Raw genomic sequence first — 67,557 nt, 5'->3', positions numbered from 1 at the left:
TCGCCATCAGATCCCTTCTCACTCCAGACAACTTTGCCCGGGGGGAGGTCGCGGCCCTCTGGACGCCACATTTTCTGTGTTGGTGTCGTAATAATTCGACCCTGGAGTACATCCCCGCATCCCAATAACCCTGAGCCCCAGAGCCCCAGCTGAGGTAGAGCAATCCGGCTCCAGTGGAATCCGCGGGGCCAGATCTCCAGCTAGTGCAAAGGAGTGTCACTCCGTTGCAGTCAACGAGCTGGATCATCTGCAATCCCTTGAAGAGATTAACACCTCTTTACACCAGCTGAGGATTTGGCTCAGGACCCCCTTCTGCGCTCGTGTCCTGCCAATATTCCAGAGCCTGTTTTTTATCAGCAGATTCCATGGAAGCATCAAATGCTCCAGATCCAATTCTCCACCCTTCCCCCACAACCAACAGAGCCAGACAGTTCTCTCTCCCGCACTCCCTGCAGCCCTCATCCAACCACCGAGGGGCTGGATCAGAGCCAGCACCCTCTTAGAGGGCCCATTTCCCAGATCCCGACCATGGCATCTTTCCATCATGCCCTAAGAAGTCACAGAGCAGGCTCCCAGCACCCTGATCTTTGATGGGGGTGGGGGTGGGGGGGTGGAAGGTGCCTGGGAATCCAGACCAAGCACGCTTTGTGCCAGGCTCAACTGTGCCTAATCATGGGGGGGTGGGGGGTTCTTTGGGACCCAGGTATCCAGAGAGCATAAACCCACTCAGCCATGGGAGAAGAGGGTGAGCCAGCAAATACCTGCCCTGATCTGGAGACCGATTCCCAGCCTCAGCATCAGCAGCCATGGTGTGGTGCTTCCATGCGCTCTGGACATTTTTTATAGTCAGATTTAATGGATTCATTGGGCCGTCTGACATATACGACAAAATAGAGAGATCCAGAGATATGAGTCTTATTTATTAAGTGGATTACGGTAACACCGAAAGTCCCCAGCTGAGATCAGGGCCCCATCCTGGTGGGTCCTGCCCAGACACACAGTGACCAAGATCAGGGACCTGTTGTGCCGGGCGCTGCATATGCGGGTGCGTACAGATCTCGGGCCCCATTGCTCTGGGTGCTGCACACACACAGACAGCTCCAAAGATCTCACAGTCAACATCGACAAAGGGTGGGAGTGGAAACAGGCCCAGGGTTAGGGGAGACCTGCCATGGTCAGTGTCAGAGCTGACCAACTGGGAAAACCGAGGCACCAACTTTGGTTGGACGAATGAAAACTTTCAAAAAAAACATTAATGAGTTTCCCCTTAGTAAACTAGAGTCAAAGGGAAAATAGTTAGATGCAGCCTGCTGTGTGGGAGGGGACATCCCCCAGGAGCCCTGGCCCAGAAAAAACCCCAGTGGGGAGAGTGGGCGGCTGCTTGGATGTGATCCAGTGACAGAAAATGTTGACGCCATTTGGGGGCCGCCTAGAGTCCCCCCATGGCAGAGCAGAGAGCAGCATCCCTCCTGCCCCGTCTGGCTTTGAGCAGATGCTCCCACTGGGGTCCAGTGCCAGCTCTGAGCCCTTTCGATGCCAGAGTCCCTCACACTGCAGCGCTGACGGCTGTCACGTCTGGGACATTTTGTGACCAGGAAGGAGCGAACAGATAGGCAGCTCCGAGAGCTGGATTGATTGATGGGGAGACATGAAAAGAATTTGGAGCCTGATTCTCATTCAGGCTCAGGCCTCCTGGGCTGCACGAAGAGACCTTAAATTGAGCATAATTTACAACCCCTTTACAGGGCCAGAGCCTGCTCGACACATGGCTTTTGTCCTGGTGCAGAGCCGTCGGGCGTGATCAGGTCCTGGATCCATCCCTTGGCCATCCAGGCTGCGCCCACACCTGGAATACTGCGCTCCTTTCTGGTCACCCCCCTGTCAGCAAAGATAGATTAGAACTGGGAAAAGAACAGAGACAGGGAACAAAAATGATTAAATGATCCATGTGAGGAGAGATTAAAAAAAAACTAGGACTGTTTAGCTTGGAAAAGAGACAATTGAGGGGGCATATGAGTGAAGTCTATATAACTATGACTGGTGTGGAGAGAATGAAGTGGGAAGAGTTATTTACCTCTTCACATTACACACAAACGAGGGGTCACCCCCAAAAATAACAGGCAGCAAGTTTAAAACAAACAAAAGGAAGTGCTTCTTCATCCACTGCGCTGTCAACCTGTGGAACTCCTTGCCAGGGGATGTTGTGAAGGAAGTATAACTGGGCTCAAAACGAGAATGAGCTAGGCTCCTGGAGGATGGGTCCATCAGTGGCTATTAGTCAAGCTGGTCAGGGACGCAACCCCGTGCTCTGGGTGTCCCTAAACCTCTGACTGCCGGAAGTTGGGACTGGACAACAGGGGATGGATCACTCCATAATTGCCCTGTTCTGGTCATTCCTCTGAAGCACCCGGCACCAGCCACTGCCAGAGACCGGCTACTGGGATAGACAGACCCTTGGTCTGACCCATTCTTGTCCCACAGCTCCACACCCCAGCCAAGGAAGCCCAAGACAGTTCTGGCTGAGTAGCATTAAAAACATCCTGATGGCGAGATGGGGACTCAGGGTGGAAACTCCCGGCTCAGCAGAGCCAACCGTAAGAACGCAGCAGAACCGTGGGCTGACCCAGCTCAGCAAAAAGGAAGCCTCACGTACGTGTTGTCCGGGTGATTTATGTGTCCAGCGTGGGCCCGCTCGCAGCGCTGGAACAGAACACCCCGGAAGCCAGCACTGATGGGCCAGACCCTCAGCCAGTGTGAACCCTCCGCCAGCTGAAGATCATTCATACACCTGGGGAGACTGGGGCCCAAAGGGGGTGGAGTGACACTCAACAGTGTCAGCGGCAGAGTCAGGAAAAGAACCCAGGAGTCCTGACTCCCAGTCAGTGTGTTCTAACCACTGCACCCCACTCTCCTCCCATGGCTGGAGATAGATCCCAGGGGTCCTGACTCCCAGTCCGCCCACCCCTTTGAACCACTAGACCCCACACCCCTCCCAGAGGTGGGGATAGGTCCAACAAGTCCTGCCTCCCAGCCCCTCCCTAACCTGACGAGGGACAAGCTGAGGTGCAGACGGTAAGCCCTGGAGCCGGCAGACCCAGGTGGAGCTGTATTGTGTCAGGGGAGCAGAAACTCCCTCTGCCCGTAGCTGGTGGGGGCCATTACTCTTCCCCTCCTCCCCCCCCAAAAGCCTGGATAAAAGCCGCAGCCTCCTTGTGCCCATGGCGTAGGTGGCTGAGCCTGGCACACTCACTCCCAGGCCTATCTCCCGGAGCCAGCCACTGCCAGTGGAACCGCCGAGCTGGCTTGCAGCCACCCAGCTGCTCTCCCCTCCAGCGATGGGGCCAAATCCCCCCTTGGCGTAAACCCACCCAGCTCTGCAGGGCAGCACGATTGACACCAGCTGGGGTTGGGTGTATGGAGGGGGGGAATCTGGCCTCATGTTATGTGGCTTGAAGCTGGATGTTTATGGGCACTAAATAAATAAGTAGCAAGTTCCTTCCCACTCCCCGCAGGAGATATAACAATAGTTTCATTTACAGTACTGGAAATTGACCTGCCCATGATCGAGCTGAGATTAGAACCTGGGAGTCCTGGTGCACAGCCCCTCTGCTCCAAACACTAGACTCCACTCCCCTCCCAGAGCAGAGGAGAGAACCCAGGCTCCCAGCCCCCTGCTCTAACCACTAGACCTGACCCCACCCCACCCCCTGAGCAAGGGATAGAACCCAGGAATCTTGGCTTCCAGCCCCCTGCTCTAACCACTAGACCTGACCCCACCCCACCCCCTGAGCAAGGGATAGAACCCAGGAATCTTGGCTCCCAGCCCCCTGCTCTAACCACTAGACCTGATCCAACCCCACCCCACCCCCTGAGCAAGGGATAGAACCCAGGAATCTTGGCTCCCAGCCCCCTGCTCTAACCACTAGACCTGATCCAACCCCACCCCACTCCCTGAGCAGGAGAGAGAACCCAGGAATCCTGGCTCCCAGCCACCCCACTCTCATCACTAGACCCCACTTCCCTCCCCTCTCTAAGTGGGGGAAAGAGCCCAGGCTCCCAGCCCCCCCGCACTCTAACCACTAGACCACACTCCCTTCCCAGAACTAGGGATAGAACCCAGGTGTCCTGGCTCCCAGCCACCCCACTCTCATCTCTAGGTCCAACATCCCTCCCAGAGCAGGGAGCACAACTTGGGAGTCCTGGAGCTCAGTCTCCTGCTCATATGGTTCAGACTCCAGCGCCCTTTCCAGGCAGGGACGGAACCCAGAAGTCCTGGCCAGTTCTCTGCCTCTCACGCAACCAGAGGGCTTGGGGCCCCAGAGTGTGTTGAATTGCTCCTGGCAATATCATTTATTTATTCAGATTTATAACAGTGCCATCTCATATGCCTGCAGCACAGCCCCAGCGGAAGAAATCCCCCAGCTGGGGGAGGCTAGCCCAGGGTGTCCAACAGAAAGACGCCCATTCACACCAGCTGGGGATCCAATCCCTTTGGCCTCAATGGAGCAATGACTGATTTAATCCAGCTGGAGATCTGGCCCAATACATCCTCACAGAGCTTCACTCACTACAGAGCTACAAATCCTTTGGGGGTGGAGCCCAGCAGCTGTTTAACAGCGATAGCTGGGGGCATGGGGCGGAGGGAGATGGAAATATGATGCATCCTGTTTGCCACATGTAACTACACACACCATAGACACCTAGGTGGGGAGGAGGGACAGTGCTCTGTGACCCAGAGAGACATTCTCCTCTCACGCTGGAGTAAATCAGCAATAACTCACTGGAAACTCACCCCAGAGTAAACCAGGAGTAGCATCATGGAAACTCAAACCCAGTGTCAACTAGGAGTCACTTCATGGAAACTCAAACCCAGTGTAAACCTGGCATGACTTCATGGCAACTCCACCTGTCTTTAACAATGAGAGCTTTTCTCCCAATGGCTCTTTGAGCATCCGAGTGAAATCAGCATTAAGAAAAATGAAGCGATTTGAACAGTGGGGAGGAAAATCCCCTGCTGCTCTGATTACACTTATCTGGTATTTCCTACCTGGTTGTTATCTGCCCGTAGTAACAGCCGAGGCCTGAATCAGTAATGTTTAAAAAAAAACGAAAACAGCAAAAAAATCCCCTTTCTTTTCCCCTCCCGGTTTCCCCCAGGCAACACCCTGGAGCCATCACAGCAGCTGACGATCCCCCAGGGTGCAGGGCTGCACCCTCCATGCCCCCCACCCCAGTAGCCGACGAGCACAGGATCCTTCTAGTGGTTGAATCTGCTTGTTGCAGGCTGGCACAAATGTACCAGAACAAAGGTGTTCAGGGCCATGTAAACAGCCTCCTTATCTCTCCTGACTTCTTTCCCACCGCACCCTCCCAGCAGTGAGATTCCGACACTTCCCACTTCCGCCCCCCCATCTCCTGCCCTCCCCCATGCTTTAACTTCTTTTTATTTGCCTAAAAATTATCACCTCCATCGCATTGGTACAACAGTAACCTCGGCCAGGAGCCCAACCCCGTGACAGTGCTCCTTTTGGGCTCCAGCCCGGGGCGAGCCAGCCTTCAGCCAACACGCACGGCCCCAGCACATCACAGCCCTCTACCACCTGGGATCAGATACACTTATCCATGGGTCAGAGACCCTATACTGCCAGCAGCTAATGGGGAGTCTTCTCAAGCTCCAGGGGCCAGGCCTTTGGATTGGGAGCCAGGAGGGTCTAGCTTAGCTTCTGTGTGCCTGTGGCAAAGCAGCACCGCATGAAGCCCTAGGTCCCTGTGGATCGCTTAGGGTATGTCTACACTACAGGATAAATTCGAATTAGCTTAAACCGATTTTATAAAACAGATATTATAAAGTCGATTGTGCACGTCCACACTAGGCACATTAATTCGGTGGTGTGCGTCCATGGTCCGAGGCTAGCGTCGATTTCTGGAGCGGTGCACTGTGGGTAGCTACTGTAAAAGAATCAGGCAGTAACGTCGATTTGCGTCCACACTAACCCTAAATCGATATAGTAATATTGATTTTAGCATTACTCCTCTCGTTTTGTAGGAGTACAGAAATCGATTTAAAGAGCCCTTTAAATCGATATAAAGAGCAGTGTAGTGTGGACGGGTGCAGCGTTAAATCGATTTAACACTGTTAAAATCGGTTTAACAGCGTAGTGTGGACCAGGCCTTTGAAATGCTGAATTGAACAGACGACGAGTTGCCAGGAGGACAGGGGAGGGCGCTGCCCAGTTTAGAGCCACCAGAGCATGAGGGGCAGAGCTGGGATACTGTGGGGAGGGCTCTCAATAGTGGGGTGGGAGGTGTGGGCAGAGAGCCAATGGTGATTAGCGATAACGAGCGGGAATCTAGGGGAGGCGGGAGAAATGAGGGGGTCTGGAGCAGAGAAAGGGGCCTGGGAAGTCTCGGGGTTGGGGTAAGATCCGGAGCAGAGAGGCCCAAGGCCTGGAGAATGAAGGGGGTCTAGGATCAGAGGCATTTGGGAGGGTGGGCACCCCGTTTCCAGTTGCTGGTGACCCAGGCTGGCTCCTGGCTGCAAGCTGCTGACCCCACAGAGCAATTAGCATCTCCAGAGCAGTAGCCAGGGCTCTGACCCAGGGCGCTGGGGCTGGGTGAGTCCACATGGAATAAGAAGGCAAATAGGCCTGAGACAGGTAGGGAATAAACCCGGAGCTGCCCTGCCCCGGTTAACGGAGGGGCTGGATTCCACCTGCTCCAGAGTTCTGCGGACCTACCCAGCTCTGCTCCGGGTCCCCACCATCAGACGCATGCCCTAGTGGGGCTGGGTTCTCCCCCCACATTCTGGACACCTCAGCCATAGGATGCCAGTGCTGGGCTCTAGATCTGAGCCCCCAGGCTCTGCCACCATGGCTAGATGTCTCTACCACGCTGCCGCCCACCCCTCCTGCTCTGAGCCCCCCTACTCCCTCTCCACGGTCAATAGAGAGCCTGTCCCTTTTAATTCTTAGCTAGTGACTGTCACCACTTCCCTGAAGGACCAGTCATGTTCAGCCCTCCGCACACACACAGAGATGTGCACTCACACTTACAGAAACACGCAGACACACACGCACACACTTACAGATACATGCACACACACAGACACATGCACCGAAACACATGAACATACTTACAGATGCACACACACACACCACTTAGGCCATGTCTACATCTAAAATTTTGCAGCGCTGGTTGTTACAGCTGTATTAGTACAGCTGTATAGGGCCAAGCGCTGCAGAGTGGCCACACTTACAGCAACCAGCGCTGCAAGTGGTGTTAGATGTGGCCACACTGCAGCGCTGTTGGGCGGCTTCAAGGGGGGGGTTCGGGGAACGTGAGAGCAAACCGGGAAAGGAGACCAGCTTCGCCGCGGTTTGCTCTCGCGTTCCCCGAACCCCTCTGCAAACCGCAGGGAAGGAGACCTGCTTGCTCGGGGTTCGGGGAACGCGAGAGCAAACCGGGGAAGGAGACCAGCTTCGCCGCGGTTTGCTCTCGCGTTCCCGAACCCCTCTGCAAACCGCAGGGAAGGAGACCTGCTTGCTCGGTGTTCGGGGAACGCGAGAGCAAACCGGGGAAGGAGACCAGCTTCGCCGCGGTTTGCTCTCGCGTTCCCGAACCCCCCTGCAAACCGCAGGGAAGGAGACCTGCTTGCTCGGGGAACGCGAGAGCAAACCGCGGCGAAGCTGGTCTCCTTTCCCGGTTTGCTCTCGCGTTCCCGAACCCCCCTGGAAACCGCAGGGAAGGAGACCTGCTTGCTCGGGGTTCCGGGAACGCGAGAGCAAGCTGGGGAAGGAGACCAGCTTGATTACCAGAGGCTTCCTCCTTCCACGGAGGTCAAGAAAAGCGCTGGTAAGTGTTTACATTGGATTACCAGCGCTGGATCACCAGCGCTGGATCCTCTACACCCGAGACAAAACGGGAGTACGGCCAGCGCTGCAAACAGACACACCCATATGTGCACACACATAGACACACACAGGCACACATACACATGCTGACATGCACATGCAGAGGACACAGCCCAATGCACGTACACACGCACCCCCTCCACACACCATCTTACTTTTGCTCCCAGCTCCACCACATCACCATCCTGCCCTGCCCTGCAGGGAGCCTCCCCCTCACCCCAGCCAGCAGCAGAGTCATTTCCGAGGCCTCAGGACGTGAGCTAAACAGCAGTGTACTTGGCACCACTTGCCCTTTAAAGGTATAAGCTCCCGCCACCCACAGGAGCAGCTCAGCACAGCTGGGAAGTGGGCACATGTTATTAACTAGCTGCCCTGGCTCAATTCGGGGGCCCTTCCTGGAGAGCAGGGCTGGGCTGAGCATCCGGATGCTAGCCCTGTGTCATCTGCCCTTCAGTGGGACGAAACACAGGGCTAGTGGGATCTATCTATCTCTGTACACCTCCTCTATCTATCTACCTATCTACCCCCATACACCCCCCTCCCTGCTCTCTATCTAGCCCCATACACCCCGCTGCTCTCTATCTATCCCCATACCCCCATCTATCTATCTATCTATCTCCATACACTCCTCCATCTATCTGTCTATATGGCTCTACCAAATTCATGGCCATGAAAACTGTATCATGGGCCATGAAATCTGGTCTTCCCCCATGAAATCTGTTTTTTGGGTCTGTGTGTGTTTTTACCCTATACTATACAGATGTCACAGGGAAGACCAGCGATTCTCAAACTGGGGATTCTGACCCAAAAGGGAGTTGCAGGGGGTCACAAGATTCTTTATGGGGGGGTTGTGGTATTGCCACGCTGCCTTCAGAGCGGAGTGTCCAGAGAGCAGTGGTTGTTGGCCAGGTGCCCAGCTCTGAAAGCAGAGCCGCCAGCAGCAGCAGCCCAGAAGTAAGGGTAGCAATACTGCAACCCTCCAACAACTCCTTTGCGGGTCAGGATCTCTACAATTACAGCACCCTGAAATTTCAGATTGAAATAGCTGAAATCATGAAATTTACAATTTTAAAAATCCTATGACCCTGAAATTGACCAAAATGGACGTGAATTTGATAGGGCCCTACCTATTAGGAAATGGTAGCCCGGGGCAGCTGACAGGCATCTCGCTCCCTGCTCTGGAGGTGACAGCTGGGCCCCTGCACTTCCTCCAGGTTACAATGCTCAGACAGGTGTCCATGGAGCCCACTCCAAACACACATGGCCTGGCATTCTGATGGCAAGGTCTGAGGAAGGCAGGCACCTGGACAGTGACAGGTGGCTTCAGGCTATGGGGGGTGGGAGGCGAGACTGTCCTTCGCTAGCCCTTGTGCTGGGCCACCATTGTCCCTGCTCCGCTGGTGCCGGTGAGCAGCCTGGCTGCCCTCCCAAGAGGCTGGCAGGGTCCCACCGGCACCATTGCCTGCAATGAGAAAGCTGGGGGGGGGGGGTGCTCACTGGAGCTGGAAGACAAAATATGCAAAACTGGCATGTGAATAATCTGTGGAACTCCCTGCTGCAGGATGGCTGGAGATTCAAATACTGCATTGTATTGAGGCAGCAGGTATTGGCTTAGCTGAATGGGTGGCTGCTCCAGTTCAAGGCACTGCATGCTAATTGCTTATATTAGTGCACATACATGTGTTTACATGCACATACATGTGTCACCGGCTCTGTGGAGGCAGCCAGCTTTGGGTTACCTCTGGGAGTGTTCAGCAAGAGGGACTGGTTTTGGGGAGACCAGGAGGGTTATTGGGGTCACCAGCATGAAGTCACTGATCTGGTGGAAGGCCGGGTATGATCCTTATGCCATGAGCAGGCTGCTGATATCCAGGCTCTGAGCCCAAGCTCCCCAGCACAGAAGCAGCCGAGGTTACAGGGCCCGGGGAGACAGAGCACCTCACGGGTCTGGGTGACCCCCCCCCTCAAAGCGTCCCAGTGGGGTTAGACAGGGTCCCAGCACTGGCGGCTCGGCTGCCTTCTTCTCTGCATGCTAAGCAGAGGCAGATGCTGCCAGTTCAAAGCCCCCCTCCCCTACACCCTCGCCAGCTCCAGCCTTGGCATTATCCCAGCCCCTGGCTGGATCCAACAATGTTGCCTAGAGCAATGCCCCCCATCCATCCTGGCTGCAGCAGCCGGGGGGGGCATGGAAACAAAGCTTTGCCCCTCGCAACTCTGGCCTCACATTCCCACCCCCCAGGGGGCAGCAACCCCTTCTGGCCAAAGGGAGGATTGCACCCCTCCTCACCTGGCCCAGCCCAGCAGTGAGGGTGTGGGTTGTCCCCTACAGGTCACCTGTCTCGGCGTTGCCCCTGGGGCAGACAGTTCAGCACTCTCCCCACCCCCCCACCTGCAAGTTGCCAGGAGAGTTGTGGGACGTAAAGGGAGTGGAGTTGAATATGCAGGATCCCCCTGACCCTGGTGAGCTGCCTCCATGCCGGGCACTGGAGGGGACCCAGGTAAAGGGGTTAATTGGATTTTGGGTGCAGAAGGGCCCCATGGGCTGATCAAGACTGGCTTTAGATGGGACCTTTGGCAGCTGTCATCCCAAGCCTGGGTGGGTCCTCCCTTCAAGTGCCTCACCACCACCTGGTGATGGAGAGCCCCCAAAGATACCCCAGGAGGCTGGACCAGAACTACAGGGGGCTGGAGTCAGCCATGCAGTCTCACTGCAAGGCCCATAGGTGTTCCCTGTATGCTCCTCCTCATCTGCCTCTGCATATCCCCCATCTGACCCCCGCTTCCATCTGCCCCTTGCCCCCAGCCCAGCCAAGTGGGTCTAGACCAGAGGATGCTTTGCTGGTCTCTAGCCCCTTCCATCAACTAACCCTCTCAGCTTTCCTAGGTCACATTCATTATGCCCATTGTACAGCTGGGGAAACTGAGGCACAGGGCTCACACAACAAGTCTTCAGCAGTGCCAAGAGCTAAATCCGGGCATCGTGATTTACACTCCTCCCCCCACCAGGCTGCTTTTCCGGAGCTGGGACTAGAACCCATGAATCATGGCTTCCTCTCCAAACCAGATAACAGAAGGGTCTCCTCTCCAGTCTGCTCCGAGCTCACAAGGCCTTTGCCCTCAGTGCTCATTCATAATCTCTGGAGATCCACCCTATGCCCCCAAGAGGTATCCCAATGGATCCGTCCCTGATCCATCTGCAAGATAACTAGACAGTGCCCAGAACCTAGGCTAAATCAGCTGGCACCCCAGGCCCCTTCTCCAGCTCTTGAGCCCAGCCCCACCCCCTAGCTGAAGGCAAACACACCCAGCTATGGACCACCCTATCCCAGCTGCTAGGCTGGGCAGCTACTTCCCAGACCCAGCCTCTCCATGAGCAGCAGGGAAGGGGTTAACCAGGAGGCCTGCAGTGTGCTCCAAAAGCAGGTTCACTTGCAATTCATTTAGCCAAACTGCTCGATTAATTACGGAGGAAATGAGGGAAGGAACCAGAGCCGGAGGCTGCATGTGGCCAAGGGAGATCGGCGCCAGAGGGGCTGGGGTACTGGCTGGTGCTCAAATGCCCCTGACAGGGACCTGCTGCCCTCAGCCTGGGCAGCCACCCACCCAAATGGCTGCATAATGGATTTGCAGCTTGTGGGAGGTGGGAGAGTCAGTCCTGATAACCTGGCATGGGACAGCAGTGTGGGGGGATTAGCCCTGATAACCTAGCACATGACAGCAGTGTGAGGGGATTAGCCATAATAACCTGGCACAGGATAGCAGTGTGGGGGGATTAGATCTGATAACCTGGCACAGGACAGCAGTGTGGGAGGATTAGCCTTGATAACCTGGCACAGGACAGCAGTGTAAGGGGATTAGCCCTGATAACCTGGCACGGGACAGCAGTGTGAGGGGATTAGCCCTGATAATCTGGCACAGGACAGCAGTGTAAGGGGATTAGCCCTGATAACCTGGCACAGGACAGTAATGTGAGTGGATTAGCCCTAATAACCTGGCACAGGATAGCAGTGTGGGGGGATTAGATCTGATAACCTGGCACAGGACAGCAGTGTTAGGGGATTAGCCCTGATAACCTGGCACAGGACAGCAGTGTGGGGGGTTAGCCCTGATAACCTGGCATGGGACAGCAGTGTGGGGGGTTAGCCCTGATAACCTAGCACATGACAGCAGTGTGAGGGGATTAGCCATAATAACCTGGCACAGGGTAGCAGTGTGGGGAGATTAGATCTGATAACCTGGCACAGGACAGCAGTGTGAAGTGATTAGCCCTGATAACCTGGCACAGGACAGCAGTGTAAGGGGATTAGCCCTGATAACCTGGCACATGACAGCAGTGTGAGGGGATTAGCCCTAATAACCTGGCACGGAACAGCAGTGTGAGGGGATTAGCCCTGATAACCTGGCACAGGACAGTAATGTGAGTGGATTAGCCCTAATAACCTGGCACAGGACAGCAGTGTGAGGGGATTAACCCTGATAATCTGGCACGGGACAGCAGTGTGAGGGGATTAGCCCAGATAACCTGGCACAGGACAACAGTGTAAAGGGATTAGCCCTCATAACCTGGCATGGGACAGCAGTGTAAAGGGATTAGCCCTGATAACCTGGCACAGGACAGCAGTGTGAAGGGATTGTACCCTCAATCTCAGATCATCTGGAGCCAGAACAACATTGTGTGTGGGGGATTAACCCTCTCTCTTGGATAATCTGGCACTTGCCAGCAGTGTGAAGGCGATTAGCCCTCAATCAGCGACAGCGGATTTAGGGAGCGGGAAGGTCTAATCTCAAGGACACAGGACCTCAGACCTACTCGGACTAAGGATGGGGCCTGGGAAGAGTGAACTTCCAATGGCTAACACACACCCCCAGGCATGTCCTGCCCATCCCTGCCTGGTCATGCAGACCCCCTGACCGGCCTTACAGAGAGCCACTCCTGGGGCTGAAATTAACAATGACATAGGCTTCGCATCCAGCTCTGATCACAGCACGGCCATTTTCCTCCCTCCTGAGCCACAGGCCCAGCCGCTTTCAATCACTGATTTTATAACCTGGCCTGACTTGGGGTGGGGTGTAGGGGCCCTTCCTGCCAAACCGCCCATGTAACACGCATGTCAGGGCCACACACAGAGAGTAATAGCTCCCCTGGGAAATGCCTGTGTGGGGAGTTTAGGCTATAGATCCCAGCCCAGAATCACTGGCAGGACCAAGAAGAAATAGATCCAGATCCCAGCCCTGTGGGAAGGAAAGTAGTCAATTTGGGTACAGAGAAGGCAGAGCGCCCCCTCCTGACTCATCCACGCCACTTCCCACCGAGCTAGGGACTTTGTGAGTCTCCCATCCAACTGTGGACTAAGCCTGGCCCTGCTTAGCACAAGATGCCAGTGTGAGCTGGCATGACAGCAGTGTGTCCTAGGCCCTATAGTGCTAAGATCAAATGGAGATTCTCCTTTAGATCAAATGCGGGGAGGTCTAGGCTTCAGAAGCAGGAAGGTCGGAGCTGTATCCTCACCGGGGCTGGGAAGGGCCAAGTGGCCTGTGTGTGTCGCCGGGAACACCCTAACTGGTGTTGGCTTGGTTATAATGTGATACGTTCTACTCCTGAGCTGATAATCGTGGAGAGGGAGAGAGAGAGAGAGAGATGATGGATGGGGTGGGGATAGATAGATGGGGGTGTATAGGGTTGAGTGGATTGATGGGGAAAGGGGTACGCATGAGGGTAGGGAGGTAAAAGGGTCTGTATGTGCCTAGATAGAAAGAGGAGTGTGTATAGGCAGAGGCGTAGATCAATGACAGAGTGTGAATGGGGCTGGAGGGGGGTGGCTATGGGGCTGGCTGGATCAGTAGAGGGGTGTGCCTGGGGACAGAGAGAAGGGGGGAGGGGGGAGTCTGGGACAGGATAAATAAAGGGGGACGGATGGATGGATATATGGATGGATAGAGAGACCCCTCCCAATCAGATGGCTACAAGCTGTGAGCAGCAGTTTGGAAATGGCCATGTGGGTGTGACTGGATTTTCCAAGCTGTCTGTTAGCAAAGCCCTGGGGCATCCCGTTATTGCGGGGGGGGGGTGGTGGTGAAGGAATCCCCCCAGCTGTAAGAGCTTCCATATGTCTCCATGACTCACGCTGCATGTTTCCTTCCACAAGATCTCCCCGGGGCTCACTTATCAGCCTCCACCACATGGAGGGGGTGGGCGCTGTGCTGGACTTGGGGCGAGCGCTCCTTGGAGAGGTTCTGGGCAGCCTTCCAGAGTGACAGAGCTGTGGGGCTGGATTCAGGAAGGGTGACCCACTCGTGACCAGGGGGCTCATCTGTGCTGCTCCCCACACACACTGGGACCTCGTAGCCCTATGGGGATCTTTGAGGAGTGGCGCAGACTTGGATGGTCTCTGCTGGCAGCAACTGCTCAAGCATTGGGGAGCAGGGTGGGCTAGTCAAAGCCAGGGGCCACTAGCCCTAGAAGGGGGCATTGGCTGGTGGTTGGAATCGAGGTGGGTGGGACTGGGGGCTCAGCATTCCTGGGTTGCGTCCTCAGATCTGGATGGGGAGTGGGATCTGGGGCAAAAAGATTGGAAGTCAGGATTCCTGGGTTCTCTTTCTGGCCCTGGGTCGGGGGTGGGGGGCAGGATGATATAGTAATTAGAGCAGGGGATTTAGGAGCGGGCTCTGCCTCTAACTCCCCCAGGACTGCACTGGGGTTATGTCAGGCGTTAGGCATTTCCTGTGAGCGGGAAACGCTATTGCTGGCCGAGGACGGAGCCCCCCAGCTGAGCTCCCCCATCCCCATCTCCCTCCCGCAGCCCAGCCCCGCTGCAGTGCCTTAGCCGTCATTTTTCGTGCAAGCAGGAAGAAGCAAGATTTCAGTTGGTGCCGATTCCTCAGCTGAACGCACTGCAGGTAGGAGGGAGGCCCAGCAAGAGGATCTCGGGGTCCTGGGACACCCCGTTAGCTGGGGCCCCAGCCCCTCCCACGTCATTCCAGTTACAGAGGTTTGGGTGGGGGCCTCCTGAGCTCAGGTACAATTGTCCCCCTTTCCCACCGGCCTCACCAACCCTGCCTGGCCAGGCTGAGGGCCCTGCTGGAGGCAAAGACTGATCTCGGGGCCCAGGCATTGGCCAGGGATCCCAGCAATTTGGGTCAGTTCTCGGCTTTGCTGCAGACTTCATGTGTAATCCCATGGAATAACCACCCTTCTGCTGTCTGTCTTGTCCATGTAGACTGGTAGCTCTTTGCGGGCAGGGACTGTCTCACTCTGTCTGTGCAGCCCCCAGCGCGACGGGGCCCTGATCTCGGTCGCTGTGTGTCTGAGCAACTCCCAACGTGACAGGGCCCCGATCTCAGTCACTGTGTGTCTGGGCAGCGCCCGGCCCAACAGAGCCCTGATCTCAGGTGGGCACTACCATAATGCAAACAAATAATAAGAACTGACTTCTTCATTAGTGGTTTGCCTTGTGCCAAACCAGAAAATCCCAGTGGTTGAACTAGTCTGGTTTCTGGTAGTCAGAACAGGTGGCTCAGATGCTAATAAATCACTCTCCCGTAGCCATTTTCACTGCTAGAGCTACATTTGTATCATCACACCCATTATACAGACAGGAAAAACTGAGGCACAAGGAAATCACTCACTCACTCTCCATCACAAAGCTAGGAATGTGAACCTGGGTATCCTGAGGCTTAGGCAGGTGCTTTAACCACCAGGGTGACCCTCCCCCAACTTTGCAAGCCCCTGTGACTGTTTTTTATAAATGGATTCCAGCTGCACAGGTTCCTGCCTCTCACCTTACCACACACACAAGACATGGATTACCCAGCAAGCCTTGAAAGCCAGGTCCCAGTACTACGTTCCTACTGGTTTGATTGAACCAAGATGACCCTGCTGACTCACCATATCCCATGGGATTTAAATTGGCTTTGAGTAGCCCTGGGAGTTGTTATGAGCATCTATTTACCCACCAGCAGCCCTCAGAACATACAGGGCCTTGGGCACTTCAAAAGCCCAGAGGAAGATTTATGAAGTTTAAGGCCAAGAAGGGACCATTAAGTTACCTGGGCTGATCTCCACAGGCCACAGAACTTCCTCCAGCTCCCCCTGTCCTGAGCCCCGTGACTCGTGTTTGGCTAACACATCTCCAGAAAGGCCGCCCGGCTGCACTCGGAGATGGGGAATCCACCACTTCCCTTGGCAACTGACTCCAGTGCACAGTCACCTTCGCTGTTAAAAATCAGGCCGCAGTTCTCACTTAAATGTGTCTGGCTTTAACCCCCAGCCGCTGGTTCTTGTACTGCACTAAATGAAAGAGCCCTTTAGGGCCCGGGAATTTCTTACACGCTGTAAGCAAGTCACCGCTCAGTCTCCTTATCAACAAACCAGACAGCCTGTGGTCAGTATAAGGCATTGCAGCCAGTCCTCGACTCATTTCCCTGGCTCTTCTCTGCACCCTTGCAGCTCACAAGGAAAGCCTTCCCACCAGACCCGGCACGGAGCTCTCTGCCTGAGTCTGCACAGAGCCTGAAACGACAGCTCGAAGGCAGCCCTCCAATCAGCTCAAGGCAGCGTTGGCTCTGAAACCTACTGACAGTCCATGTCGATGCTGTTAGCATTGGCGGCTGCTTGAGGCACTCCAGGGTTGCAGGAGTGGGGGAGGGAAAAAGGGGCTGTATTGCTTTAACCGCAAGCTGGCGCATCCCAGGCAGAGCAGGAGACATGATGCAAGTTTCAGAGAGGGAGACGGAGGGAAGTCAGATGCAATTATAGCCCTGATGAGCAGGAAGGATTGTAAATCAATAGTGGCTAATAGGGCTGTAAATAATTTAGCATGGCTGAGATTGGAACCTAATCATGGGAGCGGTAAGCAATTTAGCTATCATGTTCCAAACACACAGAGGAGGCGCTGGAAGGCCCTGATTGCTCCAAGCCACATAATGATTCCTGAGGCTTGCAAGCAGAGATGAGTGTTGCAGGCCAGTCTGGGGGTCTGAAATGCGGCTACGTCTGGGGTGGAACAGAGTCCAAAGATTAGCAGTTGGGAGAAAGACAGAAAACCAGTGGCTGGGCGTTCAAGCCAGACAAATTCCGATTAGAAATAATGCACAAATGGCCCAGTGCATTTCCTCAGACCTGGATAGACAACTGGCAATCGCTAGGTGGCTGGCTTCACGTGGGCGGGGCGGAGGGCAGATTGCAGGAGGGGGCACACCCTGGGAAAGGGGGTGCACTGGGGAAGTCAAGGGAGTGCAGTGGGCCACATTATCAGCCCCCGATTCTCTGTATCCTGAGAGGGAAACCTGGACCATCAGCTGCGAGTGTCTCTTGGGCTGTGTCAGAATGGGCCATGCCTTGCTCTGGAGCTGGGGTACGCTGGGCTCAGCTGGGTCCCTCTGGCCGCGTCTCTTTCCATGCCCATGAATGTACATGGCCAGGGCAGCTGGGCTGCGAGGGCGCAGTAGGAAGGGCAGCCACACAGGGACCTGTTTACTCTTCCTCTTAGGGGAAAGGTATTCGCGCCGGGAGGCTGGCTAGTAAAGCAGTCACGGTGCTTTATGGGCTGGCTCCGCACAGGGACTCTGCAAAGAACAAGAAACAGGGATAGGGGAACGGAGCCAGGAACCTTGGGTGGGGGGAGCCTAGTAGGAGTCATGAAGGGAGCTCCGGCACTCGGAGGTGGGGGGGCAGGACAGGAGCAGCCATGGGGAGGAAGCTCAGTTGCCCTGGCCTTTTCCTTTGGAGGGGGAAGCAGGGCTGGTCTCAAAGGGGAGTCAGGGGGCTGGTTGGGGGGGCATTCCCCATGCTTTTAGCGCTGGGGTTTTTCTTGTGCCGTATCTTGCCCAGCAGAGAGAGTGCCCCAATCCGGGTGTCGCAGTGTCCAGTCCCTGCCCCCACCCTGCAAAGGGACACAATAAACCACCAGGCCACAGCTCCTGCCTGCCCTGAGCCACCCCCCCCTTCTGAGCACAGCCCCCAACCCAGGGCAATGGACGCACTATTATGGGCATTCCGATAGCATCTGGAGACCCCTCTGCACCAGGTGCTCACAGGCACAGAGTGAGAGACAGCCCCTGCCAGCATACAACCGAGATATGCAATGGGTGGGAGGGGAAACTGAGGCAAGGAGTGGGCGGTGACTCGCTGGTAGAGACCAGAACCTGGGTCTGCTGAGTCTTAACTGTGGGGTGATGCTTCCCCTCCAGCCGGGGGCGGGGGGGCATTGATTCACTTCCATTCCTGGGGCAGCCCTCGGCTTTCCCTGGGTGGGTTCCAGCCAAGCTCTCACCAGGTCCAACGCGGCTTAGCTGGTGATGACCAGCGGGAGCAGGCAGCAGTGCATTGGGGGCAATGGGTGCTGTCTGGTCCCGCTCCCCCAGCCAGGCAAGCCATCACCCAGCACCCACTGCCAGTTGCACTGAAAAACATTTGCCCAGATGACCACTAGGTGGTGGGCTGGCACCAGGAATCCCAGCAAGGGACTCGCAGCCTCCCTTGGGGAGGAGGGGGGGGGACCACACATGACACTGTCTGGCCACTGTCCCAGACTCACAGGTCGTGCCCAGTCTTGGCCCTGTACAGTCCCTGGGGGGGACCCCCCTTCAGTGCGACAGCCTGTCTCAGGGGTCCACTCTCTCTCGAGGGTTAAGCCCCCCCGCCTCCTGGAACCGCACCTCTCTGAGCCTCAGCACGCCTGTCTCTCGCCATGGGCCCCCTCAGGGAGTCCCCCGCTCTGGAACCCCCCGGGGGCCTCCACTCCCAGAGGGAATAATGCAACCCCGATCTCTAGCCCGGAGCGATTCTCAGCCAGCGTAAAATAGGAGGGTTTATTGAGTGTCTGAATACAGCGCAGGAAACTCTCAGGGCCTCAGGCCTGGCCTCCCTCAGCCCAGCACATCCAGGTGGGCTCTGCCTGCTCTCTCTCTCAAGTCCCGAGCCCCGGTGTCAGGGCTGCCCAGAGGGGGGGCAAGTGGGGCAATTTGCCCCAGGCCCCGGGCCCCGCAGAGGCCCTGCAAGCCCTGGCCCAGCAGCAGTCTGGGTCTTTGGTGGCATTTTGGTGACAGGGGGGCCCTTCAGTGCTGCAGAAGACACAGAGCGACTGAAAGGCCCCCCCCCCCACCAAAATGTCGCTGAAGATCTGGATCGCTGCTGGGTGAGTACAAGCACCGAAGCTCCCCCACTTTGCCCCAGGGCCCCTGAATCCTCTGGGCAGCCCTACCCGATGCTTTCTATCTGGGCATCTGAAATCACCTGCTTCCAAGCCCTGCCTCTGTCCTTTGTCTTCTGTCCAGGTGAACAGGGTCCCCTGAGCCTCCTCTCCTCTTAGCCATCCTCTGTCCCCCTCTGGCTGGAGCTGGATGGTCAGGTCACTGGGGTCCTCTCTCCACAGCCCACTGTCCTCCCACTGGCCAGAACCGGCTGTGGCATCCGAGCTGGGCCGCCCGGTCACCAGTCGCTGGGGTCTCCATTCTCCAGGTCATTGGCTGGGATCCCAAGTTCCCTCTGCGGTCCTCTGTACCAACAAACTTCCTTTCCCCTCACCTCGTTAAACCAGTAACACCTGGGGAACCTGCGTCCCACCTTCCTGCACGCAAATGTTGAAAAAAACAAGAACAAAACAAGAAAATCCCCCCCACTGTCACCTCTCTCCCACCTTCGAGTCTGAACTGAGCGGGGTCACTTGGCCAGTGACCTGGGGAAGTTCAGGGCCTCTGCCCCCAATAAAGCATCGGCTCTAACATTGGCCCTCCCCCTCCCATGGACCACCTCCATGTCATACCCCTGGAGGAGCAGGCTCCATCTCAGCAGCTTGGCACTAGCCCCTTTCATTTGGTGCAACCACGTCAGGGGCGAACAGTCAGTGTACACAGTGACGTGCCGCCCAAATAGATATGGCTGCAGCTTTTTAAGGGCCCACCCCATGGCCAGGCATTCCTTCTCCATGGCCACATAGTGCTGCTCCCGAGGCAGCAGCTTCTTGCTCGGGTCCACAATGGGGTGTCTCTCTCCCTTAGTATCGGTTTGCATCAGCACCGCAGCCAGCCCCGTGTCTGAGGCACCGGTGAACACCAGGGTGGGTTTGCTAAAATCCGGGTTTACCAGCACCAGGCTCTGGATGAGTGCCCCCTTCAGCGCACAGAGAGCCCTCTGGCACTGCTCAGTTCAGACCACCTTGTCCATAAGGGGAGCTGCCAGGGAGCTAAAGTGGGGCACAAACCTCCAGTAGTACCCTGCCATCCCAATGAAAGTCTGGACCTGCTGCTTAGTCTGGGGAGCCAGCCAACCCTGGATTGCCTCCACCTTGGCTGGCTTCAGCGTCAGGTGGCCGCCCCACACCTTGGGGCCCAGGACACCTCTGCCATCCCCACCTTGCACTTTCCAGCTTTTATGGTCAGTCCTGCATCCAGGAGGTGCCCCAGTACCCTCTCCACCCGGGGCACATGTTCCTCCCAGGTCTGGCTAAAGACACAGATATCCTCAATATACGCTAGATGAAAGTCCTGCAACCCCCTCGGTAACTGATCCACCAGGCACTGGAAGGTGGCAGACGCCCCCTTGAGGCCAAAAGGCAGGACCAGGAACTCGAAGAGCCCTATTGGGGAGGGCGAAGGCAGACTGCACCCTGGCCTCCAGGTCCAAAGGCACCTGCCAGTAGCTTTTGGTGAGATCCATGGTAGTGAGATACTGGGCGTCCCCCAACTTATCTAGGATCTCATCGGTTCTAGGCATGGTGTAGGCATCGGACACGGTGATGGCACTGAACTTTCAATAGTCCACACCGAACTGGATCGACCCGTCCTTCTTGGGAACCAGCACCACAGGCAAGGCCCAGGCGCTGGAGGATGGCTGAATCACCCCTAAAGCCAGCATGTCTCTGACCTCTCTCTCCAGGTCCTGGGCTGTTTTCCCAGTGACCCTGAACACCTGATGGGAAGGTTGGCTCCCGTCTCCACCTGGTTAACAGCCAGGTTAGTGAGCCCAGGCCTGTTGGAGAACAGCTGCCGGTATGAATGCAGCACCAATCTGATCTCAGCCTCCCGGACAGGGTTTAGTGGTCTGAGAGGGGAACTGATTCCAGCAAGGGGTCAGCCCCAGCCTCAGGTGGGAGACCCACCACTTCTCCTCCCACTGCCCACACACAGCCAGCACTAATTTCTCCCTGTCCCAGTACGGTTTCATCATGTTGACATGATACACTCGGTGGCTGTGAGCCCGGTAGACAGTTCCACTACATAGTTCATCTCATTTACCTGTCTGATGACTTTGAAGGGGCCATCCCAGGCAGCTCGTTCTTCCTCATGGGGATGAGGAGCATCACCTGGTCCCTGGTAGCATAGGAGCGGGCACATGCTCCGTCTGGAATTCAGCTGCTGGGTTGGAATATACCGGTTGGCAGTGCCTCGGTTTCCCCACCTTGGGACTAAGGCTCCGGCCCAGCCCTGTCAAGCCCTACCTTCGGTGCTTTGGTCCCCCCTTTGGGAGGTCCCATGTCCTTCGCTGGCTCTGGCTCCGGGTAAGGACCAGGGCACTCTGAGTGCCATTCGGCCAGTTCTCCAAGTCATTACCCATTAGCACCTCGGTAGGCAGGTGATCGTGCACCCCTACCTCTTTGGCTCCCCAGCCCATTTCAGATGTATCCTCGCTAGAGGTGGGTGTGGCCCCTGTCCCAGTTCCCCCCCCCCCAAGAGACACGGCACTGCTCCCGGCCCCAGCAGGGAGGGGGGCATGGGGAGGGGTAAGGGCGCTGGCTTTCAGCACCCCCCACTATTAAACATGTTCCAATGCCACTGTGTGCATGTGTCGGTAGATAGGCGTGTGTATCCATGCATGCGTGTGTGCATCCATGTGTAGACAGGCATGTGTCTGTGTTTGCATCCCTGTTCATATAGGCTTGTGTGCAGGTATGTACATGCACACGTGTGTGCATGCATGTGTGTTCCTCCACGTGCATACATGTGTGTGTGTGTGTGCGTGCATGTGCATCCAGGCATGCATGTGTGTGGATGTTGTGCATGTGTGTGGATGTTGTGCATGCGTGTGGACATATGTAACAACTTCCAGTGCAGCCAGTGGCGGCAGCCCCTGCTGTGTGGCAGGCACATTAACCCAGAGTCACTCTGACCTGGGTCCTGCCCACTGGGCTGAGCCAGTAACTCCAATCTCTTCCCACCGCCCTGGATGTCACCTGGTTATAACAGGGGAGAGGCAGCATGTCAGACGCTAATCCCCCCTTCCCCCTACCTTGCTGGGACAGAGGGGCAGCTGGTCCCCCCCCTGCCCCGCTCCTCCCCTGTTCATAGACACATGGCACCCCATGGCCTCACAGCCGCAGCACCCGCTTGCCTAGCGGGACTAGAGCACCTCCATGGGGGCCTGGGCGATGGGGACACAGCCTCATCTCCCCCCACTGAGGGCCACGGTGACACAGAGCCTGCTACATAGGAAGGGACTGAGTCCCTGAATATCTGTCAGCCACCTCTGGGCATCCCCCATACCCCTGGGAGACGGGTCCTTGGGGCTTCGTGACTGGATGGGGACAGCGGGGGTGGGGAGACAGGACCTGGGGATTCGGGGCTTGGGGGCATTGTGAGTGGGTGGGGGCAGACAAACCCTGGGGGGAATGGGGTCTGGGGGCTCAGTGACTCGGTGGGGGCCAGCAGAGAGAGACAGAACCTGGAGTCTTGGGACAGAGATTGGTCCTGGGGTCTTGGCGGGGGTGGGGGGAGAGACAGAACTTGAAGGGTCAGTGACTTGGGGGGGAGATAGGGCCTCCAGTCTCAGTGACTGGGCATGCATGGTGGGGAGATGGAATTTGGGGGCTCAGTGACTGGGTGGGGGGCAGCAGGGGAGAGAGAGAACCTGGGGACTCGGGGGGAGGGGGGACGGGGCCTGGGGATTCAGTGACTGGGTGGGGGCATCAGAGGGGACAGGACCTGGGGGCTGAGTGACCAGGTGGCAGCATCAGGGGGGATGGGACCTGGGGGCTCAGAAACCAGGTGGGGGCAGTGGGAGGGATAGGAGCTGGAGGTGTTGGGGGACAGGGGCTGGGGACGCAATGAACGGGCAGGGGCACAGGGAGGGTAACTCATCAGTGTGTTTATTGATCTTGGAAACAGCAGCCAAGGGTGAATCCACAGAGATAATGTTCACTGTGGGGCGCGGGGGGCGGGGGAGACGGAAGAAAGGTGAAGCAGACTCCTCCGGTCAGTTGGGGTGTGCAGCCCCAGTGTCTCCCCCCTGCCAGTCTCTGACCCACTCTCCGCTCCCCTACGCTAAAGCTAGCGGTGCCACTCTGGAGCGGCACTCGAGGGGAGGCGGTGCGCTGAGTCGCTGGCCGCAGGGCTCACAGCACAATGCAGAAGAGCCGCTTTTCACGGAAGGGGTTCTCCGAGGAGGGCACCGGGGTCACCAGCGGGTCCTCTTTGGCGTGCGCCTCACAATAGGCCAGCAAATCTGCCGCCGCCTTTGACACCTGCCATGGGGAGGAAAGGGTTAAACACACCAGCTGGAGCCCAGGGAGCGCACCCTCTGCTGGCAACAGAGCCACTGGGCGATCTCCCAGCCAGTGCTCCCCCCCAGCCAGCTCCTGCCCCACTCCTCACAGCACCCCCTGCTGGGAGAGGCCAGGGCTGGAGTAGCTGGGAACTCCCCCCACAGCCAGTGCCCCTGCCTCACCCCCCACAGCGTCCTAAGGACAGGGTAGGCCCACTGCTCAATGAGGAGGGGGTAACAGTAACGGGAGACTTGGAAATGGCAGAGATGCTTCATGACTTCTTTGTTTCGGTCTTCACTGAGAAGTCTGAAGGAATGTCTAGTATAGTGAATGCTTACGGGAAGAGGGTAGGTTTAGAAGAGAAAATAAAAAAAGAGCAAGTAAAAAAGCACTTAGAAAAGTTAGATGCCTGCAAGTCACCAGGGCCTGATGAAATGCATCCTAGAATATTCAAGGAGTTAATGGAAGAGGTATCTGAGCCTCTAGCTATTATCTTTGGGAAATCATGGGAGACGGGGGAGATTCCAGAAGACTGGAAGGGGGCAAATATAGTGCCCATCTATAAAAAGGGAAATAAAAACAGCCCAGGAAACTACAGACCAGTTAGTTTAACTTCTGTGCCAGGGAAGATAATGGAGCAGGTAATCAAAGAAATCATCTGCAAACACTTGGAAGGTGGTAAGGTGATAGGGAATAGCCAGCATGGATTTGTAAAGAACAAATCGTGTCAAACTACTCTGATAGCGTTCTTTGATAGGATAACGAGCCTTGTGGATAAGGGAGAAGCAGTGGATGTGATATACCTAGACTTTAGTAAGGCATTTGATACAGTCTCGCATGATATTCTTATAGATAAGCTAGGAAAGTACAATTTAGATGAGGCTACTATAAGGTGGGTGCATAACCGGCTGGATAACCGTACTCAGAGAGTAGTTGTTAATGGCTCCCAATCCTGCTGGAAAGGTATAACAAGTGGGGTTCCGCAGGGGTCTGTTTTGGGACCGGTTCTGTTCAATATCTTCATCAACGATTTAGATGTTGGCATAGAAAGTACGCTTATTAAGTTTGCGGACGATACCAAACTGGGAGTGATTGCAACTGCTTTGGAGGACAGGGTCAAAATTCAAAATGATCTGGACAAGTTGGACAAATGGTCTGAGGTAAACAGGATGAAGTTCAATAAAGATAAATGCAAAGTGCTCCACTTAGGAAGGAACAATCAGTTTCACACATACAGAATGGGAAGAGACTGTCTAGGAAGGAGTATGGCAGAAAGAGATCTAGGGGTCATAGTGGACCACAAGCTTAATATGAGTCAACAGTGTGATACTGTTGCAAAAAAAGCAAACATGATTCTGGGATGCATTAACAGGTGTGTTGTAAACAAGACACGAGAAGTCATTCTTCCGCTCTACTCTGCGCTGGTTAGGCCTCAACTGGAGTATTGTGTCCAGTTCTGGGCACCGCATTTCAAGAAAGATGTGAAGAAATTGGAGAGGGTCCAGAGAAGAGCAACAAGAATGATTAAAGGTCTTGAGAACATGACCTATGAAGGAAGGCTGAAGGAATTGGGTTTGTTTAGTTTGGAAAAGAGAAGACTGAGAGGGGACATGATAGCAGTTTTCAGGTATCTAAAAGGGTGTCATCAGGAGGAGGGAGAAAACTTGTTCACCTTAGCCTCCAATGATAGAACAAGAAGCAATGGGCTTAAACTGCAGCAAGGGAGATTTAGGTTGGACATTAGGAAAAAGTTCCTAACTGTCAGGGTAGTTAAACACTGGAATAGACTGCCTAGGGAAGTTGTGGAATCTCCATCTCTGGAGATATTTAAGAGTAGGTTAGATAAATGTCTATCAGGGATGGTCTAGACAGTATTTGGTCCTGCCATGAGGGCAGGGGGCTGGACTCGATGACCTCTCAAGGTCCCTTCCAGTCCTAGAGTCTATGAGTCTATGAGTCCCCTGCTGGGAGAGGCCAGGGCTGGAGTATCCAGGAGCTCCCCACACAGCCAGTGCCCCTGCCCTGCTCCCCACAGCGCCCCCTGCTGGGAGAGGCCGTGGCTGGGGCAGCCAGGAGCTCCCCCCACAGCCAGTGCCCCGCCCTGCTCCCCAGAGCGCCCCCTGCTGGGAAAGGCTGGGACTGGAGTAGCTGGGACTTCCCCCCACAGCCATCATGCAGAGGGGATGGCATTAGAGATGGAGCTTCCACAGCAGTGGAGACAGTGGCGTGGCGTCACACCTTCATGCGGTCGATGTTCACCTCCAGCTTGAGCTGCTCCACCGTCTTGCGGGCCTCGGCGATCTTGGCCATGTTGTTGGACATGGTTCCCCAGCCAGGTGCTTGCCCTGCAGGGAGCCGGTGGGGAGGGGCGAGTGGAGCGGGGGGAGTAAGAGGAAGGGGGGGGCAGAGAGAGCAGATGTAACTTGTCACGGGCTGCTGTCACCATCGGGACAACTCCCCAAGCCCCAGGGTCAAGCCTGCCCCTCGCACGCTCCCAGCTCCCTTGTCTATAGGGTGACCAGACAGCAAGTATGAAAAATCGGGATGGGGGGGGTAATAGGCACCTATATAACACTAAGGCCCAAATATCAGGACTGTCCCTCAAAAATCAGGACATCTGGTCACCCTATTCATCTACAGGGGGCACCAGCTTTGATCCAGCCCCAGAGCGGTGGGGACTGGCTGGCTCGGGAGGGCAGGCAATGGGATACAGGGCCCTTCCCCTCCAGGTGCTGGCTCCAGGACGGTTCCTGGTCAGTAGTGACAGAATCATCCCCGCTGAGTGGCGCCTACGTGAAGCATTGATGGAGATCTAGGGTGACCAGACAGCAAGTGTGAAAAATTGGGACAGGGGGGTAATAGGCACCTATGGAAGAAAAAGCCCCAAATATCGGGACTGTCCCTATAAAATAGAGACATCTGGTCACCCCATGGGGATCTCAGTTACAGAGCACCCCCATGCGAGCGGAATGAGGGGGGGAAGATACACACAGTCAAGCTGCACAGAGCTCGTCTTCCCGTCTGGGGAAGGAAGCAGAGTACATGTATGTGCATGTGGCTGTTTGCATGTGCCTATGAGCTCACCCTGCCCCCCATCCCAACCCCTCTGCTCCAGCCACGCCTCCCCCCCCCCCCAGCACGGAGCTAAACTTTAAAAGCAGCACAGTGGAGCCGCTGGGCCAGGAGTGGGGGCTGCAGCTGAAGGGGGCTGGAGGCCGGCTGTGCTGGGGACCGCGGGGAACCCACCGCCTGAGACTTGATCCAAGGAAGGAAATTAACAACACTCCAGGAAGAGGGGGAGCCGTATCTGGGAGGCCTGGTTAATTAGGGCTGCTCAGCGGCATCCCCCTCCCCTCTAGCCCTGCCCGCAGGAGGCCCCTGATCAGCTATGCTCAAAGCAGCCAGCTAATTGCCCTGCCAGGTGCAGGGAAATGTCACCTGTTCCAGGGCTGGCACAAGGAAGGCACTGCAGGGGGCACTGCATGGCTAGGAGCCAGGGGCAGGGCCTTTAAAGGGACGGTGCCATCAGCCTTTACCCAACCCACTCTTAGCTGTGCGGGGACTGGGGGTGGAGGGAGGCCTGAAACACAGCGAATCTTGGCAGTTCTAGGTGCTGATCTGGTTTGTAAAATCCCACGAAGATGGCTCCGCCGGGGAAGGTCCCACCCATCAGGGTTAGGAATATTGGGGTGACAGTCTCCATCAGGAATGGGAGCCCACCAGGACCCCTCGGGCAGAGTCAGTTGTTAAAATACTAGAGAAGGGGGTGACTGGGAGGTTAGTGAGAAGCAGAGAAGTTTTTCAGAGGGGTCAGTTACAGTTTGTGGGTGATGATTCAAGTCAAATCCGCCTGCTTTGTCCTGCTGTAAAGGCCCCGCATCCCGACCCAGTTCTTCTGCACAGAAAACACTGGAGGAGCCGTCTGGGCATCTCATTTGCACGGCCCTATGAGCCTGCAGGGTTGTAAGCATGTGGGACTCACCCAGCAGCGCCTCCCACTGGTCATCCCGGGATTAGCTCATCCAGCCTCCAGAGCGCCCCCTGCAGGTCAGTGTCCCACTGCTGCTGGGCCACCACATCCCTGCCTGGACTCCAGTGCCCTGTTATCTGGGGTGCTGCCCCCTGGCACTAACCCCTCATTCTCAGGGTCTCCCTGGGGAGCCCCCACCCACTATCCCCACCTTGCCTTAGTCATAGGCTACTGCCAGTCACCAACTAGCCCCCGCACCCTGGGGCAGACTGCAGTGTCAGCCACTCATCATAGGCAATGGGGGTTTGGACCTGCTGCCTCCCTCTGCAACCCACTGCCTCTGTGGGGCCTTGGACAAGGTCCTGCAGCCTGGGGAGTTGCCAGCCTGGAGCTCCCCAGCCCTGCCTCACTCTAGGCATCCTGAGCTTCCCAGCAGCCAGGCCCCTCTCTCTCTTATAAGGGCCAGCTGTGGCCTGATTGGGGCATGGCCCAGCTGTGGCCGCTTCCCCAATCTGCCTAGCCCAAGGCTCCCAGCCTCAGCAAGGAAGGCCACCTACACGTGAAACAGCAGAGCGAAACGTACATGTGTTGCTGGCGTGCGCTGGCACACTGACGTGCATCCACGTGCAAGTTAGTGCCAGGGCATGTGTTAGTGTGCGGATGCCTGCGTGCTTGTCTGAATGGGTGTGTGTGCCTGGGTGCAGGTTCTTGCTGACATTTGTGCTTGTGGAGATGCGGGCATGGGAGTGCATGAGTGTGCACATGAGAGGGCAAGGATTTGCACACATGTGTATGTGTGAAAGGGCATGTGAGGACATGGGCTTATGGGCAGGCGCCTGTGTGGACAAGGCTATGGGGAAGGTATGTGTGTGCTAAAGTGTGCATATGAGAGTGCAAAGATGTCCACATGTGTTCATGGATGGACGCAAGTGTGCGTGTGCATGCAGGGGGGGTTGCAAACGGTGAGCGTGCACGGGTGGGCACGTGCTGACATGTTCCCCTGCTGAGGAGATGTCCCAGGTGCCCTGAAGTGCCAGCTGCATTCCTCTCACTGCCCCAGGCCCTCCCTAGCTTCGCAGCTGCTGCTGGGGGAGATGCTGGTCCCTGCTCTCAGCTGGTAAATAACAGAGGGGCTGGGCCTCAGCTGCTTTGTTTTTCAGTTCCAGATCTGTCCCCCGCTGCAGGGACCTGGAATCTGACCCCTTTCAGTTGCTGGAGGCACAAACGCCCTCCTTCCTTCCAGATCTGCACATCCAGCTGGACTCATGCCTCCTCTGGCAGGGTCACCAGCCACAGAGCTCTTGCCTGGGAAGCCAGGCCAATGCATGGCACAGCTGGCTCTGCGCTGCCACCTGCAGGGACACTGGTATGTATGTGGTGGGAGGGCAGAGATGGGGCAGGAAAGAGGGGGAATGGGGTCTATTACAAATCACATCTCCCGCATCCTTGGACCACTCAGTTCCAGCGCGGTGAGTTGAGACCCCAGAGCCAGTGGAACGCATGTCTCCCCTGCCTCAGGAGAGCCCGGGGTTGGCTCTGGTTCTGAGGCTGACCCAAATGGATCAGAAGCTGCTGAGCCTGCAAAACCCATCTGGGAATCTCACTCAGTTTTAGGGCCTGCAGTATGCAGCCGGACCGGCTTAGAACTCACCTTCACCAGAGATTTGGTTTATTCGGCGGCAGCTCTTGGAAACAAAGGTGAGCTGGGGATAAAGAGTTTTCAGAACTTCTGGGGATAGATCGATCAATCTAGCCCCATACACCCCTTCTATCTATCTGTCTATCTATCTATCTATCTATCCCCATACACCCCCTCTATCTATCTATCTATCTATCCCCATACACCCCTTCTATCTATCTATCTATCTATCTATCTATCTATCTATCTATCTATCTATCTATCTATCTATCTATCCCCATACACCTCTTCTATCTATCTATCTATCTATCTATCTATCTATCTATCTATCCCCATACACCCCGTCTATCTATCTATCTATCTATCTATCCCCATACACCCCTTCTATCTATCTATCTATCTATCTATCTATCCCCATACACCCCCTCTTTCTATCTATCTATCTATCCCCATACACCCCCTCTTTCTATCTATCTATCCTCATACACCCCTTCTATCCATCTATCTATCTATCCCCATACACCCCTCTATCTATCTATCTATCTATCTATCTATCTATCTATCTATCTATCTATCTATCCCCAGACACCCCTTCTATCTATCTATCTATCTATCTATCTATCTATCTATCTATCTATCTATCCCCATACACCCCCTCTATCTATCTATCTATCTATCTATCCCCATACACCCCTTCTATCTATCCATCTATCTATCTATCTATCTACATAAATCCCCTCTATCTATCTATCCATCTATCTATCCCCATACACCCCCTCAATCTAGCCCCATACACCTTATCTATCTATCTATCTATCTATCTATCTATCCCCATACACCCCTCAATCTGTCCCCATACACCCCTCTATCTATCAATCTATCCCCATACACCCCCTCTATCTATCTATCCCCACACACCCCCTCTATCCATCTATCCATCTGTCTATCCCCATACACTCCCTCTATATATCTATCCATCCCCATACACCCCCTCTATCTATCTACATACACCCCCTCTATCTATCTATCTATCTATCTATCTACATACACTCCATCTTTCTATCTATCTATCTTCTTACATAAGTGCCATCTCTATTGTATCTGGGCAAGATTGCTTGGTTCTAAGAATGGGCAGAGATTTGGGCACGGAGGTTCATTCTTTGTTCTCAGGCTGACCCCTGTCACTGGGGGAGTGCAAGAGAAGGAATACGTGTCAGCAGCGGGAGAGAAGGCTGGTCTAGAGATTAAGGGAGGGACCTGGGCATCAGGACTCCAGGGTTCTAGCTCCAGCTCTGGGAGCAGAATGGAGTCTAGGGGCCAGAGCTGGGGGGCTTGGGAGCTAGAGCACCTGGTTCTAGTCCTGACTCACTGGGGGTCCCTGGGCAAACCCCTTCCTGTTTTTGTCCCTGAGTCCCCCTCCCTGAAACAGGACTAAGGGGGCTGACCTGCATGCTGAGAAGGAGGCAGTTAGTTTTGCCTGGCAAAGGCTCTGAGACCCTTGCAGCAGAGGACAGAGAAGGACCAGATGCCCCTTTAGCCATGATTGCACCCCAGCCTGCCATCTGCCCCCTGAGGGCAGGGAGACCAGCCCCCGCTGGCACTGCATGGAGCAGTGTGAGGTGTGGGAGAGCTTTAGCTGCTCCTTGGCCAATGGGGATCACGGCTGTCAGATGCTCGGGGAGCAGCTGGGAACCCATGCCTGCTGGGTCCCAGGAGTTCCTAGGGGACAGCGAGGTTCACTCCAGCTAACAGGGAGCCTTCTGCAACTCGGCGCTAGCTGCCCGGAGGGGAGATCAGCACTCCCCATGTCAAAGCCCCAGCCCAGGGGGGTTTAGGAGGGGGTGGGTCACTTTGGAGGGGACGCAGGGTGGAGAGGGAGTGCTGAGCCAGCTCCTACCTGTTGCCAAAGTGTCCGGGTCTCTTGCTCTCTCTGGATGGAGTGAGCAGCGACGGCTCCCCTGGCACAGCAGCCTCTGGTGTGGAGAGTCTCTGAGTGTCACCTCCCCCTGCCCCCCGGGGGGCGCCAGCTCAGCAGGGTGGCTCGCAGCAGCTGGCAGAGTGGGGGGAGGCAGGGCCAGCACCAGAGCCCCGTGCTCACACACAGAAGGACAAACGGATGCATAGACGTGAGCACGCTCATGGCTGGACAAACGGGCAGACACGGCAGGACAGACACGCAGACCCAAGGGCAAACACCTTTCCCCAACCCCTTGATAGACACAGACATGTGGGCACAGACCAACAGCCATGGGGCACACACACACAGACAGCCAGATGGACAGGCGCACATGGAAGGGTGGATGGACACACATACAGACATACACTCACAACACTCACACTCAGGTGCATGCAGACACACACACCCTCCATGGCTGGACTGACACACACTGGTGCAACTGGACAGCCAGGCACGGAAGCCTTCGTGCACGCACACACCATATGCACAGACACACGCCGGCCCCATGCTCACACACGCTCAGTTTGCAGGGTCTGTTCTCTGCCCCTTGTGCCATCATGTGACCCAGTGCCAAGGGATGACGTGCCACCATGGAAGTGCCCTTCTCCCTGCCTTCCCCACTGACCCACAGAGAATGTGGCCCTAGGATTCTGGGGGTGCTCTTCTCTCTATCACTGGGGATTGGCCTGTGCCCAGTTCCCCACTGGAGCAATTCCAGCCCCAGATCAAGGTGTCCGCATGTTCCCTGGAGGGACTGGCTGACGGGCTGCAGCCCAAGCTGGCTGTGTGTAAGTGGGTGGCTAATGGGCTGCCCGTATCCCCTTCGCCCTTAGCAAGCCAAAAGGCTCCAGACCTTACCCAGATGCCTCTCGAGACATGGACCCCGGAAGACTCCCCAAAATGAGCAAAAGAGCTCCCCAAGATGGGTGGGGGGCTGCTAACCTGCAACTGCACTTAGACAAGATGATGGGGGAGCAACCAGACCTTTCCAGTTGCATTCCCTGGTACCCAGAATCCCCTGTGGTCCTGCCAGCCCCTGGGCCCCATTCCCAGCTACCCAGAAACCCCCGGGCCCTCTCTGTTCCCAGTGCCCCATTCCCAGTTACCCAGAATCCCCCGGGACCCTGCCCAGGCCCTGCTCCCCGATGCTATATTATGTGCAATGACTTTGCTTTGTCTCTCCCCATCCCTGGCGCTGGGACCCCGAGTCCGATCCTTTGAACTCTGTCCCGTCCTCTCCATGTGTAGCTCTAGCATCGCCCACGTGGGGGCACCGAAGGACAGGGGATCCGTACCACAGACCCCAGAGCTGACAGACAGCAGGCACTGGGGTGCATGGAGAAGGGAGCCAGGGTCTCTCCAGCTGAAGGTTTCCTCCTCCTGCCCTGCCCTCCCACCCCATGGAGCTCACACCTGGAGAGGGCATGGGGGTCCATGCAGGACGAGAAGGCCTTAGACATCAGTATAGGCCCTGCCGGGCTCGAGGATGCTGCTGCTCAGCCCCAGAAGCCACTGGGATCTTCAGCATGAGGCAGAAGGTGACCAGGCTCCGGGGCTGCCCTCGTGTTTCACGAGAGCGTGCCGTGTGGGCAGAAGGCACCGCAGGTGAACTGTGTGCAGGGCCTTGGCCAGCGGTGCAATGGTGTACGCGCTGCAGGAGGGCGGGGGCTCAGTGCCCCATGGGGGTGACAGCAAAGACACTGCTCGACCCACGACGTGGCAGCGCGTGTGCCCGCACGGTCTGCAGTGAGCGTGGCACGCGCAATTGTGGTGAGGTGGAACAGGAGCAAATCTCTAGGAGAGGCGGGAGATCGCGGCACGGGCTGTGCACAGCCATGCGGGAAAGCCGTGCCCTCGTGGAGGGCTCTGAGCTGGCTGGGACACATGCCCCTGTGCCCTGGTGTAATGGCGGAGGCGGGCACTCTCGGATCTGAGCGCCAGCCCCGTTGCAGCTGCCATGGCAGCCACAAGGGTCTTGAGGGGCTAAAATTAGCCCCAACAAATCCCAGCAGAGTGTCTGGAAGGGCCTCACGGATTCCAGACCGGGGGATGGGGGTGATGGAGGGATAGAAAGAGAGGGGACAGGGAAAGGGGAGGGAGAGAAAAGGATGGGGCAAGGGGAAAGGGAGGAGGGGGAAGAGGTAGAGAGGGTAGGGGAAGAGAAAGGAGCAAGCATGAGTGCTGGAATTAGCTGGCCCCACACTCGAGGGTCTTCAGGCCGGCCGGAGGGGGAAAGACAAGGCTATTAAAGGAGCTGCATGGCAGGGAGGGGGTCGCTGTGGGGGGCAATAGAGAAAGAGGGCTAGAATGAGGGCAAATAAGCACCACAGGACCAATCCAGTTCATGGACCAGCTCCCATGTGCACCCTCCCCGGGCCCCACATCCCCGTCCTCCTGGGGCAGGCGGGCGGCGTGGATTGCCTCCGTCTAGCACCTTTCCTGCTGAATCCTCCCCTGCAACTCCCCCTCAAGCCCCCATATTACCAGCCGGAAGCTCCAAGCATCCATGTGCCCCCCAGAGAGCAGTGTGTCCCAACACGTTGCAGCCACTCAGATGGGGACTCGCTATTTAATTATTTGCTCTTTTTACTGTTTTCGGTCACCACTTACTGCCAAAGAGAGTTTATGTAGCTTTTGGAGCACCAAACCTGGCATCTTGGCTGCATCTCAGCCTGGGTGACCCTGTCGCAAATGGTGCTTAGTTTTGCCATTAAATGGGTGTCACATCCCACCCCTGAGGTGGCTGCATTTCAGTGCTAAGGGAGGCATTGCTGTATAAACAGCTGCTGTGTTCCACCCCAGACTCAGCTGCATCTCAGTACCCGACAATATAACAGTACCTGTATATAACAGCTGCTCGTGCCCTATCCCAGAGGTAGCTGCAATTCAGCACTGGATGAGGTGTCCCTGTATAAACAGCTGCAGTGCCTCACCCCAGAGGCAGCTGCAACTCTACACTGTGTAAAGCGACTCCTCTCTATTTTTGTTTAATAGCCATCTTCTCCTAACGCTTCCTAGCAGCAGCTGGGGTAAAACCCAAATCCTCCTCCTCCACCAGCTCAGATCACTTGAAACCAAAGGAGACTCTACACCAGCAGTGATGGGTCTATGACACACATAGCAGTTCCGCTTCCTCACAGCAGAAGGCAATGCTGCGCCCACACTACTCAGGTTGGTTCCAATAACAAACCCTACAACCAAGCAGCATTTCCCCGAGACTGTTGACATTTGCTGGAAACTTTCCCCCTCTTCGGGGCACCCACCCATTGTAGCAACACCACCCATCTTTCATATGCTCAGCGTCTAGGGGTGCATCTGCCCTACGGGCTTGTCTATACTTGACACGTATAGTGGCTACATCTCTCAGGGATGGGGATTCCAGACACCAATTTCTTGGTAGAGTCATTTCAGCCCCTCCGCACCACCAGTGCCCTGGGACTGCCCAGCCGAGGAAAGCCCGCCCCCCACTCTGTCTTCCCCAGCATTTGAACCTGGGGCCGTCAGAGCTGCGTCTCTGTCCCTGGAGCAACAGGACCGGCTGGCAGAGCTGCCTCCTGAAGCCATGGAGCGGTCACTAAAGAGGGGACGCACACCCACGCTTTCCTGGCATGGGTGGTGCCAACCCCCGCTGCTGGGAGCAGAGAGCTGTGGGTAATTGTCAGGTGCAGAGCATTGTGGGGAGGGGACCTGCTGCAACACATGCGGCTTCCTATCCATGGCTTGGCCAAGACAACTAAAGGCCCCATCCCTGTGGCATGGACCAAATATTGCCACCCTGCAGAAACACTGTTGCAACATCTACTGGCTTAGTGTAGACGGGCCCTGCAGGGAGGTGGCTTTGCTTTTCCCCTTGATTCCTTGCCCAGCCCTGGGATTCCTTCGCACAGAGGGCTGGCGTGGAAGGAGCCTGCGGAAGGGTTAACATAAACCTCTCGTCCCTTCACCCACTTATCCAGAGACAGGCGCTTGCAATACCGTTGTCATGGCGACGGCACCAGCCAGTTCTGATACCGGAAGAAGCGAGGGGTGGGAAAGCCGGGGTGTGGAATCGGTTCATTAAGATCTGGACGATAGCGGGGGGCCGGGGGGCAGGGAAGGAGGAGGAATCGGGCACATTCCAGAGGGAAATGAGACAGAGAAATGGCTTCTTTTAGGGACCAGTTCACCCAGTGCTGAGATGCAGCCACCTCTGGGGTGGGGTGCAGCAGCTGTTTACACAAGGATCCTCCAGCCAGCACTGAAATGCAGCTGCCTCTGGGGTGGGGTGCAGCAGCTGTTTACACAAGGATCCTCCAGCCAGCACTGAAATGCAGCTGCCTCTGGGGTGGGGTGCGGCAGCTGTTTATATGCAGATCTTTCACCCAGGGATTAAATGCAGCGTCCTCTGGCATGGGATACAGGGACTCTTTATACGGAGATTCATAGATTCTAGGAATGGAAGGGACCTTGAGAGGTCATCAAGTCCAGTCCCCTGCCCTCATGGCAGGACTAAATACTGTCTAGCCCATCCCTGATAGACATTTATCTAACCTACTCTTAAATATCTCCAGTGATGGAGATTCCACAACCTCCCTAGGCAATTTATTCCAGTGTTTAACCACCATGACAGTTAGGAACTTTTTCCTAATGTCCAACCTAAACTTCCCTTGCTGCAATTTAAGCCCATTGCTTCTGGTTCTATCCTGTTCACCCAGCACTGAGATGCAGCCACCTCTGGGAAGGGGTGTGGCAGCTGTTTATACAGGGGTCCTTTTCCTGGCACTGAGATGCAGCTGCCTCTGGAGTGAGTGTGACAGCTGTTCATACAAGGATCCTCTGCCCAGCACTGAAATGCAGCTGTCTCTGGGATGGGATGCATGGGCTCTTTATACAGGGAGTTTTTACCCAGCACTGAGATGCAGCCACCTCTGGAGTGGGCTGCGGCAGCTGTTTAGACAAGGAGTTCCCCCACCCCACCCCCCACCCAGACATTCTCGGCATTACTGATTTCTAGTCTGTCAGCCTGGTCCTAGGCACTGCAGGGAGGGAGCCTGAGTGGATTCAGCCGGGTGGGACCTAGAGAGACCCTCCCCCCTACCCCTAGATTAGCATCCAGTTCAGGGCAGGCAGCCCACCCCAGTGTCCTGCTCTAGCTGCCCACGCCCCCCACCCCCATGGGTGAGTCTGTACCAACCTGGAACTCACAGGTTGTCCCCAGGGCACGGACATGAGGAGACAGCCAGCTCCCAGCACTTGCCAATGCATCCCGTCATTCCCACCTTGGTTACTAATGCCTGCCCTGTGCTGGGCACCGGTGCATTGTGGGAAAATCCTGTTGGCTTGCATCTCCTCTGCCCAGGCTGTGGTACTAGAACACCCTCCCACCCACCCACCCCCAAAAATCTATGAACCGCCTTCAGCCCCCCAGCAGCGCCCAGTAGTGGCCAGGCACTGCGGAGGGGAATCTCACGGCACTGGGGTCCCCAGCTGGGTGCTGGCAGTGGCAGGGCACTGCTGGGGGGAAGCTCACAATCCTGGAGTCCCCAGCTGCGTGCTGGCTGTGTGCAGGGTCCCTCTGCTGCAGAACTGCCCCACTATCCCAGAATCCCTAGTCCCCTTGGCCCAAACCCAGCCCAGCCCCTTTGTCCCCTTAGATTGGGTTGCTCTCCCCCATCTCCCCAGCCTGGCTCATGGTCCCCAGGCCGGGCCATTCTCCTGCTCATAGTCCACAGCTCCCATCTAATTACCCCCTGCAGCCCCAGACTCATTAATCGGCCCCATGATGCCACCACAATTAATTGCCTCCTCCCCACTGTAATATTGTCCAGTTGTTCCGTCCCGGAAAAGTTAGCCCTATGACGCCAAACCGATCAATTCCCCCACCCCAGGGTGCCAGGGGCATGAGATAGTTTATCACCTCCCACAGGGACCCATCCTGCCTCCTGCCACCATCCCGGCTTGTTGCCCCTCCATTAGCAGAACCTTAGGTGCTCAAACCCAGCCCACTGGACACCCTATAAGGGGCCAGGATAGAACGACTGGCAGGGGGCCCAGCTTGGCTCATTGCCTGGGGGACATCCCTGTCTGAGGGGGAGGCACCCCGCTGTGAGTAAGGTAGGTCATTAACCCTATGGTGCCTGAAGGCAGGCGCACAGCAGGCTTCAGCCGGCACTGCCCTGGAGAAGTTCACAGCACTGCGGCAAGCAGAGGAGAAACCCGTTCTCAGCAGTGGGTGATCCAGACGGCAGGACGGGTAGGCGCCTTGTGAGGGGCGGGAGGTTGAGCGCCATTCTCAGGCCCCTCTGCCCTGGAAACAGCCCCTTGAGATCTCCCCCACTCCCCAAACCCTGGCATAGAGGGTGGATCAGGGGCATGGCCAGAGCGCACTTCACTGTGGCTATTCCCTGTCCCCCAGGCCATGGGGGGTGCACCCCTGACCGGGAACTGAGCAGAGCCCTGAAAGTGAGGGACACAAAGAGAGTTAACCCTTCCCCTGCCCCCAAGTGTAAGGAGCTGGGACTCAGGCCTGCTGCCTGCCATCCACTCCATGTGCCAGGAGGGGTAGGAGTGAAGCAGGTGTGTGTGGACACGCCAGGGCCCCTTCCTGGGGCGGAGGAACCCCTTTCCCGGGACAGCAGCACTCAGTCCCCGCCCTGCAGCGATCTGGGGCTTGGGCGGGGAGGAGAAATGGGGGAGTCTGGCAATGTTCAGTCCCTGCCACCGCCTGCGAGGTATTTTTAGCGGCTCCGTGGGAAGGTGCTGCCTGACTCAGGCTTCATGTTCCCTACAGTTTAGCAGCTCCCCAGCTGGGCCTGGCTCCTGCCGGCAGCCGGCGTGTGGGGAGAGGGTCAGTGGGCTGAGCACACCCGATGCTGGGGAATCGCTAGAGCAAGGGCTATAGGGGTGCTAACGTCCTCCCAAGCCCAGACCAGCTCTCCCTCTGCTTTGCCCCTAGTCCCACACCAGCATTCACGCCGAAATCACTGCTTCGCTCTGTTCTGTCTGCGTCAGGTGTGGCTGGGGCACTGCTGTAAGGAAGCTCGCAGCTCCACAGTCCTCAGCTGACACTGCCCGGAGGAAGCTTGCAGCATCACGCTCCCCAGTTGGCACTGCCTGGAGGAAGCTCGCAGCATCACGCTCCCCAGCCGGCACTGCCTGGAGGAAGCTCACAGCACTGCAGCCTCACCTAGTGCCAATGCCCCTTGGGAGGCAAGTGATGCTTTGCCAGCTCCAAGCTGTACTGTCCAGCCCCACTGCCCTAATGTGCCCCCCCAAGGACTCCCAACCCCACTTCTGGGAGAACCTTGCAATGGCACAACAGTCCCCCAGAGACCTGCACACCCAGGTCTGGGCCTCTGCCAGGACAAAGATCTGGTGTGGCTGCAGGAGGCGTGGGTCCCCTCCTCCCCACTCCCACTCCAAAAAGGATCTGCTCTGGGGATTATTTCACGCAGTTCTGTGCCACGCAGGGGGGTCAGATGAGCCAGTTGCAATGGATTCTTCCAGCCTTGGGATCAAGGCATCTGGTGCCAAGGAATGGGGCACCACCTGCCCGCACACACAGATCTGGCACAGCCCCCCAACCCCCAATGCTGGGTGTTGGGGGAAGGGATCGTGGGTCCCACAGGCCCGTCACACCTCCCCCCGCCCCAGCGTGAAGCGCACACAGTCCCAGCGGCTGGTGGGTTTGGCTCTGGGCAGGCCATGAAAGGGGGCCACTGTCTAACATCTGGCAGGCATTAGACCCCAGTGCAGCGCAGGCCCAGCGGCTTCAGTCAGCCAGAGCAGCCGGCCCCTCCCCACATCCCCCTCTGCTACAGCCCAGCCCCCCACCAGATCCCAGCCCCCCCACTGCCTCCCAACATCCCCAGCCCTCCTACACACCAGCCCCTTCCCACAGCCCAGCCCCCTCACCAGATCCCAGCGCACCCACCACAGCCCAGCCTCCATCTCCACCATTGCCCAGCAGAGCCCAGCCCCCCACCAGATCCCAGCCCCCATCCCATCCCCAGCCCTCCTACACACCAGCTCCTTCCCACAGCCCAGCCACCCACCCCCACCAGAGCCAACCACACCACCACCCCCCTGCCTCTTGGGGTAGCCCAACATATTCACATCCTGCCCCGCAACAGCCCATTCCCCACCCCACAACCTCCAACCCTCCCCTCCCAGAACAGCCCCCCTCCCTCCACCCGCTCTGCTCAGGTTTCAGTGTGATTTGCGGATGGTACAAATTAAAGGGTGTGGTCCCATTCCTCCCCCTTCCCTGGATCAATCCCCCCGTTTCTACCCCAGGCTCCCCTAACGGGAGGCAGCCAGATGCTCCCTGCTTTCCCCCCTCCACCATGTGAGGAGATGGAGCACCCAGGGAGGGAGCAGGCAGATCCTAGCCTGCAACACCGGTGTGAATGGTGGGAGGGAGAACCCACAGAGAGAGGCACGGGGACGTGAACCCCTCATTTGTATCATGCACAAGGCACTCAGCAGCTCAGGTTTGGGGGTGCAGGGAGAGAAGGGCTCAGCAGCTCAGGTTTGGGGGTGCAGCAAACAGCAGCTCAGCACCAGGGTACATGGGGAGAGGGGCTCAGCAGCTCATGTTTGGGGGTACAGAGCACTGCAGCTTAGGCTTGGGACATGAGGGAGAGGGGTGCAGAGCAGTGCCACTTAGGTTAGAAGGTGCAAGGGGGCATGGGACTTAGCAGGCCAGATTTGGAGGTGCAGAGAGCACACCACCACAGGTGTGGGGGTGCAGGAGAGACAGTGCAACGCCGTAGCAGGGGTGCAGAGAGTATGGAAGCTTAGATTTTGGATGGGGGAGACAGCAGCCTAAGCTGCGGGGAGCAGAGACTATTTGCATAGCCGGGGTGGTGGGGGGCAGGGAGCAGAACTGGCTCCACACTTTGGCTTCCAAGCACGGCTCGAGGAGGAGAATGTGTGTGTTGTCCACCGCTCGTAATAATTCAGCTGAGCAAGGGCCGGGGGGAGGGGAGGGGGCCAAGCGCCGGCGTTCCTGGGGCCGAGGGAAAGAATTTGGAAGGCAGGAACGTTTTCCTGGCTGCTTCACGCATCTGGTTTTCATAAGGGTCTCTGGGCTGAGCGTTTTTAACAGTGACTGCCTGGAGCTTAAAACAGCCCATGGACACGACTGCAGGCTGGAATCTCCCTCCAAATTCACTATTGGTGTCAACGGTGGGATGATGCCGCCATGGGGGGACTGACCCATGCCAGGCATGGGAAGGTGGATAAAATGCCAAGGTCTAATCCACTAGCCCTAGCCAGTCACAGGGCATGTGTGTGTGGATGCTACGGCCGACCCAGCCTAAGGTTTGGGGCCGGCTTTCCCCAGACACACCAGGGCATCTAGCACCACATACCCGTGCCACACCAAAAGCCACTTGTTTGCATAGTCACAGACATGCATTGCATGCAATGGTGGGGTCTGGATCTCAGTTAGTGTGTGTAGTGCCTGGCCCCATGGGACGCTGATCTCGGTCGCCATGTGTCTGGGCAGCGCCCGGCACAACGGGGTCCCGATCTCGGTCGCTGTGCGTCTGGGCAGCGCCCAGCCCCATGGGATGCCGATCTCAGTCGCTGTGCGTCTGGGCAGCGCCCGGCCCCATGGGATGCCGATCTCAGTCGCTGTGAGTCTGGGCAGCGCCCGGCCCCATGGGATGCCGATCTCAGTCGCTGTGCGTTTGGGCAGCGGCCGGCCCCATGGGATGCCGATCTCAGTCGCTGTGCGTCTGGGCAGCGCCCGGCCCCATGGGATGCCGATCTCGGTCACTGTGCGTCTGGGCAGCGCCTGACCCCATGGGATGCCGATCTCAGTTGCTGTGAGTCTGGGCAGCGCCCGGCCCCATGGGATGCCGATCTCAGTCGCTGTGCGTCTGGGCAGCGCCTGACCCCATGGGATGCCGATCTCAGTCGCTGTGCGTCTGGGCAGCGCCCAGCCCGACATGGCCCCAATCTCGGTCACTGTGTGTCTGGGCAGCGGCCGGCCCGACGGGGCACAGATCTCAATTGGGGCTTTCTGTATGTTACCATAATAACAATACTGCTCAGCAACCTGCCCCCTTAACTTTGTGGGTGCTTCAATCCCTGCCCTGCCCCCCACCAGTAAAGCAGCCCTTCCACAAATAACACTGATTTTTATTTACAAAAACAGGGTGAAGAGGAGGGGGAAATTATACATAGAAATATAAGACTGGCAGGGGGCTTTGCCACAGACTCCAGGGAGGTATGTATGTACAGCGCGGACTCCAGGGGAGTTACATTACAAAATCAGAATAATAAATACGTTCCTTTAAAAAGCATGCGACGGGGTGAACGTCGCTCCACGGAAGTGCTGGCCCAGCCGTTCCCCCGCTAGCAGGGCCGGGTGGCAGGGGTGTAACACAAGCTGTGTTCCTGTTGGCAAGTTAATTATCTGTGTAGCAGGCACGGGCATCTCTTTCAGGGGAGCGATGTAACGGAACAGGCTGGATCTCCTTAGTAACCGGCCCCGGGCTCCCACCCCCTCCCTGGCAGAGATGATACCCACACATCTAGGGATGGGAATTTTATCACTGCTGAGATAGGGAGCCTTGGAGAGGGGTCCTTCCTGGTCTAGCCTCAGAATGGGCACAACCCCAGGCAGGGGGAACCCACGCCTGCACCCCAAATGCTGCCCTGCGTCAAGTCTCAGCCCCAGCTGAGGGACCCGTCGCGGAGGGGGATGGTGAGCAGCGCCCGGGCTCATGGTGTCTTCCAGTGTGAGCTGAGACCCAACAGACTGATTGCAGACGGGGCAGTGTTACCCAGCTGGGCCAAGCGGGAAATTGGGAGCTAGAGGGGAAAGGCCCCTGTATCTCCTGCCCCTGGGACCACAGTGCCGTCCTACCCGCCACGTTCACCAGGGGCTGCAGCGGTGGGAGCATGTGCGGGGGGGGGGGGAGGGCAGCCAGAATCCATGCACCCAGGCATAGGCTCCCAAAGGGAGAGGATGGGGGTGCCACCACCCTGAGATTTCTGCACCCTTAATCCATCACGCCAAAGCCCTGGGGCATGATCCACGTGCAGGGAAAGACAGAGGCCTGTCCTAACCCAGAAGCTGCCATTAGCCTGGTGGGGCTCAGGTCCCAGCAGGCCGCAAAATCTGCAAGGCGATGAACACTAGCAGGGCACGATTACAGTGCTCGTGACACTAGTGGGGCACGATTACAGTGCTCGTGCCCCAGCCATGGCTCGGTACCAGCTGCCAGGGTGTTGTCACAAGCTCACTAGTGCCCACAGCATCACCATGAACAGACCCAAAGAGCTCGTCTGTTCAGACACGATCACATCAGCATCACAACCTCCTGGCTCGCACCCCAAATGTGGCTCACCACCCTACGCAGGGGGTGTCACCCCAGCACCCACCATTTCACTAGTGCCCCAGTTTCACCATTAGCGTCTCCCACTAAAAGGTTTCCCGAGTGCCATTTCCTCTGGGACAGGAGTGGGGTTGGCAGCGAGGGTCTCGCCCCAGGGAAGGGAGTGCTCACGAACAACGGTGACGGTGAGTCAGGGCAGACTGCAGCTCCCCCACCCAATTCCCTCCCAAATTAATTTTAGCACCAGCTGCCCAGTCGCAATGTAACCCACTGACCCCTAGCAGCCAGCGCCCCCTGCCCCATCATGGCATCCCCCAGCCCATGCAGACTGGTGGGGGATGAGGGGGGCATCTTGCACCTCTGCTAAAAATGAAACCTGGGGGCTTCAACCGACCAGCTTCCGGCCTGAGGTTTGCATCACGGGGCCAGGCAGGGAAGGGTTTGGGGAGGAGGATCTGGGAGCAGGAGAAAGGGTTGCCTCTCCAGGATTGTCCTGGAGTCTCCAGGAATTAAAGACGAATCTTTAATTAAAGATGATGTCATGTGATGAAATACATCCAACCAAAATTGGCAAGCTGGGGAGCAGAACCGGGCCAGCGGGAAAAGGAGATCAGAGGAGCCTCAAAGCTGGGTGAGAAGGAGGAATGACATGCCCCTCCCAAGGCAAGTAGGAGTGGGGGTCATGAGGTGAGGGGAACCCTAGGCTGGGGGTGCATGGATCCAGGGTGGGTCAGGGGCCTGCCAGGCTGGGGGGTGGAATAAGGGGTCAAGGGGAACCCCCAAGCTAGGTCAGGTCAGGGTGTCGATCAGGCTGGGGGTTGGGGCAAGTGACATTCCCAGGCTGAGGGTGGGGGGTGGTCTGGATAATCCCGGAGGGGTTGGATCAGGTTGGGAGGGTAGATGGGGTGGGGTGAGTCAGCCTCCCCCTCTCCAAAAGGCCATGGGGTATGGAGTGTGGTGGATCAGGCTGGAGGGGTATGGGTCAGGGGATACTCCAAGCTGGAGGGAGTAGACAGGGGGTCAGTGCCCCCCCAGGCCAAGGGGGTATGGGGCACAGAGTGGGAATGGGTTAGGCTGCCCCTGGCCAGGGCGGTATGGGGCAGAGTTGGTGGGGGGGGGGGAAGAAGGCTGGAGAGGGTGTGGGTCGGGGTCACCCCGAGGCTGCAGGGGATAACGGGGGGGATTAGACCCCCCCAGCCCAGGACCTCACACCGTCGTCATCACTTTCAGGGAGCCCGATCGGAAGCGCATAATCTTCTTCTTGAGGGCGTGCGAGGCCTTGATCTTGACAAAAACCTTGGGCCGCCCGCCGGCCTGGCCGGGCCCCGTGCTGGCGACCAGCTGCGGCGAGAGCTGCTGGGGCCACACCAGCCCACTGCTCTCATCCGTGTCGCTGGAGCCGGTGCTGAAGGCGGGCGAGCCGCCCTCGCTCAGGCTGGACTCACTGTCACCGTAAGCCAGCCCCTCCTCCAGCCGGCACACGGGGGCCCGCCGCGCCCCGCCACCCCGCCCGCCTGAGCACTCCGAGTCGCTCCCGGCGTAGCCGTACAGCACGTTGCGGGGGGGTGAGGCGGCGCCCGGCCCGCTCCGCCCCACCCGCCGACTCCGCTGTGGCTCCCCAGCGCCTGCCTCCTCCTGGCAGATCTCTGCCGTCGAGCGCCACTTCCGGTAGCCGGCAGCGCCTGGGTGGGGGCGGCGCTGCCGGGACGGCTTGAGCACCACCTCATCCCGCTCCACCGTGTGGTACTTGGTGCCCAAGGTGCCCGGCTTGTTCAGGAGGCTGTTCTCCGACTGGGAGCGCGCCGCCTTCTTGCCCCGGGGGGAGCCTTTCCTGGCACTAGCCCGGCGCCCCCCTGGCACTTCGCCACCTTCCTCAGTGAAGCGGCACTTCTTGGGCATCGCCGCTGCCCGAGGCCTCTCCCTGGGCGTCACCGGGGCCCGCTCTGGTGACAGCTCCATCGAGCGCCCCTTGGTGAGGGGAGGGGGCTTCTTTTTGGCACCTCGGTGGGCCTGCTGGGCACGGGGGGGCTGCTGGGCTGGGATGTACTGAGCCTTTACCATCTGGCAGGCCCCGTCCTCGGTGCAGGCCAGCGGGGGGCGGCCCCCCCTCTCCTCGTAGGGAAGGGGTTCCTGGCCATTCCTGGCATGGGCACCGTCCTCGCCTGGCCCCTCCTCGTAGTGATCCACCGACAGGGCAGGCCGGAGGTGGGCCAGCACCTGCAGCTTGGGGGGCTTCTGGAGGCTGGAGTGGGGCGGGGCGTAGCCTTCCGGGGCCCCCTTGGCTGCCAGCGTCCTCTCGGCCGCAGCGTCCCAGGACGACCAGATCCGGGTCGCCGCGCCGGCCCCACCCTCGTAGCCGCAGGGCGAGGGGGTGCTGCTGCCTCGCTCCATGGCCGGGGGGTGCTTGCGCTCCACCTGGGGGGCCAGCAGCTCTGAGGGCCTCTTGCAGAGGCTGTTCTGGCGGGCCACTGCCTTGGCGGGCGGCTCGGCGTTGAGGCTAGTCCGGGGCTTCCCGCCCCGTGCCAGCTGGCTGCGCCGGCGAATCAGCCGCGAGATGTAGCTCTCCACCTTGTGGCAGTGCGCGGCCTCGGGGTAACAGGGCAGCTCCTGCCCCCCGAACTCCTCCAGCCCCCCGGCCTGCTCCGCACCATAGGCCAGGCCCGGCGAGAAGGGGGTAGCATCATAGAGGCGGCCACGGAGCAGCGGGTTCTGCATGGCCACAGCGTGAAGGGGACTGGGGTACAGGAAGGGGTCCAGGCTGTCCCGGGGAGGGAGGCGCGGGGGCGGCTCAGAGAGGTAGTCCTGACAGCTGGAGTAGGGGGCCGAGGAGGAGCGGGGAACCATGCCCCGCCCAGCACTGTCTTTGCCACTGCTGCCCACCTCGCCTGCGGGACAGAGAGACATGGACTGAGAAACAGACCTGCGGACAGAGGGAGGGACAGACCCATGCAAGGAGGCTCCAGCTGAAGGGGGCAGTGCTCGGCCCTCCTCGCTCCCATAGGGACAAAGGCAACCTCAGAGACAGGCCAGCCCCATTCGCTACCCCCCAACTCTCCTTGGCCAGGACCCTGACAACCCATCCAGACCAGTATCCCCCAGGACCCAACACACGGCCCCGTCCATCCCGGTATCCCCAATGACCTAACCCTCAGGCCCGTCCAGCCCCATATCCTTCCCTCCCTCCACCAGATCAGCAGGGCGACCCCAGTCTCGCTCTGGTCTCAGGAGCCAGGCAGCCACTCACCCACGGATTTGGGGCGCTCACTGGCATAGCTGCCACGCGACTCGGCCTGGCCAATGCGGGAGCAGGAGCCGGAGACGGAGAGGAAGCTGGAAGAGTCCCCGAAGCCGGAGACTGGTGAGTCTGAGGCCATCGCAGAGGAGGCGCCCTCGTAGAAACCTGCAAGAGATGTTAGCTGTGAGCTGGAGGGCAGCTGTGAACCGCAGGGGGGAGAGGGGGCAGGGATGGATTTGTGGGACAGCCATGGGGGATAGAAAGAGGAAGCCATGAGCTGGGGGGCAGGGAAGGGGGAGGCAGGTGACGGGGAGGACAGTGATAGACTAGGCTGGAGGGGCAGAGGGAAGACAAGGAGAACTGGGGAATGTGGGGGGCACTGGCCCCAGAGCAGTAGAGGAGACTGGCCCCATGATCTGTGGGAACTGCTAATGGGGGCAGGTCAGGTCAGCTGACCTGCAGCAGGGGATGGGAGCAGCCCATGGGGCAGCCAGCCAGCCAGTTCCCTGGGTGGGCCTCAGCTTGGAATCTGGGGTGTGAGACGCAGCTCTGGGGTCCCATTTCCCTGCAGGGATAATCGGGGGGTGAGGATCGGCTGCATCTCTCCCCCGATCTGAGACACCCTCCCACCCCCATATCACACGACCAGGGTCCCTACCCGAGCTGGGCCAGCTGTCCGTCTCGGCCGCCTCCCCGCAGGCCTTTTCGGGGTACAGCCGCAGCCCGCCCACTTGCTGCTCCAGTTCCCACATCAGACCAGGCAGCGCATCCTGGAAAGAAACCAGAGAGGGGTGGGATGTTAGCAAGGCATTAATACTCCAGCAACAGGGGCCTTCCAAGCTCCACCTAACGGTGACCCCCCCAAAGTCATTGCTACATGTCACCCCCTCAGCCCCCTCCCAAAATCAGGGCTCAAACTGCCACCCCCCATCAGCAGTAGATAGTTGTGGCGGGAGGGTCAGCTACCCCCTGAGCGCCACCCCACACCATGTTTACACTCAATTGAACTTTGCACTCTGGGGGGGGATATGCTGCAGACAGCCCACATGCAGGTGGGGGGGGGCAGGGTCCGCTGGGTGACCTTTGGCCTCCAGACAGATGGGTGCGGCGAGACAATGAGACCCATTTGGGGCTGTCGCTCAAACTCTGCTGGAGACAAAAGTGGGGGGGGGGGACTGTCATCACCCCAGGGAACGGGGGAAGCTGACAGCTCCAGGTCTGGGGGGAGGGGAAACAGCTACCACCTGGCCCCACTGCATTGGGATACCCCAACCCCCACCCCCAGATATGGGGTGTGCAGCCACCCAGGGGAACAAGGCCCAGGGAGCCAGGAGACGGGCCCCAGGCTCTTCGGAACCTGTGCTGGCCTCTACCCTGCCCCAATAAGGTCAGGAAAGCAGGAGGCAGCCGGATCCCAGAACTCCTCGGCCCAACAGAGGTGGGGGAAGCTTCCTGAGCTGCAAGGAGCGGGAGTGGGCACAGGTGGGAGGGGGATGTTCTGATGGGGCCAGAGCCCGTCGGGATGGGGCGGGGAGAACAAGAGATGGAGAGAAGAGAGGGAGAGAGAACAGAGGGAAAAGGAAAGACGTCATGAAAAATACCTTTATTCACATCAAATTTCATTAAAACTTTTTAAAAAGTTTCTAAAATACCAAGACAAGGAACAAAAAGCACAACACACCCAGCAGACATCAAACCTGGATCCCTAAAGCATCAGCGCCACCAAGTTCAGGCAAACTCTTAACACCCCACATCAACTGAACAGCGTCCTGCCTACAAGCCGGTTCATAAAAGGTGTCATCAGCCCACAGCCTGGGCCACCGTCAGCCCCGGCCCGTCGGTTCTAGGGAGATTTCAAACCGGCAGGAGGAGGAGTGAGAGAGAAGGAAACAGACAGGCGAAATCGAACACGAGGGCAGGAGAGGGAAAAGGAGAGGTGTGTTGAAATGGACAGACGGGGTTACGTGGGGATAAGACAGACAGAAAACACAACAAAGAAAGGAGAGATACAAATGAGTGAGAGAATGAATGAGTGGGGGGGAAAGGAAAACCTCCCCCATCCCTCCAACACAAACCACCCTGGGAAGAGCTCCCCACCCCTGCACTGGGGATACGTGCACACACAGGCCTCCCCCTGCCCCTCATCCTATCCCTGCTATCTCTGCTTCACGCCTGGCTGCCCTCCCCTCTGCCTGGGGTGAATTTCAGCTCAGAGATTGAGAGTGGGGTTCATTTATCACGGCTCCTGAGGAAAGGGGGGGGTGACACCCGGTCAGCGCCGGAGGAAATTAATTATTCCTACTACATCATCAATGTTGATGAATAAATTACAGCTCAGGGGGCTGCAAACAAAGGGGCTGGGGGTGGGTATTCCCATCCTATCCAAGATCCACCCCCTACTCAATAAATACAGCCCATGTCCTCCCCGCACCCCTTAACAAGTGACATTCGAAATGAGGGATTATCCTGCTGCTCTAGGGACATCTGATAAATTTCTCCCCCACCCACGGAAGGAGCAATTCCCCCCTATTCTTGACCCCCCAACTCTTTATTGTCCATCCAGCACCTAACTGTTCCCCTCTGTTTCCACCATCTGTCTCCCAGAGGCCCTCGGTGTCAGGCTCATGGGTGAAGTCCAGCCATTTTGTGAAGAGGCTGGACATAAAAATGGCAAATTTCCTAACTATGCCCCACACCTCAAAAAAACTGTAAAACTCTGGGGGGACCCCGAGGGTTTGTTTTCTTCATGTCTTTCAGGTTCAGCGTAGCAGGGTCTGGATAGCAGAGAAAGAACAAGACTGGTAAGGAAGGGGGAAAGCTAGCCTAATGGTCAGGGGCTCAAGCCTCAGACTGAGAAGAGATAGGTTCAATTCCTTGCTCCACCACAGCCTCCCTGTGTGACCTTAGACACAAGGTTCTCTGTGCTCAGTTTTCCCATCTGTATAATGAGCACAGCTGTCCTACCTCATAGGAATGCTGGGAAGATCCTTACATTAAAGTTTGTGGAGTGCTCAGATGCTACATTAATGGGGCGAGAGCAGGACCTGAGGTGATTGTTACATGGACTATCCAGAAGGGGGCAGCACCCACAAGCCAGGCCAGAATTTCCATTTAGAGACCTAAATGAATTGGGTGCTGAGGTCCCAGACGTGGATGCTGGGCTTTGGAAAACCTGGCCCTCAATGGTCTTGATCACAGGACTTTCTGCCTCATCAAATCCTCCAATGGCACCAGCCCTGTTCTAGTCAGATCCTTACTATCCCTCACAGTATCAGGGCACCTTACTATAAGGGTGCATGTAGGCACCCCATTAAGTACACATGTAAGGGCTGAAACAACCTGCATGCATCACCCATGAGTTCACTGTACTTTCCCCTGGACAGATGATCCAGCCATGCAGGTCCCACGGCCGAACCGACAGCCATCAGGGTTTTAACTGCTGTGTCAGCTAGCCCTGCTCTGAGCTAGGCTGTATGAGGGAAGGCTGGCAATTTGACAGTCTAATAACTAAATCATGCTCCTGTCCCACAGTGAGGACTGGAACCCAGGGGTCCTGGCTCCCAGCCCTCCTGCTCTAACCCACTAGATCGGGGTAGACAACCTATGGCATGAGTGCCAAAGGCTGATTTTCAGTGGCACTCACACTGCCTGGGTCCTGGCCACCAGTCCAGGGGGCTCTGCATTTTAATTTAATTTTAAATGAAGCTTCTTAAACATTTTAGAAACCTTATTTACTTTACATACAACAATAGTTTAATTATATATTACAGACTTATAGAAAGAGACCTTCTAAAAACATTAAAATGTATTACTGGCACGCGAAACCTTAAATGAGAATGACTAAATGAAGACTCAGCACATCGCGTCTGAAAGGTTGCCGACCCCTGCACTAGATTCTACTTCCTTCCCAGAGCCAGGGATAGAACCCATCCCAGCCCCCTCCCTCCTACCCACTCCAATCCACTAGACCCCACTTCCCTCCCATAGCTGGAAACCCAGGAGCCCTGGGAGTTAAAATCCCAGCCATAAAGGTCTGTTTGGTCTGACAACGTGGAAAGAATTTTTTTTCAAGGGGGTCTATCAAAATAAAAACCAAATTATTCTCTTTGAGTTACTGATGTCAGCTAAGGGTCTGGGCCCCCAACTGGTGGCGTCAATGGGCCAGATTCCCAGTTGGCACAGCAACACTGAAATGAATAGAACCAGATCCTCAGCTGGTATAATTCAGCATCACTCCATTGGAGCAAACAGCGCTGCACCAATTTGCACCAGCTGAGCTCCTGGTCCAAAGATTTTTAAACTGGAAAAAGACTTTAAAATCACCCCCTAGGAAGTGCACCCTACCTCTCCATGGCTAGTCCAGGTACTTCAGAGGCAAGTTCAAGGCACTGCGGATACAACTGTGACCAGCTAATCCATCTATGAGGGAAGTTCTCCCAATCTCCATCCGTTTGCAGTGGGATTATACCCCGAGGCAGGCAGATTTATATCCCATGTAAATTTTCATCCCAGCGCGTGTAGCCGCAACTGTTCTTATTATTCCTATAAATGGCTAATCCTTTTTGGAATCCTGTTAAGCTCTGTAATATCTGGTGCTGGCGCATTTCAAACATCTAAATCCACACACACAAATGTGTTTGAAAAACCAATCCCGATCCAACTGCCAAGCAGCCACAATTAGCCTCTGGTAAAGGATGGAGCTGAAAGATACATCCTGGGATATAACGGCAAGGAGCACTGGATCTGCGATTTGCATGGGTGTGTTATCGGCAGCCCAGATAGTGATATCAGTCGTTAAGGTTGTCTGACAGTTTCCATTATAAGAGCCTGTTTTTGGTTACTTATAACTTCAGCTGTTCAGGTTGAAATTTTCCATGCTGGGTGTCAGCCTCCAGCTGAATTTTTCTGGAAAGTTTCAGCTAAAACAGGTCAGCTGTTTTTGAGAACAAAGTTAGAGGGGAATACAGCACTTTGGCCATGCTCCAAAAAATATATATTTTCTTCCAGCCATTTGGTTGAGAAGCTCTAGTGCCCCCATGCTTTGGGGCAGGGACTTGAAATCTGGCAGAGGGGCCAGGGATGTGCCTTCTGCTGTTCCCCTGAGAATCTGTCTGTCCTGTGTGCCAGCCAGACTGCCTGTGCACCATCCCAACCGAACAACTGAATATGCTCCAGCCCAGGGCTACAGGGGCTGAGCAGGACTCCTGGAAATTGCTCCTTGGGGATGCTGGTAGTGGAGGCAATGCAGAACAAAGAACAAGGAGATTCTCTCTGGCACTTTGAGCGCTCCCCCTGTTGACACGATGCAGCATAGGAGACAGCTGCCAAACTGGAATGCAGAAGGGCGAGGAATGAGGAGGCCGGATGGGGAATAGAAGAGATGCAGGTAGGAAGAGGGAGTGGGATAGAAGGAGGACCAGTCATGAGCCTCAACATCCCTCTGGTGTCAGCAAATAGCTGTGAAACCCACAGTCAACATGTGTCTCTCATCCACCTCTAGTGGCAGATCCCCACAGAAGATAACAGCCTACTGCTGCTACCAGGACTGCGCTGTGAATCCAATGACCCCAACTCTGATGACACCCTGCATGTGTGGGAGGATCAATATGGCTCCACAAGATGAAATCCTCTCCCCTCCCAATTTTTAAAATCATATGAAATCACTTTTAAAAAAAAAAAAATCCTCTGCATTAAGAGACCTGGTGTATATTTAAATCTAGCCTACTTTCCTCCTGGCTTCGTGGCTAAGATTAGTTGCAGCACAATATCAGGCAACTTGCCTCAGGGAAAGGGATCTGATCTGGTTAGAGATTGCAAAAATCTTACTTATGCGCTGGGTTTCCTGCCTGCCTTTCACCTCACTCAGGAACCCTGAAACACAGCTGGGTTGTTTTCACTCCGATTCTAATCGGTTCCACTTCTTGCCTCTCACCAGCACAAGGCAGCAAATATTATCATGTATGCGGCACTTGACACCTCCAGGATACTGTATAAATATTAACCCTTTCTGCTCCCCAGCTGTTTCCCTGGTTTACAAATTGGGGAAACTGAGGCATACTGACTTTCCCTACAACTAGAATCAATGGCGGAGCTATAGAACCCAGGAGTCCTGGCTCCCACTCCCCTCCCAGATCTGGGAATAGAACCCAGGAGTCCCCATTCTCATATCCCTGCTCCTCTAGCAATTAAATCCCATCTCTTCCCCTTTAAAACTAAACATAGCTTGCTCCGTTCTCCAAAAGAGAGCTCAAATGAGAACCAGGTGTGGGGCTCCTCCACATGCTGCTCCGAGCTATCCCTCGCCGAACGAAAGATCGGGCCGGGGAGAGCGTATGGGATAAATTACAGAACAGAGCCACATACAGACATCGTACGGGGGGCCAGGGGGGGATATATTTAAACAGGATGCCTCGAGCCACAGTCAGAAAGGCAGAGGAATTGTGACAATCTCAGCAGCACTTGGGGCTCTGTGAAGAAAGAGGAAGAGGAGATCTAGGGTGGGATTGGCAGAAGCTCTGCAGGGAGTGACTACAGGGGAGCTGGGGCTTACTTTGGTGATTCGGAGATTTTAAGCTGAGAAGGAACCATCATTCTGATCAGCCTGTCTGACCTGTATAACCTAGGCCAGAGAATCCCACTTCCAGCCCATATCTTGTGGTCGAGCTAGAGTGGGAAAGAAATGTCCGATTTCAGCAGAAAGCCTCCAAGCAGCGGAGAATCCACCACTGCCCCTCGGTCAGTCGTTCCAATGGTTAGTTCCTTTTCCTGTTTAAGAACTTGAGTCTTGTTTACAGTCTGAATTTCTCTGGCTTCAGCTTCCAGTCACTGCCTCCTGTTATGGCTTATCTGGTACGTTACCAAGCCCGTTACACCAGAGATCTCCCCCTGTGGATGTTTATCCACCCAGACCAAGCTGCCTCTTAGGTGTCCTTTCAATAAACTAAACAGACTTGAGCGCCCTTCCTCTCTTGCTGGGAGGCGGTTTTTCCAGATCCCGGTAGCTGTATACAGAGGGAACGCCGGGGGCTGGTCAGAAAGCACAAATCCCCCTCCGCAGAAAACGTCAAGGTTTCAAAATTTGTTTTTATTTCACACTGGAACGAACCAAGACCTTTTGAAAGAGAAAGAGAGAATGCGCGCACGTGCCCCTCTCAGCCTGGAACAGCCAACAGCCCAGAGGTTAGGACGCATTCCTGGGATATGGGACACCCAGGTTCAAGTCCTCTGGGACTAGGACGGATGTGAAGAAAGGGACTGGGGAAGCGCTATTTACCCTTTCACATCACACAAGAACCAAAGAGGCTCCCAATGAAATTAACAGGCAGCAGGCTTAAAACAAATAAAAGGAAATATTTCTTCACCGAGCGCACAGTCCATCTGTGGAACTCCTTGCCAGAGGATGTTGTGAAGGCCAAAAGTATAAGTGGGTTCAAAAATGAACTGGATAAGTTCTTAGAGCACAGGTCCCCATCAGTGGCTATTAGCCAAGATGGTCACAGGCACAACCCCATGCTCCGGGTGTCCCTAAACCTCTGACTGCCAGAAGCTGGGACTGGGCAACAGGGGATGGATCACTCGAGAACTGCCCTGGTGTGTTCATTCCCTTTGAAACACCTGGCACTGGTCACTGCCAGAAGACAGGATACTGGGCTAGATGGACCCTTGGTCTGACCCAGTAAGGCCGTTCTAATGAATAGAACTCAGGAGTCTGGATTCCCAGTCCCACCGGCTCAGCACTATCCCTGTTTTACAAATGGGGAAACTGAGGCTTACTGACTTGCCTAAGATCAAAGAGCCAATGGCAGAGCAAAGAATGGAACCCAGGAGTCCTAACTCCCAGCCGCTCCTGTTCTCACCCCCTGCACCCCATGCCCCTCCTAGAGCAGGAGGAAGAGAACCCAGGTGTCCTGATTCCCAGCCCCCTGCTCTGACCCACTAAATCCCACCAGAACTAGGAACAGAACCCAAGGGTCCTGACTCCCCCTCCCCCATCCCGCTTTAACCATTACTCTCCACTCCATCCCTTTAAAACTAAACATGGATTGCTCAGTTCTCCAGCTGAGCACTAGAATGAGATCCAGGCATGGTCTAGTCCAGGGAATTGAACTTGTGTCTCCCATTTCCCCAAAGGGGGTCCCACTCATGAAGCTGGAGAATCAGCCTACATCTTGTCCCTTTGCAGAAGTCATTAACTAGCCACTGGGCCAAAAAGAGAGATTGAGTAGCCCAGTGGTCAGGGCGGTCGCTAGGGATACAGCGAGCCAGGTTGAAGGCCCTACTCCAATGCCAGCCAATCAGGGCCTTGCACTTGAAATGGTTGCTCAGACGGTTTGTCAGGTCGAGGATGGGATTGACAGGGTGTGTCTACACTGGATTGCGAACCTGGGTCTGTGGACCCCGGCATGTGGACTCGACCTTTCCAAGTCCATGCTTGAGACTCCACACTGCTTTGCAAAGCTGGGCTTACAAGTGTTGGGCTGGGGTCTCTCAGCCATGCTAACACGACCACACGGCACTATGCCGTCTGCAGCCCGACTCAGGCTGTGTCCACACGGCAAAATGACGGGGCTCGGGCCTGAGTCACACCAGAAGCAGGGCTCTGATGCACCCCCCTAGCAGGGGCCTAGGTGAGTGCTTGCTGACCCAAGCCAGAGCAATTTGTATGTGGACACAAGGCGGGGCATTGGGCGCAAACCGGGGTCAGAGCCTGGATGTAGTGTCCAGTACAAACACGACAGGCGACAGCCACTGTGACCGCTCAGTCTGTTTCGGAGCCATTGCTTTCCAGGATAGAGTCCCCCCTGTAGCTGCATTCTTTGCTCCTAGACACTCGATCTTGCATTTGGCTGCATTCAAACGCATGTTTGGATGTTGGAGCAACAAGGAGACAAAGACACAAGCCAGACCTCGGCAGAGCCGTTATCGTCCAGCTAACGGCTGTAAGCAGGAGGTGGGCGCAGCGGAGCTAAAGCAGAGATCGCAGCAACCAGAAATGGAAAAGTGCCGTCAGATCCCATGACTTCCCGAGCACCAGGGCTTGGCTGAATGCAGCTGGATAAAACTCTGCGCCGTTCGCGGCTCAGGTCAAGATTAAAAAAGGGTTAAAATGTAGAATTCAATTAAAGTGACCTCAATGCAGCAACCCAGCATCCCGCAGAGCCAAGGGCCAGGCTCTGGACGTGGGGCTAGCGCAGCAAATGGATGGTGGCTTGGATGCCGTGCAAGTCTCTAATTTGCATGCCACACAGGCACTAGGAATCTGGGCTAGGACGTGCTGGGCCGGATTGGACCAGCAGCACCTCATCTAGTGCAGTATCGTGGGGCCCGATTCCCAGCTATCCTACCCCCCGTGTTTGTGGCAGTGATGGTGGGAGGTGGTTTTAAGCCCTTTTGCACAGTGCCACCTCCCCCCCATCGTATTCTAGACCTCCTCCAGCCCCCAGGGTTAGCCAGTGCAGCCTCAAGGCTACTCTAATTCACACTCCGTTCCCTCTGGAGGAGAGAATAGCCACAGCGCAGTGCACACTGACATTGCCCCCCGATGTCGCGGGCAGGGATCAAGGTTCTCTCACTCCAGCTCCACACTGGCTAGGGAGAAGCCCTTGTGGGGGAGGGATTCTCAAGGGGCCATTTCCACCCATTTTAAGTCCAGCGCAGGATAAAAGGCCTGAGCATTGGAACTGTCTGTGACAGCAGCAGCTGCTTCAGAGGAAGGTGCAAGAACCGCCCTTCCTGCCCTGCCCCCCGGGCAGGCAATGATAGAATACCCGACCGACAGCAGAAGTTCCTGACAGACCCCTAGGTTAGCAGGTTGGTGTATGCCCTGAAGCATGAAGGCTTATATCCCTTCTACCAAAAATTCCTATTCTTCTTTTATCTGGAAAACTTGCGACTCTTCCTTTAAAATCCTGCTACGCTCTTGGCCTTAATGATATCATGTGGCAGGGAGTTCCACAGGATACCACAGTAGGAGTTTCTCTCTCTCTGTCTCTCACTTCCTGCCAGGTTTCAATGTTCCACCCTTCACCGAGCCAGCAGCCAGAGGTGGCTTCAGATTCATTACACCTACTAGCAGAGGTTGACCCAGAAAAGTAGAGACAGGGGAAGCGTCCCAGTCCCCATTCTCATCTCCCGCAGTGGGAAGACAGAGGCATGGGCTGGTCTTGCTAGGTTTTTAGCCTCCTCCCCCTTCCATATTTCAGATCAGCACCTAGCTTGCAGGTTCACCCCTCTGGCTAGTAAATCTTCCAGCCTGGCCATATTGGCCAGCACATCCAACATCACACTAGCCTAAGGAGGTAGAAAGGTTAGAGCAGCTAGAGGCAGCCTGGCTTGGTGGATAGGGCACCAGACTCGGAGCTGGGTGCCCTGGCTCTATTTCTGGCTCTGCACAGACTATATGGTGCTGGCAAATCACTTCTCTCAGCATCTCCTGCTGCCTAGACTGTGAGCTCTGTGTGCAGGGACTTTGTGGACGTGCAGCGCTTGGCACAATGGCCCCTGATCTCCACTAGGTGGTACTGTGGTATGACAATGATAAATAATAAACCAGCATTGCCAATTCTTGCACTTCAAGACCCAACTCCCGGAGTCATGGGAGAATATCTGCTTCCGTTTTTTTTCCTTAATGAAGTAAGGGCTTGTCAAGATGAACCATTAGCATGCAACAAGCTGGGGCATGAATCTACCTGGCAGTAGCCTGCCATGCAATAACTGACCCAGACTGCGCTTTGACCTACCCCAGATCTAAGTCTGTAGGGCTTGTGGTAGAGGAGACATAGCTAGAAAATGGGATGCCCTAAAGGCTCCAGAAGGCAAATGGAAAGAATCCCCCTCACCCCATTATTTGGGAAAGTCTGGAAATAGTGTAGGGCCATCTCATGATTCTGTAGGGAGCTGACACATGAGTTTCGGGCCTGGCACCAAGCTACAGCCGAATGGGGAGCAGGGGGGAGCCTTGCTCTTCACCATGAAATTTCAAAGGGCACAGGAAGGCAGAATCACAACCCCCGTTTTACAGATAGGGAAACTGAGGCACAGCCACTCACCCAGTGGCTGAGCCAGCAAGAGAACCCAGGTCTCCTGAGTGCCAGGCCAGCATTTTAGCCATGAGGCCACAATGTCTCCAGCTCAAGGGATAGCAGGGCAGGCCAAAGCATGAACTGCACCGGCCCGGCGCTCCAGCATCACCGAGCTGCTGTGGCTGGGAACCATTGTACTAAGTAGCTAGCTCTTGCTGGTCCCCACGGTGCAGTTCAGAGCAGATTGCTCTCCTTGCCGTTACAGAGAGCGCCTTTAGCACACTGGATCCTGACAGCCAACCGCCGCCAAGGGGATTGCAGGCTTGAGCTTTGTATCCGTTCTCTCTCGCTCGCTCTTGCATTCCCTTAAAGAAGCTGCCGCTCAGCGTTCTCCCTCGGCCGAGAGGAGAGGAGATGACGGACCATAAAAGTCTACTGGATGGAAGCACAGCTCCCATTTCTCCGCAGGAAAACTCCTCTTGGACAGTCAGGGCTGCTTTCCTGATCGGAGAAACGGAGAGGCTGTACTAAAAAAAAAAAATGGAACAACAGTTGGAGATGTACATTGTGCACGTGTGTGTATAAAAAACACCCAGCACAGAGGAAAGCACATGACCCATAGGCCAACGTTTCACACTAGCATTCAGGACTCCTGGGTTTTATTCCCCGTTGTAGGAGAGTGTGGTTAGAGCCAGGGCAATTGAAAACCAGGTTGTATTCCCAGCTCCGAGAGCAGGGTGGGGTTAAGTGGTTAAAGCAGCAGGGCTGGGAGTCAGGACCCCTAGCCTCTCTCCCCAGTTCTGCCACTGACCCTTTGAAGGAGTTGTTTTCCTCCTCCATGCCTCAGTTTCCCTTCTGTAAACCAGGGGGCGTGGCCATACTACCCGCTGTGCACCCTGTGGCTGAAAAGCACCATACAAATGGCAAGCATTAAAGGATTTTAAAAAGGAAAATAACTTAAATAAACTTCCTGTTGCTTATAAGTGCTTCATCCCCATCGCCTCCGGCATGGAGGGCCAAGCTTACAAAGGGATTTAGATGCCTCCAGATGCAGAGAGGCACCAAGCAGGATTTTTAAAAAGGGTCTGACCAGCTGAGGTGCCTAACTCCCCTGGGCCATCAGTGGCTTTAGATTCTTAAGTACCAACTCTGCCCTGGTGTAGGGGAGTAGACAATGAATCATCCCACCTGATTTACAGGATTAGAATTTCGTAGGGGAGTTAGGCATGTGAATTCCATAAGCAACTAATTCCCCTAGATTATTTCCCAGCCATAATTTCTGGAATGAGGTTTAAATCGTTAGAACAAGAGCTCGTTCTAAAAAAAAACAAAAAAAAAACACCCAGGCACTTCCATAGTAACATTTAATTCCTGCAAAGTTTTTGCTTCGCTAACAAGGAAAAAAATTACAATTTTGTTTGGGAGGTTAAAATTAAACCACCGATTTTGATGAAGGACGAAATTTCTCATCTTCTACGCTTCCAAAACCAATTTGTAAATGGCCATTAATTCGGGGCTGGTACTGATTCCTAACTCGGGGGGGAGGGGGGACACAACATCCTTTCTCAGAATAAACAAAAAAAAAAAAATCAAGGTTGGCTTCATCTGATGGAGTCTTGAATGAGCATTTCTAGGATCCAGAAGGGACCATTGTGATCATGTGGTGTGACCTCCTGGATAACCCCAAATTAATTCCTGTTTGAACTCCAGCAGGTCTTTTACAAAAACATCCGTTCTTGAAGAGAAGCATCAGCATTGGAGGCGTGGAAAGGATCTTAGTAGAGACACACTAGCTTTCTTACCGGCCGTTCCACGACTGAATTTCTTTAATTAGCTAGATATGGGGAAATATATGCGGGGGCGGGATTTCTCTTATTGGGTGAGCATTGGAGGTTGCCTATTTTTCTTCAATACCAAATACCATTGTGTGCCCTATTCTCTAAGTAGTCTTGGGCCAGGGTACGTGATGAATAAAATCTGAATACACATACATTTCTCTCTATAGAAGTGTGTGTGGTTCATATACCTAGAAATGATTTTTCCCCGTTAGGCTATGGAAGACCGTAGAGGGATTTGCACTTGAAGCCTGGATCCAAAGGACTTTTGAAAAACTTACTGAGCTGTTACACCATTGATTCTCACAGGAGTTACGCCACGGATGATTTAGCCACTGCTATACTTAGCAACATCCCTGACTGTGCATCTTCTCTGCGGCTTTCCGCCCCCTTGGTAGCTTTTTTCTTTCCCTTGCCTTCTTAATTACAAGGGATATTTGCATAAAAGCAGATTCTTTTGTTCCTGCGGCATTTAACAGCTGCTAATGCCTCCACCTGAACTGAAACCACAATCAGCTACGTGGCATGGTGTGGTAATCTTTCCAGCAAGCCACTGACACACTCAAGAAAGATAATCTGGAGGAAGGTCTGAGGTAGCTCAGAACTTCTCACCAACAACAGGGATAGAACCCAGCACCTCCTGCCACAAAAGCTTATCGGGGCTGAAGAAGAATCTCCCATGAGGTAGGTGTTAGCAGTACAGGGCTTATGACACTCAGCAGAGCCATGCCAAGTCTCTCCAGAAGATGGCAATGCTCTGATATTGTTACACTGTTTCCCCAGCGGATCTCAAATCTTTTCACAAGCTGTGCACACACACTCACCAGCAGCAGCCATCAAATGCAGTCACCTCTGGGGAGGGGGAGGAGTGCACAGCACAGGAGTGGGGTAGATTTTTGGTCCATGGCACCAGAGCAGACCCCTGCCCTTAGATTTTTTTAAGCATCTGTTCAGAATTCACAAGCTCTCCTCCTTCCATCTGGGCCTTCTACTCGCCTTCCAGTCTCAAGGCAACAACGTTTCTGGCAACAGGCCTGGCCTGGAGTGTTAAAGCAGCAGGAGACAAGGGTTCAAGTCCCAGCTCTGTCACAAACGCTCCTTTTGTGACCCTGGGGAAATTGAGGTGCAGCACTTGCCCATCTGTAAAATGGGGTCCTGAGAAGATCAGGTGCTCAGTTACTGTGGTAATGGGCTTGCACAGTTGCCACGGTGATGGGGCCATACAAGGACCTAGCTAGACAGATGTGCCATGTGTGATCCTAACGTACAGGGTACGAGAAGGGGATGGACTGAGCTGGAGAGGACCAGACTGGGAAGCAGCCCTTGAAGATCCTTCCCCAGCTGAGGAGGGCGGCCTAGGTCATTGCAACTGGTCCAAGAACACATAAGAACCTCTCCTGGCTGGGTGATCCAACTTATGTCGCTACTTTGGAATTTCCACGTTGGCTTTATTTTTTTTCTTTCTTGTCTAAGATCGGGGCCCCGTCGTGCCGGGCGCTGCCCAGACACACAGCGACCGAGACCGGGGCCCCGCCGGGCCGGGCGCTGCCCAGACACACAGCGACCGAGACCGGGGCCCCGCCGGGCCGGGCGCTGCCCAGACACACAGCGACCGAGACCGGGGCCCCGCCGGGCCGGGCGCTGCCCAGACACACAGCGACCGAGACCGGGGCCCCGCCGGGCCGGGCGCTGCCCAGACACACAGCGACCGAGACCGGGGCCCCGCCGGGCCGGGCGCTGCCCAGACACACAGCGACCGAGACCGGGGCGCTGCCCAGACACACAGCGACCGAGACCGGGGCCCCGCCGGGCCGGGCGCTGCCCAGACACACAGCGACCGAGACCGGGGCCCCGCCGGGCCGGGCGCTGCCCAGACACACAGCGACCGAGACCGGGGCCCCGCCGGGCCGGGCGCTGCCCAGACACACAGCGACCGAGACCGGGGCCCCGCCGGGCCGGGCGCTGCCCAGACACACAGCGACCGAGACCGGGGCCCCGCCGGGCCGGGCGCTGCCCAGACACACAGCGACCGAGACCGGGGCCCCGCCGGGCCGGGCGCTGCCCAGACACACAGCGACCGAGACCGGGGCCCCGCCGGGCCGGGCGCTGCCCAGACACACAGCGACTGCAATCAGGGCTCCTCGGCACTACACAGACATTTGGTGACTGAGGAGGGGAGGGGGTAATGGGTCTGTTTTGGGATCCGATAGGGTGAGGGCTCCCAGGAGGAGAGGGTGTGATGGGGGTCTGTGCTAAGATCAGTTGGGAGGAGGCTTACTGAGGGTGGACAACAGGGTCTGTCTTGAGGGCTCTCTGGGGCTGGGGGAATAATGGGGTCTACGTTGGGGTGAGACGCAGAGGAGGATCCCTGATGTAACGGAGCCCGTCTTGGCACCAGCAACATCCCTGTCCCATCCATCCTGCTAGCTACAGCTCCCTCCCTCCCCCGCCAGTCCAGGCCGGAGTTTCGCTCCTTTCGGCGCAGCCCCCCCAGCCCAGCGGTTATGGCCCATAAGTAATAAAGCAGAGATAAGACGCAGGAGAGACCGGTGGGGGAAGGGAGGCTGCGCACCAGGGAGGAACCTGCCCCCTTGCATCCCTTCAGCATCCCTCAGCAGCCAGGAATGGGGTGGGGGGGCAAGCAGAGCGAAACAGCTCCAGCCAGCCCAGCCAAGGGGCCCAGTCTGCCCCCAGCAGCCACCGCCAGGCCCCTGACCATGCAGCTGTCGGCTGCCACCAGCCCTGCCTCATGCAGACAACTCTCAGCCCTCCCCCATCCCACTGATTTAAAGTCCAGTGAGATGGGGGGGGGGGGACTGGCTGCTCAGCTCCCCCTCTGTAACCACAGGCCTCACCCCCTGCTTCCACCAGCCAGGTTGGGATCATGCAGCTACTTCCTTGGCAGCAGCTTCGGTTCAATTCTGCAGCCTCCCCACCCAAGATCGCCACCCCCCACAGAGGGCACTGCATCATATGAGCAGGATTATTACCCCTGTGTTACTGACGGGGAGAGCGAGGCCCGGGGAAAGGCAGCACTTTGCCCAAGGATCCCACCCCCATGGCTCCCCAGCCTCAATCCTGAGCTGCCAACAGCTTTTGCCTTTGAAGAAACGAGGAGCAGAGAGGAGAAATCAGACTCCAAGCGGAAAGGCAGCCCCAGCCGGAGCCAGTGGGGCGGTGTGTGGGGCGGGGGGAGATGGACGCTGCAGCCAAGGACGCGTGGCTGGGCTTTGCTTTGTCTGAGCATCTCTCCCAAGGAAACCCTAAACCAGGGCTGCGCCGGACGCCAAGCCACAGCCTCGTGCACCGTCATGTCTCAGGCATGAGCCGACCTCAGCCTGCCGGCTGCCGGCCCATTCTAGACGACTCACGTGTTTCCCCACCACCACCGCCAAGACTCCCACACGCCCCAGCTCCATCTGGAAGGCAGGGGACCGACGAGGCCCGCCAGAGCGCATGCCGGACGGCGCGTCATGGAGACCCAGGCAGCCGGAAGCGGCCAGGCCAGGGCTAAAGACACTGACAATGCTAGCCACCGGCACTCCCTGAGGAAGTTCACCACACCCCGGGGGCGGGAGAGGGGTGTCCTAACTTCCATTAGCCAGGACACCTCCCGGAAGAAACTCACCACACTAGGCTGGGATGGTGTCAGAAGCCCCCCTCCCCTACACACACACATGGGGGGGGGAAGCATAGCTGTATGGGAAACAGATTGCCCATCCCCCAAGAATTTTCTAGTTTTCCTGTCCCAAATTGGGAAGAAAAGTCAAAATCCTGAAAATTTTCACCAACCAGCAATCCAGAAAAGACGACGTAGTAAAGGAAATAGAAACATGAAGACTGGGTCCAATTGAAAGGTTTCGTGTTGATTGAAACCTTTTTTATTCCTACCTGCCTTGTTTACATTTCCCCCCCCATAAATTAAACTTCAAATTTTCCTTTTGTCTCCCCCACTCCCCCAAAAAAACAAAAAAACTGGAACTGTCTCATTTTGGAAAATGTGACGACAGGGACGTGGTAACACTTACTATCCCCTTCCCCCCACCAAAAAAAAAAAAATCAGGAAATTTGTCAAAACCAAAGAAACTTTTCCACAAAAAATTTGGGTTTTGATGCATCAGCGTTTCCCTGTGGGGGGCGGGAGGAAATTGTTGAAAAACTCCCAACCTTCTCGGAGGGAGGAAGGAGCCTCCCAATCTCGGGAAGGACCCCAGCCCAACCAGAAGATAAAGTCCAAAGAAATGGGAACAAAATAGGATGGTTGAATGTGTGACTCCTGCCCAACACAAGAGGGGGTGGGGTCATGGCATAGGGGCGGGGCCAAAGAAGTGCCCTGTGTGAGGTTGGGCCCAGCCCTGGCCCTGGGGTCTAGCCGGCACTGCTCGGAGGCAGCTCACCACGCCACTGACACACAGTCAAGATGGGAGGGGCAGAGGGGTGTATGGAAGACACGGAAGACCAGGCAACCTGGTCTCTGGCTGACTCATTCCCTCCCCATCGGAGCCCAGACAGTCTTGGGGTGACAGCAGGACTCGACGACCCATTACCCCACCGCTGGAGCAGCGTTATCAGCACCAAGGCACGCAGCTTGTGTCTGCACCAGGACGAATTCAGCCAGCGCTCCGCATCCTGATCTGACTGCGGCCGCGTCCTCAGGGCCGCACAGCTCCAGTGCCCTCCCTACCCCGTCTTCCCTCAACGCCAGGTCCAAGGAACAGTCTCCAGATCAGCTCACCCCCACCCCACCAGAGGATCTCATCACTATGCAAAGCAGACGCCTGTCATTGGCTGCTGGCTGCTCGCCCCATTAATCCCCTGCTGGAAGACGCTGCCGGGCTTTTTGACAGCGGTTCCGCAAATGTGAAGTCGATTTAATTAAATGGGGAGGGGGGGGAAGAGCAAAATCTTTTTATTTAATCAGTAAATAGCTGGTGAAGCCGGAGCTGAAAGAGGGGCTGGGATGGGGGGCAGAGATGTACCAGGCCCAGCAGGAACCCCATAGCCCTGGCAACTGCAGAAGGGACATGTAATGCCAGCCTCCAGAACAAGACCTTTAGGGGTCCAAGCGATACCTGGTCGGAGACGCAAAAAGCTCCCAAGGCTGCACAGGCCAAGCTGTGAAATCAGCAAGATAGCACATCCAGGGCACTGAAAATACAGGGCACCTTGAGAGGGGTGGGGTTTAGCACTTAGGAGTGGGGGAAATCAGGACTCCTGGGTTCTACCCCCAGCTCTGGAAGGGGAGTGGGGTCTGGTGATTAGAGAAGGGGGGCTGAAAGTCAGGACTCCTGGGTTTTACCACCAGATCTGAGAAGGGAGTGGGCTCTGGTGGTTAGAGCAGCAGGGCCAGAGAACCAGGACTCCTGGGTTCTACCCCCAGCTCTAACAGGGGAGTGGGGTCTAGTGGTTACAGCAGAAGCACTTGGTGCCTTGAGTCCTGGGTTCTATTCCTGGCTCTGACACTGATTTGCTGGGTGATCTCAGGGTATGCTACTCCCCCTGTCTGTGCTGTGCCTCTATTTCCCCCTATATGTAGAATCCACCCGGGCCACTGCTAGGAGGAAGCTCACCAAGCCACTCGAGTCCTGTAGCTGCCCCTATTGCAGCATTGTTAAGAGACAACAGAGCATGGGAGTGGGGATGAAGATATTTGCAACATCATGTCAGCCCATCACCCTGCCACCAGCACCAGTCAACATCCATGTTTCCGAATCAACCATGCTACCGGCTGAATGTGCTGCAGGGGCAGTTGAGGAATCCCCTTCCTGACCCTGCTCCAAGGCCCAGCTCCTGCCCTGGAGCATGATCTTGGCTACGCTAACTCCCCCGGCACGGGCAGCAGTCTGGAGCACAGCACAGCAATGCTGTCCATCTGTCTGTCCTGCTGAGGCGGGGAGGGGCAGAGATGAGGGAAGAGAAGCACTCCAGTGAGAATAGCTTTAGCTATATTACAATTTTCCAAGAGGTAAGCTGGTCCCGTATGCCCAACAGATACCTTTGCCCGGGGCTTGTTACACAAAGTGACACAAAACACACACAACATCCCCCGAGCCCACTCCAGGAGCCACTGGGGACGGTCTGGTTTGGTACTGCAGGGTCTTAGGTTAGAGCCAGCTCAGAGGTGGCACAGACCCTACCAACACCTTACCCCATGCACCAGGGAAAGGCAGCCTGCCCCATTTCTCTCCCTCAGATATGGTCTCCTCAGGCCGGAGAGGGACCTGCCTCACCCAGCACTCCCAGATACAGCCTGAGCTCTGAGAGGCAGGTCACCACAGTGAAGAAGCTCACCACACTGCTGACCCCTTCCCAGCTATGACACTGCACTGAGGAAGCTCACCACAACCCCAGTGCTGCAAGGAATCTTGCCACACAATCGAAGTCCAAGCTGACTCCAGCACAGTGACATGGAGGAACCTGCCACTTCCAACAATGACCGGACAACCGCGTGTTTTATGAGCGACACACACCCCCTTTCAACTCCCACCCTACCTGCTTTCCCCTCTGAGCGGGCTGAGAAGGAGATGGGGGAGGATGCAGCCCATGCACCAGAGCTCTGACAGACAGACACCCCGTGCTCCAGAGGGCTTTCCATAACACTACAATGAAGTTAGTGGAGCAACGCCGATTTATGCCAGCTGAGGATCTGGCCCCACTGACTCCAGTGGAGTTACAGCCAATTTACCCCAGCTAGGGATCCAGCCCTGCACTGTAAGGTCTTTGAGGCAGGGACTCTCTATGGCTTGCCCGCATAGCGGTCAGCACAATGGGGCCCTGATCCCCAGTTGGCACCCCAGCACCCCGACTCAGAGGAACACCTCACCTGCCATCTCTGGCCTCCCCTTAGATGCCTCAGCATAGCCCCACAGCCTGCAGGATCTTCCCTTCCAGCCACACAAGGAGGAGAAGACAATAGGTGCTTGGTCTACTTTGACAATGGCAAGACAGCCCTTCCCCTGCATTAGTACTGGGACTGAGCTCAGACTGAATTCTGTTCCTGAAGATGTCAAAGCAGAAATGATCAATGGTCTGTTGAGTGCAGTGTCCCCACCACCCCCTTCCTTGCTGCACCAGAGCAGACCACTGGGCCAGTCTAGATATACATTCTCTCCTGGATGGCACGGAGGAAATGGACTTAACTGTGCACTCGGATTGGGTGCCTTCCTGACCATTAGCCAGTGATCAGCTCTGAAGCATGAGGATGAGGTTTTGTATTAAAAAACAATCAACTTTTTTCTAACTCTTACCCAAGCACTGTGCATTGGTAGCATCCTGTAGCAGGGAATTCCACAAGTTAATTTTGTGCTACACAGGAGAGCATAGGGGCTGGAACTAGGGATTCTGGGGTAATGCCACACCTCCTGACTTGAAGTGGTTTTCATCATATACAGGGTTTACAGTTGGGTTCAATAGCTCTAGGCACCCCCACTATAAAAATTTTTCCAGCATCACTGCAGGAGACAATTAATTTTCTTCTACTTTCAGTTTATCGCTTCGCAATTTCACAGGCCCCATTCTTCCCCTCGCATCTATCCCAAGGTATCAGGAATATCCTCCTTTCTCTAGCTCTCAAGAAAACCCTGACACTAGAAGCCCAGTTGCTATTATGCTTAGTGGGAGATCTACCAACTAATGCCTCATGGTCACACAATAATTCATTACTTTGTTGCTTACTGGATTCATGTTCCCAAAACAGTTTAAACTGCAAGCCCATCCAAATCAGGAAGAAAGGTGGGCCCTGGGTTTCTCCAGTTGGGAACAGAGGCCTTGAGGCTTGACTCCCAGTCTCTGGTTCTAACCGACTCCACTCCCCTCCAAACGCTAGGGATAGAACCCAGGAGTCCTGGTTCCCAGGCTCTCTGCTCTAACCACACTGCCATAGAGAAAACACACAAAAATCAACAGATTCCAACCACAGGGCAGGGGACAATGTAATCTAGGACATGGTGGTGCCATCAACTTGAGTAAGGCAACAGGCCGGGCCCAGGGACTCCCAGAGGCCAGGGGGTCTGAGATGTTTCTATGCAAGTTAAATATACAAAGGAAGGGGAGAGGAAGCCTCCTGCTCACCTGCCCCAGGAAAAAAGGGCTCCCCTACCCCTAGAAAACACAAACTGCACAGCTGGGGGCTCCCACACCCCCATAAAACCCCCATAGACCCCACATTACACAGCTAGGGGCTCCCCACACACCCACTCAGAACAGCCTCATAAACCCCAGGTCCCCATAACAGCCCTCTACACCCCCCCCCGAACAGCTGGGGGGGTCCCTCCATACCCCAATAACAGCCCCATACACCCCACACTACATCACTAGGGGCTCCCCCACACCCACTCAGAACAGCCTCATAAATCCCCACACCCCAGTAAGAGCCCCATACACTCCCTTAACAGCACCATAGACCCCACACACACTACACAGCTAGGGGTTACTCCCATAACAGCCCTGTACACCCCCCAGTGCACAGCTGGTGGGTCCCCCTACACCCCAATTACAGTCCCACACACCCCCATAGATCACCCCACTGCACAGCTGGGGGCTCCCCCCACGCCCCTATAACAGCCCCATACACCCCCCCACACATACCACACAGTGGGGACTGCCTCCACACCAGCCCCATAACAGCCCCATTTACCCACCCCCCCACCGCACAGCAGGGGGCTCTCCGCACAGCCCCATAACAGCCCCGTGCACCCCCCGGCCCCCTACCTCGGCCCCGCCGCCCCCGCTCTCCGGACCCCGTCCCGGACTCACCAGCTGCTCCTCGGGGGCTGGCTCCCCGGCGCTGCCCGGCTCGGGCTCCCCGGCCGCCGGCTCGGCGGGCTCGGTCCCGAGGCGCAGCGCCTGCCGCACCCGGCGCTCCTGCCGCTCCCGCAGCAGGTGGAGCTCGCAGAGCCCGGCCAGGCTCCCCTCCAACCAGCCCCGGAGCCGGCCCCGCTCCGGGCTCACGGGGAAGGAGAACGCCCGGATCATCGCCCCGGCTCGGCTCCCGCTGCTGCCCCTGCGGCCCCGGACAGCGCAGCCGAAGCGCTCCGCCTGCGGTAGCTCGGCGCTGTCACCGCCTCATCTGCATAACCACCACCCCCCTCGCAGCCATTGGCTCGCCTGCCCGGCCTCATCTGCATAGAGCCCCCCCAACACAGCCATTGGCTCGCCTGCCCGGCTTCATCTGCATAGACACCCC

The 67,557-nt window shown here is 56.3% G+C and overlaps 2 protein-coding genes across 3 annotated transcripts; both read right to left on the bottom strand.

The window, feature by feature from the left end:
- Positions 1-23,102: 23,102 nt before the first annotated feature.
- GNG8 (G protein subunit gamma 8) lies at positions 23,103-36,187 on the bottom strand. 2 transcript variants are annotated; one of them, XM_030544602.1, is made up of 3 exons: positions 36,126-36,187; positions 25,625-25,731; positions 23,103-23,365 (listed from the first exon to the last, which is right to left on the bottom strand). In XM_030544602.1, exons 2-3 carry the CDS (start codon positions 25,706-25,708, stop codon positions 23,237-23,239), a joined length of 213 nt encoding a protein of 70 aa, XP_030400462.1. In that variant the 5' UTR covers positions 25,709-25,731; positions 36,126-36,187; the 3' UTR covers positions 23,103-23,236. The 2 variants fall into 2 exon arrangements, with proteins under 2 accessions (XP_030400462.1, XP_030400461.1); XM_030544601.1 differs by lacking the exon at positions 36,126-36,187 and adding an exon at positions 30,893-30,963.
- A 6,609-nt stretch (positions 36,188-42,796) lies between these two features.
- Positions 42,797-67,346, bottom strand: DACT3 (dishevelled binding antagonist of beta catenin 3). Its single transcript, XM_030544695.1, has 4 exons — positions 67,128-67,346; positions 46,176-46,287; positions 45,527-45,682; positions 42,797-45,167 (listed from the first exon to the last, which is right to left on the bottom strand). The coding sequence occupies exons 1-4, from the start codon at positions 67,344-67,346 to the stop codon at positions 43,489-43,491; spliced, it is 2,166 nt and encodes a 721-aa protein (XP_030400555.1). The 3' UTR covers positions 42,797-43,488.
- Between the last annotated feature and the right edge of the window lie 211 nt (positions 67,347-67,557).

This window comes from Gopherus evgoodei, unplaced genomic scaffold (assembly GCF_007399415.2).
Source record: "Gopherus evgoodei ecotype Sinaloan lineage unplaced genomic scaffold, rGopEvg1_v1.p scaffold_34_arrow_ctg1, whole genome shotgun sequence".
Classification (NCBI taxonomy): domain Eukaryota; kingdom Metazoa; phylum Chordata; order Testudines; family Testudinidae; genus Gopherus; species Gopherus evgoodei.
This window is presented reverse-complemented; position numbering and strand designations above follow the sequence as displayed.

What these genes read in the sequence shown, in the direction of transcription:
- GNG8 (XM_030544602.1), bottom strand. Translation starts at nt 25,708, where the DNA reads ATGTCCAACAACATGGCCAAGATCGCCGAGGCCCGCAAGACGGTGGAG. An exon ending in TGAACATCGACCGCATGAAG is followed by an intron (nt 23,366 to 25,624) that starts GTGTGACGCCAC and finishes TCCCCATGGCAG; the next exon opens with GTGTCAAAGGCGGCGGCAGA.
- DACT3 (XM_030544695.1), bottom strand. Translation starts at nt 67,346, where the DNA reads ATGATCCGGGCGTTCTCCTTCCCCGTGAGCCCGGAGCGGGGCCGGCTC. An exon ending in CAGCCCCCGAGGAGCAGCTG is followed by an intron (nt 46,288 to 67,127) that starts GTGAGTCCGGGA and finishes GTTTCTTTCCAG; the next exon opens with GATGCGCTGCCTGGTCTGAT. An exon ending in TGAGCGCCCCAAATCCGTGG is followed by an intron (nt 45,168 to 45,526) that starts GTGAGTGGCTGC and finishes TCTGTCCCGCAG; the next exon opens with GCGAGGTGGGCAGCAGTGGC.